Source organism: Bombina bombina, chromosome 5 (assembly GCF_027579735.1).
Source record: "Bombina bombina isolate aBomBom1 chromosome 5, aBomBom1.pri, whole genome shotgun sequence".
Taxonomy (NCBI): domain Eukaryota; kingdom Metazoa; phylum Chordata; class Amphibia; order Anura; family Bombinatoridae; genus Bombina; species Bombina bombina.
Window position 1 is genome coordinate 624,791,108 of NC_069503.1, and position 72,089 is coordinate 624,863,196.

A 72,089-nucleotide genomic window follows, 5' to 3' on the forward strand; every position below is an offset into this window, starting at 1 on the left:
GCAGATAAACAGGACACAATATTTACAGTTGCTTATAAAGTAGTTTGCTTCCTAGGCGAGGACAGACACATGAATATGTGTGTCATATAAAAAATGTGGCACCTAGTGATGTCATCTTTGCAAAGTCAATAAGCATAAAAGAATACAAATGAAATATAAGCCTAAACTTTATAAAATAAGGTCTAAAATATTGAGTCCACCATCACCAACTGATTTGATCATGTATTAAACATTAATAACATATTGTAATCTATTTATAACAATAATTAAAAAATGAGTTATTTACCAATGAGGCAAATCATTTTTTGTTATCTCTTTGTTAAATATTTTTTTGCAACATTGACATTTATATGAATATCCTCTTCATTTAAATGCCTAAAACCAAACAAAAATCATCTAAAGCAAGACCAGGCAGACCTCAAGTTATCAAACCATCAGAATGCCAGCATATAAAGCTACCATTAATATGGAATAGAACTGCATCTTTTTTCACAATTCAAGCCCAGCTGAACCTGAAATGTCCGTACTCCAGTAAGTAAAAGCAGTCAAAACACTGCCTTTGATTTCTCTCGCCAGCTGTATGCAGGTGAAGTTTGCTCGAAATGCACAATACACTTATTTTAACTAACAGAAACGTAATGTATACTAAAAGACAATAGCAAGTTAAATTGTAGTGCAAAAATTCCAGTTTAATTTGTAATTCATGCAAACCAAGTCTTTATATCAGCCCTGCAGTTACCTTCTCTCCGATGTGAAATGTTGTATTCAAGAGAGCTTCATTACATTCTATGGAAGGCATCTCTCAGACTTCCAAATTTCTCTTTTTCTTAATTCAGTAAGTTCAGCCCCTGTAAAGTTTGATCTCTCTCCAAAGTAGAGAATGTTTGATTATCTGGCACATAGAAAGTAATGAAGCTCTCTGTGAAATTGACAGTTTTTCAGTTTGAAGAAAAAAAAAAAAAAAAAAAAAAAAAGATATGCAAAGTGCAATCTAAAGTATAAAAGATACACATAAATATACAAATTATGAAACTAATTTGTTAAAGTTACACAGAAAGCATAATCAGAATTTGTAAAATCACAATCCTAAATGCACTGTTGTATACAAAATAAAAAGTGCAAAGTTCAAATGTAATAATCTGATGCGTAAAGCGAGAAAATACAAAGCACAAAATGTAAATGCAGCGCTATATTACACTGGGCTTGTCTCTCCTTCACCTACAGAAATGCAGGGAACGCCCCTTGGAAAAAGTATAGCAAAATCTGCCTTTTGAAAATTTCAATAGGGATATTGCAGTGCTGGAGGATCATTTAGTGAGAACCTCATGGGAGAGCAGTGATCTCCTCACAACAAATTTGTTGAAGAAATAAAAAATAAAAAAATAGTGTTGGACAAAAAAAAATAGACATTTCACAGTGTAAAACTGGAAACACAGTGTGTTAGTTTACAGTTAAACATGTTGCAGGAAATATTCAGGTGTGGAGATGTTTTTCTTATTCTGGAGTTGGTGACTTGAGCAAGATCAACTACCCTGTGACCAAAGATATGTACTATTCTATTCTGCATCGGCATGCTACCTTTCTGGTTTAATGTTGTGTGGTAGACAACAATCCTGAACACACAAGAAAGCTGTGCCAGATATATTTGAAGACCAAAAAAGGGCAAGAAGTTGCAAGGAGTGGAAAAGAGAAAAGTAAAACGCTATAGACACTCTCTGCTTTAAATAAGTACTGTAATAATGTGGACAGTTAAACTGTGAAGTAACTTGTTAGAAAAAGCATTAAGGCAAGTTTGAGATTTTTTTAATTTCAGTATGCACTAAACATAGGAGTCTATCACAATTGTTTAGAATAGAGTATGAAATGAAAAGTCATTAGATAAACTTCTCTAAAAGGATTGCGATCCACCACATGTTTTCTTTTATCAGTGGGATGCATTTTTTTTAAAACAACGCTGTATGTAACATGAAGGAAACAGATAAATACACATAGTGGAAGCCCCATTGAATGAATGAATGAATGCTGTTCCAATGTCCAAATGCTTGTCTGAGTGCATAAGGGTGAAGGAGAAGAAAATCAGAATCTCTAAGGGTAACACTTCTATCTTGTCCAGAGGAAGAATAAAAAAATATGGTTTGTGACAGGAAAGGGAGTAGTCATACCTATCAAAATAGCTAAGGTTTTGGGTTTCTGGCCAGCCCCCTAAAAAAGTAGTCCACCTTAAATGGTGAGTGCTCTTAGGGTGAGCCAAATTTATATTATAACCACCTGGAAGCCAAATATCTCAGCAATCACCTCTGGACACTAGAGAAGGACATTAAGTCCATGCCAAAGTTCATGACATTCTGTTCAGTCTTGTGAGCTGCAGCTGTAAATAAATGTTCACTACATGGGGTTCAATAACATTTAGCTTTTTTTTGTTCACCTTTAAAAAGGGACACTAAAGTAAAAGTTAAACTAGTATGATTCAGATAAAGCATGAAATTTAAAAAAAAAAGTTTCAATTTACTTCCATTATCCAACATTGTGATTGGCTGCTGGCTGTCATGGGGGGGGGGGGGGGGAAATCTACTGCTCATTTGAAATTCATTTTTTTATGTGAATTAATTTTGATTAATTGCATTCTCTTTATTTTTCTGTATTACATATGAAAGTTTTAAAAGGGACATTAAACCCTTTGAGATTATAATATAAAATGTTTTGTTTGTTTCCTTTTTCCAATATATTAATTAAAAAGATGATGGCTTTCCAATTCCTGTTAAATTTGAAGTGCCGACTCAATACTTATTACTGCCATATTCCTCACATCCATTAGGAGCACAGTCTAGTGAACCATTTAGAATAGTCTTCAATTGGCCTTAGTAGAGAAGGAAATCTAGGTTGCAACATGGCGACGCCCATTGTTTTATCGACACTAGAAATTTATTTAGCTTTTTTTTTTTCTAACTACTTAAAGTGAAGGTAAAGTTACCTTGATAGCAATATCTAATACTTGTTCCCCTAAATCAATAGTAGTTTCATTCATAATTTTTTAAAATTATGACTAGAAACTGAGTTTTTGCAGTTAATACTCAATTTTTTTTCCTCCGTAAATTCAACCCGTCTTTTTTTTTTTTTATGTGAGGTCACGTTTTTTTACCAGCCTATTGAAATTCTGGCCGTTAGGCGGCCGTCAATATATGTCATCCGCCTCCCAGATGACTTGCGAATGCATTCAGAATTATTTTTGGGTCTTTTAAGACAAGTGCGCTCCCGTTTCACACATGCCTATTGAAATTATTATTGAATTGGCATAATACGTAAGAGGAGAAGAATGACGCCTGCGCATTGGAAAATAAGTAGCAGATTACTGCATGCGCATTACTGATAGTAAGCGCCTCTATGTGCGTGCGCAGTTCAAGGGATCATCGTGAACGTGCTTTGTAGACACGTATAGAGCGGGTGGGACCGCTCTATACGTCACTCTAAGATAAGGAAATGGCTGTTGGGAGGAGTCAGGATAGTAATGGTAGGCAACTATAAAACCTCATTATTATATAAATTTGTAAGAAATTGTGGAAAAAATGTTAGCGATTTAGTTTGTTAGACAATGACTAATTCATTAGTGTATTCAGATAGTTAAAACTTTACCTTCACTTTAAACAACTAATATACCTTTAAAAATACATCTATATATTATTCTCAGACTAATCTCTGCGTTGAAATCATCATTCGGTCTAACATTTATTTAGTTTTTAGTGTCCCTTTAATAACATAGTTAATTAAAAAAGAATCCAAGTATTAGTGTTTTTGAAATGTTTTTAATAGGTAAAATAGTTTGGTAAAAGCACTGTTTGATGCTTTAGTCTTCTGATCTAAATATCTTGCAGATTATGAGTTGGTAGACACACGTGATGTATTGGTGAAAAACATAATTCAATAGCCTTATGTACGCACCTGCCAAAACGTTACTTCTAAAGTAAAACAGCTATAAAAAAACAGGATTGTTAAAAAACAAAAATGGAAAACAGTTTAGTATGGGTGGCTGTATTTTCTGCACTGCAGTAAACAATTCAAAGATTAATACCATCCCTTATAATAATAATTATAAAAAAAAACCTCTTCAGCATAACAGACACTATTAACAAAAATATATTTGACGCCGAGGTAGATATTTTCTTTATCCTGCTCAGTAGCACTAAACAGCTTGTGCATTATTACATTGGAGACTAGTTCGCTTTAACAGCATCTCTTCATATTCCTTCTGGGATAGAAGTCCATCCGTGATAGTTTTGCTTTCTTGAAACTTTGGTAACACAACGGCAATATAACCCTCTGTGGACGGCTAAAGAAAAAGGAATAAAAATGGAAAAAAAATATATATCAGTATATGCTGATAATGTATAAATAGTCACAATGCTGGTATTGTTAGTCATGGGTGGCTCTTTATCTTTTATCTAGAACAAATTGTATCCTTGGCAGTGGCTAGACTTTGCACATATTTTTTATAAAGACACAAATGCAGTAAACTTGCTAACATTTATTATTTATAAACCTTATTTATAAACCTGACCAAGAAGAAAATATTCTGTTTCCACATCCATTCTTCAATGTAAATATCTTATCTCAAAAATGCCACAATCTGACATCACTGATGAGAATGCAGCTTCACAATAAACTCTAAAGGTTCATTTGAACTTTGCAGTACACTGACAAGCTTCCCAAATCTTAACTGTGCTGTGGGATTTATTTAGAACAAAGTTTGAAACCTGCAATGAAATTTGAAATGTTAAAGGGACATGAAACCCAACATTTTTCTTTCGTGTTTCAGATGCAATTTTTCTTCTGTTATCTAATTTGCTTTGTTCTCTTGGTAACTCTTGTTGAAAAGCATACCTAGGTAGACTCAGAAGCAGCAATGTGCTATTGCTAGGTAGCTGATGATTGGTGGCTGCACATATATGCCTCTTGTCATTGGCTCACAAAGTGTATTCATCGAACACCCAGTAGTGCATTGCTGCTCTTTTAACAAAAGAATATTGAAACAATGAAATGGATTTGACCATAGAAGTAAATAAGAAAGTTGTTCAAAATTGTATTTTCTATCTAAATCATGATATTTGTGGTAATTAAATGTATGTATCTTTAAAATTGAAATTTATTGAAGATTGAAAAAAAATGACATGCTCTAATTTATTGGAGCATGAAATTTTGAAACTAGTGACCACAGCTCTGCCGACTGAGTGAGTGGCATTTTATGCTCAGAACCAGCAGTGCTCTGCAGCTCCAGAGCAGTGCTTTAACTATGTAATGAATGTATAGTGCAACGTTTTGGTCTTTTTTGTGGTAGATTGGTGATTTATAAATTTTATGGCAGGACAACATTGAATTCGCAATAGTAGGGTAAAATAGTAAACCTTTATCTTTTGTTTGCAGCTAGACATAATTATACAGTTGATGTTTGGATACTGTGATTTATTTTGAGAATTGAACACTCTGCACACTAAATTTCATGATGCGTGGAAACCTTTTAGTTAGGGGTACCACTTCATCCATATTGGCTGATTTTTTTTTTTTATTGAGATATTTGGTGATAACAGATATTATTAAATGTCCAAGTACAAGCAAAATAAGAGAAGGATGAAAAAAAGATTCTGCACATTGAATACCATAAACCCACGGACCTAGTAGGAGTTAGGAAGGCTACCTGAGTCAGGTTACAGTAAGATTCTCAAGTATAAGCTAAGCATGTACACATTGTCAGCTATGAACGGTCTAAACCAATCTGCAGGGATACTGTATGAGAGTATATAAACATTACAGGAAATATCCAAGTTAGGCTCACTGTTAAAACATTGAAACTTAATTGTGACTTTGAAAGGCTGCCCATAACCTGCCACTCATGTGTATCTTAATCAAGTTTGCTTCACTTGTTGCAATCTATCTACATAAGACAATAGGATTGGCATACATGAGGGTAGTATGATAGACACACAATGACACATATCCCATTTCAGCTGAGAATAGAGCACCTAACGTGCATATTGCATACATGGGACTAATATGTATAATAGGTAACAATGGGGCTGCCTAAGTGAGGCTAAATTAAAACAGCTTTCAAGCACAATTATGGCTTCATAGAGCGACCCAAAAAAGCAAACTCAGGTTGGACTCAGAGTTACCTCTCCTGTCCATGCATAATCCATATAAAGGACTAATAATAAATCATATGGACATATTATAATATCTCTTTTTTTTTTTTTTTATTATAAGTAATATAGCAATGGAGTAAGTACTTGACTGGTCACTTTTGGACCAACTGGTATACTAAAGGGACATTTACTGGTAGTTACATAGGGACCACTCTTGGGCCACATGATAAAACTGGTTTGTGAAGCAGGTGGTAAGAATAAGAAAAATAAATGCTGACATTTGAGATATGTGTATCTTAAGTAGGGACAGTAAAACAGGAGAACACCCATGGATAGAGTCAAGCTAACTTGTATGGAGCTATTAATTTGGACTATATAAAGCTGCAGGAGGAGAGAGTATACCACAAAGAAGCCAACAAAATTAGATTAAAGGGAACAGGGGACTTGTGCACATATGGTTATTGCCTTGAAGGGGGCTGTATAAAAGGGGAATCGGACACTAATTCAGGAACGAAGTTTGCAGGTACTTAAAGGACTTCTGCCCAAAAAATTATTCGGGTATTAACAAAGAGTCCTGAAACTATTTAAGAGCTGTATCAAACTAGGAATTGTACTCTGGCTAATAGGTACCCCTCTATAGAGTGCTGATGAAGGGCTTTGTTATCTAGAGGGTGGACGTAATCTGCAGGCTAGTGTGATGAAGTTAGTTTGCAATCTGCGTCTGTTGTGTCTAAGGTGTCCCATCAGGGGCCCCAACTAATCCCCAACATGAACACCCAAGAGAAAAAGAGTAATAACAGTGCATTGCCGGTACCTGCAATGATAAAAACAGCAGTGGTATAACAGTATCATCTGCATGTCACTTATCACATACGTGTGTCTCAGGCCTCTCCTCACGGACTAAATGTAAGATGGTAACAGAAATGGTGTGCTCTCTCCCTTAAAAATATGTGAGCGTGCCACCCCAGCCGCTGGAAGCATGCCACTTAGAATGGAACAAAGGTTTAAATGAGAGAGGATGATCAGAGAGACGTTCTGGAAATCTGGCCCTTTGATATTAGCTCTAGTCAGCTGTCTAGTATACCGGGTAGTGGATTGGAAGATACATTTGCACTGCCTACAGGGTAACACAACTATGTAAAGGAGGTTCAAACAACATATAATTGATAACAGTAACAGAATAAAAGTTAATCCTTAATGATATAGTCCCCAAAAAAACATGTGCTAGGAGTATCTAAGATAGTTCATCTCATAACCATAATTGAGGCTTGCTAAGTGATCATCCGGTTAAGCCCATATGCCTGTCCTTTAGCGTTGCAAACATCAACCGATGCCTTCTCTCGTATAAGGCCTTTTAGCAGCAGGGCAGTGAGACGGGTCTAAATACCTTCTTAGCTGGGAATTATGGCGCTGGGCAACAAAACCAATCAAGTCCTACCTGCGAGAGGTCAGCTTCCCTGCAGGTACGGATCTCTGTGTTTTCTTGCTTTTGGCCCCGGTATCTGCATAACGAGCCTCCCTTATGACCCTTTTCCGCTGAGGTCGCTTACGAGTAGTAATCCACCACACTGAGGCTTTTGCCATCCCACAGGGTTGATGCAGTGATAAAGAGCGAACGTGCAGGGGTCTCTTTGTGCCGCAGACTTTCTTAGTAGCCTTTGGACTCAAACATTTTTCGGCCCCCAGCGCCACGTGGGGTGAACAGCGTTATGTTCCTCCGAACTGAGTTAGCTGGATTCAGCAATTTCCTCACAGACCCAGGGCTTTGTTTTCTCTGAGGGCAATAGTCTGCAACCTGCTTAAATTCCATCTGCTCCAGCATCCGAATTAGGTTACATTGTAAAATCGCAGAAGTGCTGAGTGAGCATAGATAGGACCTTCTGCTCCCAAACTTCAACTGCCTCCATTACAGTTGAGCAATACCGTTCCATCTAGGTGATATTCGGAGGCTACTGCCACTCAATGTTAAGCCGCCATCTTTAGTATCTCTGATGCAGTGGTCACTGCGTGGATTGTCTGTGCTCTGTATCTGGTCTTATATAGAAGAAAAAAGGCTTTTGTATGCTCCCAAACTCATTCATACAGTATCACATTTGGTTGGGACTTAACTTTAATGACTTCAGGCTGTCAAATTAGGTAAATAGGTCCATTTTTGTAGGTCTTGAGTCTGGAGCTCTGTAAGAGTGCAGCCATCCACTTCGGCGGTTAGCTCCACCCCCCTCAGTTTTTAGTACACATAATTAAATATTTTATATTACAATCACTAAGTATTTAATGTCCCTTTAAATATGGTGAAAATTATCTAAAGCGAACTAGTACTCAAATATTCTTTGTTCCATCTTAAACAGAATGTTTTTAAAATGTATTAGTGTTTTGTTTTTTGAAAAATCAATGTTTTTGTGCTAAGTAATCCAACTTTTCACCAACTAAAAGTAAGAAAAAAAAACACCTTTAAAAAGGGACAGTAAACACCAAAAATGTTATTGTTTAAAAATATAGATAATCCATTTATTTACCATTCCCCAATCTTGCATAAACAACACTGTTATACATATATAATTTTTACCTCTGATTACCTTGTATCTAAGCTTATGCAGACTGCCTCCTTATCTCAGATCTTTTGACAGACTTGCATTTCACGCAATTAGTGCTGACTTAAATAACTCCACATGCAAAAGCACAATGTTGTTATCTATATGAAACACATGAACTAACACCCTCTAGCTGTGTAAAACTGTTAATTGCATTCAGATGAGAGGCGGCGTTTAAGGGCTTAGAAATTAGCATATGAGCCTAACTAGGTTTAGCTTTCAACTAAGAATACCAAGAGAACAAAGTAAATTTGATAAAAGTAAATTAGAAAGTTGTTTAAAATTACATGCCCTATCTGAATCATGAAAGTTCAATTTGGACTTTACTATAATACTAATAAAACTAATAAGAAGACACAGGTTCTTTCTCCTTTCTAATTTACATAAATATTGGACTAGTAGTTTTGGCTGTAACATTATCAAAATATCATATAGAAAAAAATGCAAGGTTTTCAAATGTTAATGTAAAAAAATCCTACTGAACATCTATATTTATTTTTAGGGTTTGTAGAGTATCAACCCGACGTAAAATGCCAACTATTTGCCAAATTACATACTAAGCAAACCCTCTAACCCATCAAAGACATGGATCTTATTATAAAGCCCGCAGGATATCGTCCAGATAAATACAAATTAAACATTTAAGGTGCCTCTAATACTGTTACTGTTCTCATAGAGGTGTGATAATTTGCTAAATTCCTGCATCCACTACATTAAGTTACCCACCCCTCCGCATTTATCTAGCGGCAAAAAGGCACCAACATATATTTAACACCATACCTATATACATGCATGATACTAACTTTACTCGGTAATGAGGTCACAACAACACATGCAAATGTTAATTTTATAAACCAGAACTCCTAATTCTATACCTCTAAACTGGTCAAGAAAACTGACCTAAAGATATGCCAAAATACATGCCACATATAATCCACAAATTTCACTGAACCATATATGTTGCCATTTGTAGCGTTGTGTTATATACACACACACACACACATATATACACACACATATATAGATATATAGAGATATATATATATAGATTAGGGTCAAGAGAGAAAAGTATATATTCTCTTAAAAGGCAGGGATTTCAGCACTCAAATTATATATAAAATTAAAAGGTATAACACCAAATAGATTCAAACAATTATCAATAGTTTATTTTGGCTCCGTCCACATTTGTGCATAAACTCTGCAGACAAGTCTATCAACAAAGATGCGTCCATTTGTATTATGTTTAACATACCATAAATACAGAAATAACACATATTATATTTAGTACAGTGAACAAATAGATTAAAAAAGCATGGCCAGCTTATAACCAATATATATGGATAAATATGCATATGACTAAACGCTAAGTGCAACACCTCTTCCAGAGGGTAGTCCTGTACTCCAACAGGAATCTGCTACCTAGAGCAAAGAGCACCACAGCAAAGCTGTTAAATATCACTCCCCTTCCCATAATCCCCAGTCATTCTCTTTGCCTCTGTCATTGGAGGAGGTGATGTTTGGTGTCTGAAGAAATGAGATCCTTTATGGGGATAGTTTTCCCTGCAAGCAAGGATTTGGGTATAGCTGTAGTCTACGTCAATCTCTGCTGCAGAGTAGTGGTGTCTTTTAAGCAGCTAGGAAGTTGTAAGGTGGTGCTTACTTTGTTTCCTAACATTTTGCTGCCCTAAGTATAGAAAGACAGAGTTGGTTACTCTGTTCTTTCTTTTTTTCCCACAGGTCTTTGTAAGGAGTTTGTATCCTTTCACGCCTTGTGAGCTGTCTTCCTGCCGGACAGCTAGACTGCAGGTAAGTGCTTTTTGTCTTCTAGGTTTAGGAGACTTTGTACTTTTAAAGATTCATTATTTATATTCTGCAGTTTTTCTTTATGTGATTTAGTAATCCTTTAAATAGGATTTGATAGGCAGTATGCAGGCACTATGATTTGACGATTGCACGTTGGGACTGTGTGTTGCTAGATTTTTATTTTTGGCAAATATTTGTTTGTTTATGTGGTAACTGTTGTTGCTATGCCTTTTTCGGATTCCGCGCCTTTTTCTTGTCTGCGCTTTTCCGGATGTGTTGGTCATGTGATCCTTGTGTTTCAGCTATATGGAACGGATCGGCGTCTGTGTTGTTGCTGCAGTCTCAGTGTATGTACAGTTGCGTGTCAGTCTCTGTGTCCTTTTCAAGTCTCCTGGAGTTTGCGGTAGGCACCTCAGTACTGCTGAGGTGTAGAGGTTGTCAAGCTTTAGTTTTTTTTTTTTTATAACGTTTTTTGTTTTTATGTTTCTCTTAAAGTGACAGTTGTCTTTTATTCAAATTTATTTTTTTATTTCTTTCCTGGGGCTGATTTTTCTTAGCTATGGACATGGATAATGATGATATTGTTTTTAATAAACATTTATTATGTTTAGAGGCGCAAATTGTTTCTCCTTTGCAAATTTTGTACTACTTGTTTAGCTAAAACGCTACAATGTAAAGAAAAATTATTGCCTTATGAGCCTAATGTCTCTCAGGATAATGCTGTTCAGGCAATGCCGCAGTCTTCTCCTCAAATGTCCCAAGCCCCTATGGCATCACATGCAGTGCCCTGTGGTTCCTCTCATCCTCCTGGTGGGGTATACTTGCCTGCAGATTTTGCCGCACAGATATCTTCTGCGGTATCTGCAGATTTATCTGCTTTTCCTGTTTTAGGAAAACACAAGAGGAAAACTAAACACTTAATGGATTGTAAAATGCCCGTTTCAGCAGCTTCTATACAAGTCGATCTTCCTCATAACTCTAGGGAGGATGTTAACTCAGTTCCTTTTGAGGGTGAAATATCTGATTCTGACAGTGTTACTCTTTTGTATGAGGTGGAAGAAGTAAGCTTTAGGTTTAAGCTTGAACACCATGTTATATTAAAAGAGATTTTGGCTACTTTGGATGATTCTGACTCTCTTGTTGTAGCTAACCCTAAGAAAGCTAGTAAGCTTAAAGGGACATTAAACACTTTGAGATGGTAAAATAAAATGATAAATTGTATATAATAATACAACTCTGCAATATACTTTAATTATTTATTTTGTCCTCTTTGCCAGTAATTCCATTCTGAAATTGTGAGCTTTTCAGTTCCTGTTAGAAATGGAAGTGCAGAACACTGTTAAATCCAGCACAACCATTGGCTGCACACTCTAGTGACCTATTTATAACTGACCCTAATTGGCCACAGCAGAGAAGGTAACACAAGTTACAACATGGCAGCTCCCGGTGTTTTATAGACACTAAAACTTTACACTTATTTTGCCACTTTTTAAACAATTAATGAAACTTTAAAAAATACATCTACATGTTACTCATGGACTAATCTTTTCTTTGAATGCATCATTCTATCTAGCATGTATTTAGTGTTTAATGTCCCTTTAATAGATTCTATGATGCCTCTTCCTCTATGGAAGTGTTTCCTGTTCCAGATCATGTGACGAAGATTATTGCGCAGGAATGGGAAAAAAAAACAGGGATTCCTTTCTCTCCGTCTTCAGTTTTTTAAGAAGAGGTTTCTTATTGCTGAATCCATTAAAGGGACAGTCAACACCAGAATTTTTGTTGTTTAAAAAAGGTAGATAATCCCTTTATTACCCATTCCCCAGTTTTGCAAAACCAACACTGTTATATTAATACACTTTTTACTTCTGTGACTAACTTGTATATAAGCATCTTCTGACCGCCCCTAATCACATGACTTTTAGTTATTATCTATTGACTTGCATTTTAGCCAATTAGTGCAGTGTCTGCCACTAGCCACGAGCGTGATCACAATGCTATCTATATGGCCTACATGAGCTTGCTCTCCCCTGCTGTGAAAAGTAAATACAATAGAGGCGGCCTTCAAGGACTTAGAAATTATCATATGTGCCTTCCTAGGTTTAGCTTTCAACTAGAATACCAAGAGAACAAAGCAAAATTGTTGATAGAAGTAAATTGGAAAGTTGTTTAAAATTACATGCCCTATTTGAAAAATGAAAGTTTTTTTTTTACTTGACTGTCCCTTTAAGGATTATTGGCGCACAGTGCCTAAAGTAGAAGGGGCTATTTCTTCTCTGGCTAAGAGAACTACGATCCCTATAGGAGGATAGTTGCACTTTTGAGGATCCAATGGATAAAAAGCTGGAGGTATATTTGAAGAAGATGTAGGTGCATCAGGGTCTTCAATGGCAACCTGCCACAGTGACAAGTGCAGCATCTTATTGGTGCAATGATTTATCTGTATCTATTTTAGAGGAAACTTTGTTGGAGGAAATTCAGGAAAGGATTAAGGCTCTTAAGCTAGCCAATTCTTTTATTTCTGATGCTAACATGAAAGTTATTAAATTGTGAGCCAAGCTGTCTGGTTTCTCCGTCTTGGCTCGCAGGGATTTGTGGCTTAAGTCTTGGTCAGCTGATGTGTCCTCCAAGTCTAAGGTTTTGGCGCTTTCCTTACAAGGGTAAGACTTTGTTCAGGCCTGGACTGGCAGAAATAATATCTGATATTACGGGTGGAAAAGGCTCTTTTCTACCGCAAGACAAGAAAATTAGATTTAAAGTGAAGGTCAATTTGCGGCTAATGAAATACTGAAATGTGTTCAATCACTTATCACCATTCTAGTCGCTAACTTTGTTTTTCACTTTACATATTAGGTTTTATAAAAAATTATTTATTTGAAAACTTGCCGTTTGCATTCCGACTCCTCCCCTCCACCACTTCCTTATTCAGTAGTAGTGACGTAGCGAGCGGCCCCACACGCTCTCTATGTCTGTTCTTAAACTCGTGCACAAGATTAACATTGAAAATGCGCATGCGTATGTCCATCCGAATCGCGCATGCGTTAAATTTTGTATGCGTTTTGCACGTCTCATGAACTAGCACGACGACATATGACGCTGCTGAGGAAGTTGCGCATGCGCATCACTTAGTAGTGACATGGCCAGAAAGGGGCTGAACGCCCCGGGGGTGGAACGGACATTGGAGAATTAGATCTTCGATTGCTGTCAATCAAGGCAACTTAGATGGTGGGCAGACGAAAATAGTGTAACGGAGGGTAAATAAATGGTAAAAAAAAGACAGTATGAGTGAAATGTATGCAAAATGATGAATGAACGTCAACATGATTTCTAATAAACAGCATGACAGTGTGAGCAAGTCACCCGGACTTGACCTTCACTTTAAGGGACGTCAAAGTAATTTTTGTTCCTTTCGTACTTTCAAAAGGTCAAAAGCCTTCCTCCTCCGCTTCCAAAAATGGAGCAATCCAAGTTCTCTTGGAGACCCAGTCAGTCCTGGAACAAGGGGAAGCAATCTAAGAAACCCTCAGCTGAGGGTCGGATCAAGTGGGGGGCAGACTTTCCCTGTTTTATCGGGAGTGGTTACGAGATGTCCCAGATCCTTGGGCTGTGGGCATTGTTTCTCAGGGTTACAAGATAGAAGAGGCATTCTTGAACTGTGTTCAGGATCTTTTCTCTCTGGGAGTGATTGTTCCAGTTCCAGTAAAGGAACAGGGTCTAGAATTCTATTCAAATCTGTTTGTGGTTCCCAAGAAAGAGGGAACTTTTCATCCCTTTTTAGACCTAAAGTGTCTCAACAAATGTCTCAGGGTGCCGTCCTATAAAATGGGGTCCATTCGTCCTTTGGTTCAGGAAGGTCAGTTCATGACGACTATAGACCTAAAGGACGCATATCTTCATGTCCCTATTCACAGGGATCATCACAAATTTCTGAGATTCGCTTTTCTAGAGAAACATTTTCAGTTTGTGGCTCTTCTGTTTGGCCTTGCTACAGCTCCCAGAATTTTTTCCAAGGATCTAGGGACTCTCTTGGCAGTGATCAGGCCACGGGGAATTGCAGTGGCACCTTAGTTTGATAACATTTTGATTCAGGCACCATCTTTTCAACAAGCAAGCTCCCATACAGAGATCTTGTTGTCTTTTCTACGTTCCCACGGACGGAAAGTGAATCTGGGAAAGAGTTCCCTTGTTCCAGCTACAAGGGTGGTGTTCTTATGGACTATAATAGATTCCCTATCTATGAAGGTTTTTCTGACGGAGGTCAGGAAATCCAAAATTCTCTCTGCTTGCCTCTCTCTTCAGTCTACAGTTCGGCCATCTGTAGCCCAATGTATGGAAGAAAACAGAATTTATGCTTACCTGATAAATTACTTTCTCCAACGGTGTGTCCGGTCCACGGCGTCATCCTTACTTGTGGGATATTCTCTTCCCCAACAGGAAATGGCAAAGAGTCCCAGCAAAGCTGGCCATATAGTCCCTCCTAGGCTCCGCCCACCCCAGTCATTCGACCGACGGACAGGAGGAAATATATATAGGAGAAACCATATGGTACCGTGGTGACTGTAGTTAGAGAAAATAATTCATCAGACCTGATTAAAAAACCAGGGCGGGCCGTGGACCGGACACACCGTTGGAGAAAGTAATTTATCAGGTAAGCATAAATTCTGTTTTCTCCAACATTGGTGTGTCCGGTCCACGGCGTCATCCTTACTTGTGGGAACCAATACCAAAGCTTTAGGACACGGATGAAGGGAGGGAGCAAATCAGGTCACCTAAACGGAAGGCACCACAGCTTGCAAAACCTTTCTCCCAAAAATAGCCTTCGAAGAAGCAAAAGTATCAAATTTGTAAAATTTGGCAAAAGTGTGCAGTGAAGACCAAGTCGCTGCCTTACATATCTGGTCAACAGAAGCCTCGTTCTTGAAGGCCCATGTGGAAGCCACAGCCCTAGTGGAGTGAGCTGTGATCCTTTCAGGAGGCTGCCGTCCGGCAGTCTCATAAGCCAATCGGATAATGCTTTTAAGCCAAAAGGAAAGAGAGGTAGAAGTCGCTTTTTGACCTCTCCTCTTACCAGAATAAACAACAAACAAGGAAGATGTTTGTCTGAAATCTTTAGTAGCCTCTAAATAGAACTTTAGAGCACGGACAACGTCCAAATTGTGTAACAAACGTTCCTTCTTTGAAACTGGATTCGGACACAAAAAACAACTTTAGGAAGAAAACCAGGCTTAGCACACAAAACCACCTTATCTGCATGGAACACCAGATAAGGAGGAGAACACTGCAGAGCAGATAACTCTGAAACTCTTCTAGCAGAAGAAATAGCAACCAAAAACAAAACTTTCCAAGATAGTAACTTAATATCTACGGAATGTAAGGGTTCAAACGGAACCCCTTGAAGAACTGAAAGAACTAGATTTAGACTCCAGGGAGGAGTCAAAGGTCTGTAAACAGGCTTGATCCTAACCAGAGCCTGAACAAATGCTTGAACATCTGGCACAGCTGCCAGTCTTTTGTGTAGTAAGACAGATAAAGCAGAGATCTGTCCCTTTAGAGAACTTGCAGATAATCCTTTCTCCAAACCTTCTTGAAGAAAGGAGAGAATCTTAGGAATTTTTATCTTATTCCATGGGAATCCTTTGGATTCACACCAACAGATATATTTTTTCCATATTTTATGGTAAATTTTTCTAGTTACAGGTTTTCTGGCCTGAACCAGAGTATCTATCACCGAATCTGAAAACCCACGCTTTGATAGAATCAAGCGTTCAATCTCCAAGCCGTCAGTTGGAGGGAGACCAGATTTGGGTGTTCGAATGGACCTTGAACAAGAAGGTCCTGTCTCAAAGGTAGCTTCCATGGTGGAGCCGATGACATATTCACCAGGTCTGCATACCAAGTCCTGCGTGGCCACGCAGGAGCTATCAAGATCACCGAGGCCCTCTCCTGATTGATCCTGGCTACCAGCCTGGGAATGAGAGGAAACGGTGGGAATACATAAGCTAGGTTGAAAGTCCAAGGTGCTACTAGTGCATCTACTAGAGTCGCCTTGGGATCCCTGGATCTGGACCCGTAGCAAGGAACCTTGAAGTTCTGACGAGACGCCATCAGATCCATGTCTGGAATGCCCCATAATTGAGTTATTTGGGCAAAGATTTCCGGATGGAGTTCCCACTCCCCCGGATGAAATGTCTGACGACTCAGAAAATCCGCTTCCCAATTTTCCACTCCTGGGATGTGGATCGCAGACAAGTGGCAGGAGTGATCCTCCGCCCATTGAATTATTTTGGTCACTTCTTTCATCGCCAGGGAACTCTTTGTTCCCCCTTGATGATTGATATAAGCAACAGTCGTCATGTTGTCTGATTGGAACCTTATGAATTTGGCCTTTGCTAGTTGAGGCCAAGCTCTGAGAGCATTGAGTATCGCTCTCAGTTCCAGAATGTTTATCGGGAGAAGAGACTCTTCCCGAGACCATAGACCCTGAGCTTTCATGGATTCCCAGACCGCACCCCAGCCCACTAGACTGGCGTTGGTCGTGACAATGACCCACTCTGGCCTGCGGAAGCTCATTCCCTGGAACAGATGGTCCAGGGTAAGCCACCAACGGAGTGAATCTCTGGTCTTTTGATCTACTTGAATCATTGGAGACAAGTCTGTATAATCCCCATTCCACTGTTTGAGCATGCACAGTTGTAATGGTCTTAGATGAATTCGTGCAAAAGGAACTATGTCCATTGTTGCAACCATCAATCCTATTACTTCCATGCACTGCGCTATGGAAGGACGAGGAACAGAATGAAGCACTTGACAAGAGCTTAGAAGTTTTGATTTTCTGACCTCTGTCAGAAAAATCCTCATTTCTAAGGAATCTATTATTGTTCCCAAGAAGGGAACTCTTGTTGACGGGGAAAGAGAACTCTTTTCTTTGTTCACCTTCCATCCGTGAGATGTGAGAAAGGCTAGAACGATGTCTGTATGAGCCTTTGCCTTTGACAGGGACGACGCTTGTATTAGAATGTCGTCCAAGTAAGGTACTACTGCAATGCCCCTTGGTCTTAGAACCGCTAGAAGGGACCCTAGCACCTTTGTGAAAATCCTTGGAGCAGTGGCTAATCCGAATGGAAGAGCCACAAACTGGTAATGTTTGTCCAGAAAAGCGAACCTTAGGAACTGATGATGTTCCTTGTGGATAGGGATATGTAGGTACGCATCCTTTAGATCCACGGTAGTCATAAATTGACTTTCCTGGATGGTGGGTAGAATTGTTCGAATAGTTTCCATTTTGAACGATGGTACCTGAGAAATTTGTTTAGGATCTTCAAATCCAAAATTGGTCTGAACGTTCCCTCTTTTTTGGGAACTACGAACAGATTGGAATAAAATCCCATTCCTTGTTCCTTTATTGGAACTGGGTGTATCACTCCCATCTTTAACAGGTCTTCTACACAATGTAAGAATGCCTGTCTCTTTATTTGGTTTGAGGATAAGTGAGACTTGTGGAACCTTCCCCTTGGGGGTAGTTCCTTGAATTCCAGGAGATAACCTTGAGAAACTATTTCTAGCGCCCAAGGATCCTGAACATCTCTTGCCCAAGCCTGAGCAAAGAGAGAGAGTCTGCCCCCCACCAGATCCGGTCCCGGATCGGGGGCTACTCCTTCATGCTGTTTTGTTAGCAGTGGCAGGCTTCTTGGCCTGCTTACCCTTGTTCCAGCCTTGCATTGGTTTCCAGGCTGGTTTGGGTTGTGAGGCATTACCCTCTTGCTTAGAGGATGCAGAATTAGAGGCTGGTCCATTTCTGCGAAAGGGACGAAAATTAGGCTTATTTTTAGCCTTAAAAGACCTATCCTGTGGAAGAGCGTGGCCCTTTCCCCAGTGATGTCTGAAATAATCTCTTTCAAATCAGGTCCAAACAAAGTTTTACCTTTGAAAGGAATGTCAAGCAATTTTGTCTTGGATGACACATCCGCTGACCAAGACTTTAGCCAAAGCGCTCTGCGCGCCACGCGCGGCATCTAAAATAAAAGAGCAAAGCGGCATCTAAAATAAAAGAGTTAGCCAATTTAAGTGCGTGAACTCTGTCCATAACCTCCTCATATGGAGTTTCTCTACTGAGCGACTTTTCTAGTTCCTCGAACCAGAACCACGCTGCTGTAGTGACAGGAACAATGCATGAAATTGGTTGTAGAAGGTAGCCTTGCTGTACAAAAATTTTTTTTAAGCAAACCCTCCAAATTTTTATCCATAGGATCTTTGAAAGCACAACTATCTTCGATAGGAATAGTAGTGCGTTTGTTTAGAGTAGAAACTGCCCCCTCGACCTTGGGGACTGTCTGCCATAAGTCCTTTCTGGGGTCGACCATAGGAAATAATTTCTTAAATATAGGGGGAGGAACAAAAAGGTATGCCGGGCTTTTCCCACTCTTTATTTACTATGTCCGCCACCTGCTTGGGTATAGGAAAAGCGTCGGGGGGCACCGGAACCTCTAGGAACCTGTCCATCTTGCATAATTTCTCTGGAATGACCAAATTGTCACAATCATCCAGAGTAGATAACACCTCCTTAAGCAGTGCGCGGAGATGTTCTAATTTAAATTTAAATGTCACAACATCAGGTTCAGCTTGATGAGTAATTTTTCCTGAATCTGAAATTTCTCCCTCAGACAAAACCTCCCTCATGGCCCCTTCAGATTGGTGTGAGGGTATGACAGAACAATTATCATCAGCGTCCTCTTGCTCTTCAGTGTTTAAAACAGAGCAATCGCGCTTTCTCTGATAAGTAGGCATTTTGGATAAAAGATTTGCTATGGAGTTATCCATTACAGCCGTTAATTGTTGCATGGTAATAAGTATTGGCGCACTAGATGTACTAGGGGCCTCCTGCATGGGCAAAACTGGTGTAGACACAGTAGGAGATGATGTAGTATCATGTTTACTCCCCTCATTTGAGGAATCATCTTGCGCAATATCATTATCTGTGGCAGTACTGTCCTTACTTTGTTTGGACGCTATGGCACAATTATCACATAAATTTAAATGGGGAGACACATTGGCTTTCATACATATAGAACATAGCTTATCTGAAGGTACAGACATGTTAAACAGGCTTAAACTTGTCAACAAAGCACAAAAAACGTTTTAAAATAAAACCGTTACTGTCACTTTAAATTTCAAACAGAAAACACCTTTTTTACTGAATATGTGAAAAAGTATGAAGGAATTGTTCAAAAATTACCAAAATTTCACCACAGTGTCTTAAAGCCTTAAAAGTATTGCACGCCAAATTTCAGAGCTTTAACCCTTAAAATAACGGAACCGGAGCCGTTTTTCAATTTAACCCCTATACAGTCCCAGATATAGTCTTTGCTAAGACCCAACCAAGCCCTGAGGGGAATACGATACCAATTGACGCCTTCTAAAAGCTTTTTCAGAGATTCTTAGATCCTCACACATGCATCTGCATGCCCTGCTCTCAAAAAACAACTGCGCATTAATGGCGCGAAAATGAGGCTCAGTCTATGACTAGAAAGGCCCCCTGACTGAAAAAGGTGTCCAATACAGTGCCTGCCGTTTTATAAACGTTCCAAGATTATAAATGCCAATTGTTAGCCTAAATCTGAATAATATGCACAAATAAAGTAATCGATTTAGCCCATAAAAATGTCTACCAGTTTTTTAGCCCATAATAAGCCCTTTATTCTGTTTGTTTTTGACTAAGAAAATGGCTTACCGGTCCCCATGAGGGGAAATGACAGCCTTCCAGCATTACACAGTCTTGTTAGAAATATGGCTAGTCATACCTTAAGCAGAAAAGTCTGCTAACTGTTTCCCCCAACTGAAGTTACTTCATCTCAACAGTCCTATGTGGAAACAGCAATCGATTTTAGTTACTGTCTGCTAAAATCATCTTCCTCTTACAAACAGAAATCTTCATCCTTTTCTGTTTCAGAGTAAATAGTACATACCAGCACTATTTTAAAATAACAAACACTTGATAGAAGAATAAAAACTACATTTAAACGCCAAAAAACTCTTAACCATCTCCGTGGAGATGTTGCCTGTGCAACGGCAAAGAGAATGACTGGGGTGGGCGGAGCCTAGGAGGGACTATATGGCCAGCTTTGCTGGGACTCTTTGCCATTTCCTGTTGGGGAAGAGAATATCCCACAAGTAAGGATGACGCCGTGGACCGGACACACCAATGTTGGAGAAATTGGGTTTATGGGCGCTTCCATGGACAACATTCCCTTTGCTCAATTGCATTTGAGAGCTCTGCAATTATGCATTCTCAAGCAATGGAACAGAAACCATTTGGATCTGTCCCAGAGGATAGATCTAGATGTGTTAACAAGAGACTCCCTTTCATGGTGGTTTTCTCAGGAACATCTGTCTCAGGGCACATGCTTCCAGAGACCTTCTTGGGTGATCGTGCACACGGATGCCCGCCTGCTAGGCTGGGGAGCAGTCTGGGACTTGTTAAAGGTGCAGGGATTATGGACTCAGGAAGAGTCTGCTCTCCTCATAAACATCTTGCAGTTGAGATCGATTTAAAATTCTCTGTTAACTTGGCCTCAGTTGGCTTTATCAAATTTCAGTCGGACAATATCACCTCAGTGGCTTACATCAACCATCAGGGAGGAATTTGGCGTTCCTTAGCCATGAGGGAAGTGTGAGAGAAGTGTCTCTGATTATTCAGTGGGCAGAAGCTCACAATTGTTGTCTGCCATCCACATTCCAGGAGTGGACAATTGGGAAGCGGATTTTCTGAGCAGACAGACTTTTCATCCCGGGGAGTGGGCTCTCCATCCGGAAGTGTTCTCCAGGTTAACCCTCAAATGGGGGGTTCCGGAGTTGGATCTGATGGCGTCTCGGCAGAACGCCAAGCTTCCAAGGTATGGTTCAAGGTCAAGAGATCCGCAGACAGCTCTGATAGATGCTCTGGCGGTGCCTTGGGGGTTCAGTCTAATTTATCTGTTTCCTCCATTTGCTCTCCTTCCACGAGTCATTGCTCGTATCAAACAGGAGAGTGTCGGTAATTCTAATAAGCTACTGCATGGCCACGCAGGATCTGGTATGTAAACCTAGTGAACAGGTCATCTCTGCCTCCTTGGAGGTTTCCTCTGAGGAAGGATCTTCTAACTCAGGGTCATTTCTTCCATCTAAATCTCGTTTCTTTGAAACTGACTGCTTGGAGATTGAACACTTAGTTTTGTCTAAGCGTGGTTTTTCTGAGTTGGTCATTGAGACCATGATTCAAGCTCGCAAGCCTGTTACTCAAAAAATGTACCATAAGGTATTGTGTAAATACCTTCATTGGTGTGAATCTAAGGGCTACTCTTGGAGTTAGACAAAATTCTAGGAATCCTTTCTCAAGGAAGGTCTGGAGAAGGTGTTGTCAGTCAGTATTCTGAAAGGTCAGATTTCTGCTTTATCTATTCTGTTGCATAAGTGTTTGGCGGTTGTGCCAGATGTTCAATCATTTTGTCAGGCCTTGATCAGAATCAGGCCTGTGTTTAAGTCAGTTACTCCTCCTTGGAGTCTTAACCTTGTTCTTAGGGTTTTGCAGCAGGCTCCGTTTGAGCCAATGCATTCCATAGATATTAAATTATCTTGGAAGGTTTTGTTTCTTGTTGCTATTTCTTCTGCGAGAGAATTTCGGAACTCTCGGCTTTGCAATATCATTCTCCTTAACTTATCTTTCATGCGGATAAGGTGGTCCTATGTACTAGATTGAGTTTTCTTGCCAAGGTGGTTTCAGTTAGGAATATTAATCAAGAAATTGTTGTTCCTTCTCTTTGTCTCAATCCTTCTCATAAGGAGCGTCTGTTGCACAACTGTGCGTGCTTTAAAATTCTATTTACAGGCGACTAATGATTTTTGCCAGTCTACTGCCCTTTTTGTTTGTTTCTCGGGAAAGCATAAGTGTCAGAAGGCTACTGCTACTTCTCTTTCCTTTTGGTTGAGAAGTATCATTCATTTTGCTTATGAGACTGCTGTACAGCAGCCTCCTGAGAGAGTTACAGCTCATTCCACTAGGGCTGTCTCGTCTTCTTGGGCTTTAAAAAATGAAGCTTCTGTGGAACAGATTTGCAAAGCTGCAAATTGGTCCTCTCTGCACACTTTTTCAACATTTTAGAAATTTGATACTTTTGCCTCAGCTGAGGCCTCTTTTGGGAGGAATGTTCTTCAAGCGGTGGTGCCTTCTGTTTAGGTCCACCTGTCTTTTTCCCTCCCTAGTCATCAGTGTCCTCTAGTTTGGGTATTGGTCCCCACTAGTAATTGATGACGTCCTGGACTCACCATATCTTAGGAAAGAAAACAAAATGTATGCTTACCTGATAAATTTATTTATTTCCGGATATAGTGAGTCCACAACCCCACCCGTATATTTAAGACAGTTATTTTTTACTAAACCTCAGGCACCTCTACACCTTTGTGTTATTCCTTTTTCCATTTCCCTTTGGTCGAATATCTGGGGATTATGGGAAGGGGAGTAATATTTAACAGCTTTGCTGTGGTGCTCTTTGCTGCCTCCTGCTGGACAGGAGAGATATTCCCACTACTAATTGATGACGTTGTGGACTCACCATATCCGGAAAGAAAGAAATGTATCAGGTAAGCATACATTTTGTTTTAATCTGAGAGTTGTGACTATCTGCTACAAAATAAATGAATTTAGACTAATTTTCCAATGGCACTACTTTAAGTGTTGGACGATTCCCTCCTTTACATTTAATATATATTCTCTTAATAAAATGTTGTGGATTAGGTGCTTGTACCTTTTATTAATATCAATACATATTCAGTGTAGAACTGAAAAAAAGAGAGTACATTTTTTAGCACTCAATCGTCTTTCTTTCTTAATTTTGCAAAATACTTATTCCATGAAAAGAATTAAAACATAACCTTTATTGGAACATGAAAATTCGAAAACCAAATTAAATATATCAGTTGGAAAATCCAATATTGATAGATATAGTGCAAGTGTCCCTATATAGTGACAAGTAGTCTAGTGTCTAGATTGGCTTACTTATAGACTAAATCTTTATAATTATAGGCAACTTGCTACAAAATAAATTCATACAATATAACAGTATTTATTTTCAGTTTTTAAACAAACATAAAAAATATATATGAAATAGCAATTACCTTTTCTTTCAAAAGTTCAGGGTTTTCAAGGATATTTTCATTCACTTCTAATAATCGACCTCTGATGCAGCTGACCAAAAACAAAACCACAAAAAATAAATCGTAGTTATATACCATCCTGATATATTTGCACCTAGCCACCCTATATAAATACAGGTATATGGGTGGAAAGTGGCAGACTGGTAAAAATGCTTTCTATGGAACATTTTATTCCACAACTATCATTTTAATATTTATGACATCAAACGGATCTCTGTGTCAAATGGATATACCTGTAGGAAAGGCTCAGCATCAATTTTCCACCTTTAATTTCTTACAGACAGGAACCTTCTCTAAGGTACTTCCTACCTGTGTAGATTTGAAAAAGTGGAAAGTCCACGCTGAGCCTTCCCTACAGGTGTATCCATTTGACACAGATCGTTCCGATGCAAGCACATTATTTAAAATGAGAAGTTGTGGTATACAGGATAGGAGATCCTGAATAAGAATGCAACACTCCTGGGGAGAGGAATATATTCATTTTCTTTTCATTAAAGTTTGTGAAACGATAGGATTTACCAGTGGAACAAATAAAGGGGACTTTTAGTCATGAAGTATAAAATACCTCATGCTTAAAGTTCATTTATTTGTCTGAAGCGTTTGGCACGCTGAGTTCCTCAGGCAGCCCACGGAAGAACGCTATTTTGCTGTGAGGTAATCTTAGCCTATAGCGGGCTAGCTATCCGGCATGGCGCCAGCTGGCCCGCACGGCCATTGGCTAAGAGGGGAAAATGTCACCTCAGCAAAATAGCGTTCTGCCGCGGGCTGCCTGAGGAGCTTAGTGCGACGAAAGCTTTAGACAAATAAGGGAACGTTCAGCATGAAGTATTTTATACTGAAAGCCCCCTTTGTTTCACTGGTAAAACATAGCATTTCACAAACGCTAGGATTTACTATCACTTTAACCATTTTTTTACCATCAGAAAGACAGAGACACAGACCGAGAGAGAGAGACAGACACAGACAGACCACAGACCGAGAGAGAGACAGAGAGAGAATATATTTTAATAGAAGAACCTCTCACCTGTATACAGTGTATTCCTCACCATCAGAGCAGGATATTCTACACAATGGCGCAAGCTCAGTCAAAAATTGTGCTCCCTGAAATAAATTAAATAAAATCAACAGAAAAAACATAAGGCAGACATGATATATTATTTTTTTGGGTATGTATTTTAGTACTTTGAAAAACAAGTAATATTTTATCTGTTGATGCACATCTTACAATTTTTTATGAACAAAATAAAAATCAAGACAGCATTATCCTATGGCTCTTTACTCAAGTGAACCATAAATTGTGTCAAGGATTGGTTTTAAAGGGACAGTGTTATGCAATAATAAAATTAGCTATTTCATTAGAACAGGGTGGCAAACCTTTTTGAGATTGTACTCCCAAAGTAGAGATAATCTTCAAATAATGTTGATGTTGTTTATTAAGTTAAATGGACATTAAAGAAACATTACAATTATTCCAGTGGTCCAATAGTCCCAGACGATATCTTTAACATTGAGTGAACTAGTAACTTTTTCCCTCTGGGCTATTAGCTTTTAGCCCCTGACTAGTAAACCACAGTGATATTTTTACATCCCAAAATATATATATATATATATATATATATATATATATATATATATCTATATATATATATATATATATATATATATATATATATATATATATATATATATATATATATATATATATATATATATATATATATATATATCTCTATATCTATATATATATATATATCTCTATATCTATATATATATATATATCTCTATATCTATATATATATATATATCTATCTATAGCCAGCAGTAAGGAACTCCGGGGAGACCACACGCAAACAGAGTTTAAAACACTCAGCAGGACTTTGTTTGCATCTCCAAAAGGACCTTACTGTTTTTCACAGAAGCGCCTCACCTAAGCAAGGTTTATTGAACTCTCACTGGCTATATGGACATAGCATTATTTAACTGTTGTAGAAACAGCAACGTTAAACACTCTCCATTGTGGGATATTTTACTCTGCGACATTCGTTTTATCTGGAACTATGCACATGTGAATGTCTGGATCTTTACACCTCAGTGCATAAATGTATTCATTAATAAATCTACTTTTACAACAGTATTGTGACTGGAGAGTCATTTATTTCCCAAAGACAAGGTATAAACCAACTGTATAACCCAGATTGGGAGCCACGATTACATTATCTCTTCTATACCATACTCCAAGAGGTGGAAGCAGAAAATAAAGACGCATCTTTAACACAGATAAGGTAACACATCCCCTCCGTGAGTATTACATACCTCATATGTTTGAGGTCTTACAAGGTGAGCAAGTTTTTTGCATTTAACAAATCCTCACCTTTGTGTGTACAAATTACACTATTGGTTGCTTTTTACTTTTCTTCTCTCCCTTTCTATGAGCGCTGTTCCTGCCTAAACTACTGCCAATGATTCCCCCCATATCCACTGGTGATAGTGAATCCATCAGTTAAAGCTGCCTTGAAAAATACATCAGGAGAGACTGTTTGCAGTTTAATTTCATGCATTGATACACACATTTGATACCCGGTTATACACACACACACACACACACACAAATGCAGAGTACGAGGAAAAGTGCTCATGATTTGCAATGTCAATCAAACAAGAAATTTCTAATAGTGTAATTGGCTCAAAATATCAATGTACAAAAACAATATTAATCAATCACAAGATGCTCACCTTGTTTTACCCCATCTTTATGAAGTATTTAAAACGTCCTAGTGTGGTTGAGTCCCATTTGGAGGTATTGTAAATACCAGCTTGATATATATGTACATAAGTGTTGGGATTCTATTCTCTTACATTAAACCACTCCGAAGTGTAATGTAAAAAATAGGGAAAAAGCCCATACAAGCACAAAAAAAAAAAATATGTTTAAAAAACGATTTTAATTAATCTAAGTCAAAAAATTAGTAAGGGCCCTTAACTCGTGGAAGGAAAAGTAGAGGGACCTCTCACTGGACTTATATTGTAATATAAGTAAAATCCTAAATGATGAGCAGAAAAATAAGATGTGCTTTAAAAAAAAAAAACCTCACTATGAAAGAAATTAATTTATCAGGCAAGTTTTCCATACATTATCTTTTCTTTCATATAGGTGGCGAGCGTCCATGAGCCATTACGTATGGGATATAATACCCAATATGTGGAAGTCCATGAGTAACAAGAAAGGGAGGGATAACAGCTTTTTTTTTGCTAATAATTAAATCCATAACTCAAATTAAATGTCGTTTGACCAAAAAACAAAACAAAACATAGGCACAATAAGCAAACAGACAACTGCCTGAAGAACATTTATACCAAAAGCTGCTTCTGAAGAGGCAAAAACATCAAAATGGTAAAATTTTGTAAAGGTATGCAGAGAAGACCAAGTGGCCGTTTTTGCAAATTTGATCAACTGAAGCCTCATTCTTGAAAGCCCAAGATGTGGCAACCAATCTAGTAGAATGAGCTGTAATTCTCTGAGGCGATGGGTGACCCGCTTCCAAATAAGTTTTGTGAATCACAAATTTCAACCAAGAGGCTAAAAAATTGCAGAGGCCTTCTGGCCTTTCTTAGACTAGAAAAACAAAATTTATGCTTACCAGATAAATTCCTTTTTTTCCTGGCAGGGAGAGTCCACGACTTTATTCATTACTGTTGGGAATATCAACACCTGGCCACCAGGAGGAGGCAAATACACCCCAGCCAAAGGTTATAAATATCCCTCCCACTTCCCCTATCCCCACAGTCATTCGGCCGAGGGAACAAGGAAAAGTAGGAGAAACATTAGGGTATAGAGGTGCCAGAAGAAAAGAAAAAGGAAGCCGGCCAAAAAAAAAGACAACGGGCGGGGTCATGGACTCTCCCTGCCAGGAAAGAAAGGAATTTATCTGGTAAGCATAGATTTTGTGAACTTTTCAAAGGCAGGGAGAATCCTCAACTTCATTCATTACTGTTGGGAACCAATACCCAAGCTCCAGAGGACACTGAATGAATAAAACGGGAGGGCAAAAAAGAAGGCGGATCCTAAACTGAGGGCACCACAGCCTGTAAAACCTTTCTCCCAAAAGCTGCTTTAGCCGAAGCAAAATCATCAAAATTTACACAATTTAGAAAAAGTTTGTAAGGAGGACCAGGTAGCCACCTTACAAATCTGTTCTATGGAAGCTTTGTTCTTAAAAGCCCAGGAAGAAGAAACTGCCCTAGTGGAATGAGCCGTTATCCTCTCAGGAGGCTGTTGTCCAGCCTTCTCATAAGCCAAACAGGTGATACTTCTCAGCCAATAAGATAATGAAGTCGCAGTGGCCTTCTGGCCCTTGCGTCTACCAGCATACAAAACAAACAAATAAGAGGATTCCTCTGAAATGCTTAGTTACCTGGAGATAAAATTTGAAGCCCGCACAAAGTCCAGATTGTCGAGCAAACGCTCCTTCGAGGAAGAAGGATTAGGACAAAAGGAAGGCACAACAATCTCTTGATTGATGTTGCGATCCAAAACCACCTTAGGTAGAAATCCTAACTTGGTACGTAAAACTGCCTTACCCGCATTGAATACCAGATAAGGGTGCTCACACTTTAAAGCAGATATCTCAGAGACTCTGCGAGCAGAGGTGATGGCCAACAAAAACAGAACTTTCCAGGAAAGAAGCTTAAGATCAACAGCATGCATAGGCTCAAACGGAGCATGCTGTAAAACACGAACAAGATTGAGGCTCCATGGTGGAGCAACAGGTTTAAATACAGGCCTGATTCTAACCAGAGCCTGAACAAAAGACTGTACATCAGGAAGGTCTGCTAATCTCTTGTGCAATAAGACAGACAGGGAAGAAATCTGATCCTTCAGGGAACTAGCCGACAGACCCTTATCCAAACCGTCCTGCAGAAAAGACGGAATTCTAGCAATTATCACTTTGTGCCAGGGAAAACTGCGTTTCTCACACCAAGGTTACGCAACACACTGTGGTAAATACGGCAAGTAACAGGCTTACGAGCCTGGATCATAGAGAAAAACCTCTCTTGGATAAGACTAAGCGTTCAATCTCCACGCAATCAGTCTCAGAGAATCTAGGTTTTGATGCAGGAATGGTCCTTGCATTAGAAGATCCGCTCCGGACAGCAATCTCCATGGAGGGGAGGAGGACATCCTCACCAGATTGGCAAACGATGTTCTTCTTGGCCAAGATGGCGCTATTAGAATTACCCAGGGCCGCCACTAGAAATTTTGAGGCCCCTGACTTAACCATTGATCAGGGCGTTCTTCATAGAGACTGAATAAATTATAGTTCCTAGAAAAACAACCCTGGTGTTAAGAACCAGGGAATACTTTTCTAGATTTATCTTCCATCCGTGCATCCAAAGAAGACACAGAAGAGACTCAGTCTGATATCTTGCTAGAGGAAAAGATGAAGCTTGAACCAAGATATTGTCCAGGTAAGGAGCCACTGCGATACCCTGGGTTCTGGTCACTGCTAGGAGGGCTCCCAGAACCTTTGTAAATATTCTGGGAGCAGTAGCTAAGCCAAATGGAAGGGCTATCAACTGGAAATGCGGGTCCAGAAATGCAAACCTCATGAACTTATGCAATCCTTTAAATCAATTGTAGTCATGAACTGTCCTTCCTGAATCAAGGAAAGGATGGACCTGACCGTTTCCATTTTGAAGGAGGGAACCCTGAGAAACATTTAAAGTCCAGGATTGGATGAAAAGTCCCCTTCCTTTTTGGGCACTAGGACGATTACTCCCAGGGAGGAAAGGTCCCAAACACAATCTAAGAAAGCCACCCTCTTCTCTGGTCTTGAAGACAGTCTTGAAAGGAGAAATCTGACCATTGGGGGACTCGATGTGAACCCTATTTTGTATCCCTGAGATACGACGTCTAACACCCAAGGATCCTGAACATCCTGAACCGAAGCATCTGAAAAAAAAGACAGTCTGCCCGATCGGGGGTCGTCCCTTCATGCAGATTTGTTGTCTGTGGGCTTCTTGGTCTGCTTGGATTTGTTTCAAGTCGTCTGGTTAGGCTTCCAAGTACCCTTGGACTGCTCCGTCTTGAAGGATGATTGAGTCCGCAGATTGTCTGAACGAAAGGAACCAAAACCAGAGGAGCGGCGTCCCTTAGGTCTAGTTTTCTTGTCCTGGGGAGAAATGAACCATTTATTCCAGTAACAGTGGAAATGATGGAGTCCAAACAACATCTTCCCCTTGAATGGTAAGGAAAGAAGTCTAGACTTGGAGACCATATCAGCGGACCAAGACTTAAACCAAAGGGCCCATCACGACAGGAAGGCAAAACCTGAGGCCTTGGCATTGAAAACGTATAATCTGCATATTAGCATCACAGATAAAAGAATTGGCTATTTTCAGAGCCTTGATCTTATCCTGAATGTCCTCCAGGAAGGATTTAATTTCAATTAACTCTGAAAAAGTCACACCAATAAGTTTCCGCACCTGGAACCGTGGCTACTGCAGCAGCCAGTTTATACAGGAGACCTATATGTTGAAACATCCTTGTTAAATAACTTTTTAATTTCTTCTCCATAGGATCCATAAAAGAGGAGCTATCCTCTAAGGGGATGGTAGTACGCTTGGCAAGAGTGAAAATAGCCCTATCCACCTTAGGAATGGAAACCAACAGCTCAAAATGAGAATCAGGGACTGGAAACAACTTCTTAAAAGTTGAAGGAGAGAAAGGAGTTCCGATCTTTTCCCATTCCTTCGTAATAATGTTCGCCGTGCAGACTGGAACCGTAAAACTTTTAGGAACCTTCCTTTCTTCGTAGACCCTATCTAATTTTGGAATCTTAGGCTCCTTAAGAAGCTTAGTTTCTGGAACCTCTAGAGTAGATAAACCTCCTTCAAAAGAAAACGGAGGTGTTCAATTTTAAACCTGAAGTTAGATGCCCCAGGAGTAGGAGATTTGATTTCTGAAACCTCTGACTCCGAAAGCTCACCTTCCGATGCCACAGAAGTTAACGCATCCTCAAAGAGTTGAGACATACTAGCCAACTCAGACTGGAGAGAAGGGTTATCCCCCAATCCAGTGGAACTATGCTTAACCTTTCTCTTACGCTTCCCAGAGATAGGCAAGGCGTTTAGCGAGGCAGAGACAGCAAATCCGCTGGTAACTAACCACCTCTAGGAGTTAAAGGTGCGCCGCTGGGAACGGCTTGTGATATGAGGTTAAAAGGGGACTGAGGTACAAGAATAGGCATTTCCTGGACAATAGAGTCCTGAGAGGTGGATGGCTCAAAGGGAATAAACCAGAAAGATTAACAGTTTAAAACCCCTTCTTAGCTTTTAAAACATCAGCTAGGCAGATACAGCAAAACTGTGCAGGGGAGCAGACCATGGTCTCCTCACAATATAAACATGTATTATATATAGAGATAGCTGAACCCTCTGAGGGATTGTCAGTGTCCTCCATAGTGGGGGAAAACGGATCTCAACACACAGACAAAAATAACTTTAAAATTACCAAGAGAGGAACCTCTACCTGCAGCCTTGGCTGAGGTACTTATCACCTCCCAGAAAACCAAACCGGACTGCAATCGATCTCTCCCCACAGCTACAAATTCTCTGCCATATACAGGAACAGGATTAGGGAGGAAACTGCGCCCGGTCACATGGCACGTAAGTCAGAGACAGCCCCCACTCTAGTCAAAAGCGTGCAAAGATAATATCAGCTGCATAACGCTGAAAAACAAAAAAAATATCCCTTCTTCCATCTGCCGTGAAAATAAAGATCCCCTCATGAGCCAGATCCCATACACAAAGTGCTCTGTTGGCAAAGGAGCTAAGCAGCAACACAAACTCTTCCACAACTGCTCTAAAATCCCCCTCAACTACGGAGGAGATGGTCCCCAGATCCTTTAGCAGATTCAAATAAAGTCACACTGTGCCTTATAGCTTCAGTCCCAGCTGAAAAATATAAAAGGACTTACCCTCCAGAATCAGCACTGTGGAGCAGACACAGCGTCTCAAGGTGTGACAGTCTCTCCTCCATGTATCTGACAGTGACCTGAGTGAGAAAAGGGGAAACAGCGTAAAACACTAACACTGGTACCCCAGGGGGTTGTTAGATTAAATAGCTAGGTGTTACAAAGAGCATAATCCCTGCCACATCCAGCTGCTAACATTCACCACTACTCTCATTGAGAGAATTACATGGCTACTTAAAAAACCCAGTCCTCTCTTGAAGGGAAAATATCCATTACAGGACTATCCATTTCTTCTAACACTTCTCTGCCACCTCAGAGTGAAAAAAGGCAAATAATGACAGAGGGGAATAGGGGAAGTGAGAAGAAAATGTATAGCCTTTGGCTGGGGTGTCTTTGCCTCCTCCTGGTGGCCAGGTGTTGATATGCCCTTTGGAAAGAAAAATAACAGACTAGAAGTCTGTCTGAAATCCTTAGTAGCATAAACATAATGTTTGGATGTTCTAACAACATCCAAAGAATGCAAGGATTTTTCAGTAGCATTTTTTGAATTAGGACAAAATGAGGAAAAAAAATATTTCCATATTAATGTTGCAAGAGTTAACAACGTTAGGTAAAAATGTAAAAAGTAATCCGCAAAGCAGCCCGATCCTGATGGAAAATCAGATAAGCAGACTCAAAAGAGACAGCAGACAATTCAGAAACTCTCCTAGAAGAGATAGCCAAAAGAAACAACACTTCCAACAAAGTAGTTTAATGTCCAATTGATGAAAAGGCTAAAAAAAATGAGCCTGTAAACATTTTAATACTAGGTTAAGACCCCAAGGAGGAGAAATAGGCCTAATAAACAGGTTTAATCCGGATTAAAGCCTGAAAAAAACTATGAACATCAGGAAGATTAGCAATTTTCCTATGAAATAAAACAGAAAGGGCAGATTTGGCCTTTCAGAGAACTGGCAGATCTAAACCATTCTGTAGAAATTGAAGAATCCTAGGAATTATAAAAGAATGCCAGGAATAATCATAGGAAGTACACCACGAAATGTAAGTGTTCCAAACTTTGTGATAGATCTTTCTAGAAAACAGTCTTGCAGGCCTGAATCAAAGTGTTAATCACAGAGTCAGAGAATCCTCTATGACTGAGAACTAAGCGTTCAATTTCCATGCCATTAAGTTTAGAGACTTTAGATCCGGATGGAAAAAGGGACCTTGAGACAGAAGGTCTGGCCTTAGAGGAAGAGGCCATGGCAGGCAACAGGGCATTCGGACCAGCTCCACAAACCAAATCCTGTGAGGCCACGCTTGGGCTATCAGGATTACAAATGACTGTTCAGTTTTGATTTTTGAAATCTGTTATGCGGAATCTGTTGGTGCTCTACAAATAACTGATAATAAGACAAAAACAGTAATGTAAACAGCAACAACAATGCAGGTTAACAGTCTTCTTGTTTCTTACCCTTTTTGATTTGCCAGAAACCTTGTTCTCGAGTCTGCTGCAATTGGCACTGATCCGATAACTGATGCTTTTAATAGATTTTCCATTTTGTAAAGCTGGGTGACATTCGGCTAGTGTGATAACACAAACTCTGCAGAGAGGAAAGAAATAAAGCATGAAACCATGGCAGGTATGTTGTGTACACTATATTATTCTGAACAGCACTGGTTCTCAACTTTTTGCTATACGATATTCCTGAGTTTTGTTTTTTATTAAACAGTTTGCACACATTAAAAATGTGAAAAAAACAAAACAAAAAACTATCTCTTATGCACAAATGAAAGCTAAAAAATATTCCCCAAAGACATGTTTGCTCAATGTTTAGATATAAATAAGAAACAAAAATTAAAACCACTATATTTTATGATTCCAGAAACCCCCCCAAAAAATAACTGAATAACTGTTGTGCTAAAAACATAAAATATTTATTTTTTAAAAGGTTGAAGTTTTTTTTATCCATTAGCACTCACAGAATGAAACACTTTGTGGTTTTCATAAAACAGTAATAGAATTTATATTTTTAATTGATCACAAATATGGTACAACTTTGTGTAGTTACAATACAGGTTATTTGACATGTCCTAAAACAGGGATGGGAAACCTTGACACTCCAGATGTTTCAGTACTAAAATTCCCATGATCCTCAACTGGGTAAGGTAGTTCTGAAACATCAGGAGTGCCAACGTTCCCCATCCCTGTCCTAAAAGAATAAGACTTTAATCATTCATAAGGAGTCCATTTTTACCATTTGATTATCTAGTGGTTATATTCATCTCAGAAATTCAAATTATGTTGATACTAACCTCTTTGGAAAACTCCTTGCTTATAATAGACATGGGTAACATGCTCTTCAGTTTAAAGCGGGGTTAAGCAATCTTGGCACTCCAGATGTTTTGGAACTACATTTCCCATGATACTCAGCCAGCCTAAAGAGTATCATGGGACATGCAGTTTTAAAACATCTGGTGCTAAGATTGCTTACCCTCACTTTAAAGGGACATGTTAGTGCAAATCTGATGTGCAGGAATTTGTTACATCATGTCATTTTTCCACTGCTGTGTCTTGTTCTACGGGAAGTAGTTGGGAGCAACAAGCACTGCAGCTTCCAAGCTGAACATAGCTGGTGAGCGGCTGTTGTGAAACTGCAGCTGACAATTGGGTCACTTGTTTCCTGCTAGAGACAAGCAATTCTCTGTGGCTCCTAAGAGGGACTTTGTGTTTAAGCTCTTTGCAGGAATTAAAAACACAAAAGGTTCCAGGGTGAATAGTGCAAAAAATACTTCCTTTAATAATTTAAAGCATATCATTTTTGTAGTATACTATCCCTTTAATAATTCTAAACAAATTAAAAAAGGTTTGCAGGGGGGAAATCTTTTTTGCAATGTGTGTGTTAGTGATTATGAAGTATCACATAAAAATAAATTCAATACATTCAAACAAAACAACATAATAAAGTTTTAACTATAAACAGCAGCAGCAATTAACAGTTCACTTTATATACAAATATGCTAGATAAAAGGGCTTTGGCAGGTACAAATAATTAATTAGGCGTAAGCTTCAAAACACGCATTGCTTAATAGCAAAGAGGATTTACCGATTTGAATGCTGCAGAACACAGTGATCTTCATGCGGCTTTCCATTGACATCTGAAAGGAAAATAACTATTAAACAAATGCACAATACATAGCACTATTACAGAAAACAAAAGACGCAGCACTAGTATTCTGCAGTTACAGCAGAACTGAAAAGTACTTTCCACATTTTTATCTATAAATCTAATAGAAATCTACCAGTCCAGTCTCTAATTTAGAAGTATCAATGAGTCAGCTATATATTTATAAAAATAAAAACAAAAAGGCAAAAAAACAATGTTTTGCGTTTTAATAACTACAAACTTAGATTGTGCACACCATGTTAGGTTATGGAAATAAACTTAATAGGCTGGTAATTGTTATGCACACAAAGGAAAGTAATAAAACACCACAGAAGATTTTGGTGATTACAGAGTCAGCTGCAAAATAGCATCCACCTTATGGGCTCGATTTATCAAGCTGTTTGCTCCCCTACGACTGCAGGTTCTCACAAGAGAACCTGCAGTCAGTATTTATCAAGCAGCGGTCATCAGACCGCTGCTTCCTATCCTCTTCCCCACCTCTTAGGTGAAGAATTTCAAATTTCCCCGGTCTCGTCGGACCAGGGAGATTGACAACTCGTGCCCGGATTGGCTGTGCCCGGGCAGGGGGCGGTGTTGCACACGAGCGCAAAATAGTGCTTGTGTGCAATGCTGTATTACGGCAGCGGATTGTTGCCCGCTACAGGCGAGCTGGGGCGGACAGGAGCGAATATGTATGCACCTGTCTGCCCTAGCTTGATAAATCGAGCCCTTACTATGCAAACTTCAGAAAAGCCATACATGTAATGTTTTTCTATCTTCAAATTAGTATGAATGTTTAAGATACAATATATTACGGGTTTTGTAGAAGGCTGTATCTTAAAAAATACTATGATACATGCTGAATTGTGTGAGTGGTCAATTATGCCCATAGTAATGTATGTGGTACAATGTTTAGTTTTAGTTCGCTTCAAAGCAGTTTAAATACAAAGCTATAAAATGGTCATCCCTATAGAAACTAACCTCACATTTAGGCTCCTATATATTCACAGGAGCATGATTTGAGTTTTAGATGTTATAAAGTATATTAATATAACAATACTGGTTGTGCAAAGCTGGGGAATGGGTAGTAATGTCGTTATCTATCTTTTTAAAGAATACAAATTTTGGAGTAGACTGCCCCTTTAAGTACCACTTGGGAGCAGTAGAGAATTGCTGGTGAATCAATCAGCAGCAGTAGTCACAAAGCTGGGTCAGCCAATTACTTCTGCTGATTGGGTCACTGGCTGATAAGATGAGGTCTGCTCTCCCTATAAGCTCAGACCATTTGATTGTGCTTTGGTTTTAAGTGGCAAAAATAGTTATTTCATATAATAAAAAAAGACAGAGGAGCAATTTACCACACATTTTAAACTCCACAGTTCGTATAACAAGTCGCTGAAAAGCATCAAAGAAGTTTTTTTACAGTAAACTGCCCTTTTAACAATGGTTAATGAAATTGGAGTCAGTATTTAAGTTTAAACCCTACAAGAAGCTGTTATTAGATCAGAAGGTCATATTAACACCAATGATATGTATTTAACAATTACAATTTGTCAAACCCCCCCCCCCCATTTGAAAGTATATGAAACCCAAAAATGAAGTTGAAGAGATACCTAGGTAGGCATCTGGAGCACTACATGGCAGGAAATAGTGCTGCTATCTAGTGCTCTTGCAAATGTATAACATTCTTGCAAAACTGCTGCCATATAGTGCTCCAGAAATGGGCCAGCTCCTAAACATAGGTTCCTACTATTCAACAAAAGATACAAAGAGAACGAATAAAAATTGATAATAGAAGAAAATTAGAATGTTGTTTTAAATTGCATGCTCTAAGAGAATTCTGGTGGGCAGGTGAAAGCAGCAGAGAGGCCGAGATCCAGCTAGGCCTTTTTCAATATTCTTGGAAAATTGCTAATAAACTTGTTGTTACAGCTCAGTCGATTGCCTTGGCAATGAAAATTGTCTGGCCCACAAGAACAGCGGATTCAGTTTGTTCTACATGCGCTGGAGACTTCAAAACTACTCTCCCCCACCAGCAGCCATATAGAATACTGCGACACACCTCCATGGATGCATATCTTCGACTAGTGGACTGCCCATTCAAAGCAGATGGTCACGTGACCTTGGACCCGACACTGTCCCTGAGCTACAGTGAAGGGGACCCTCTTTTTATTGCCCAATTCTCACAGTGGACCCTAGCATGATCCCTTAAGCGGCCTTTCCCATTGGTATGTGAATGAGTGCCATATTGGACTCAACGCATCACAATCGTATATATGGCCTGACTTATCCTTTTCTTCACCTCTGTCTTTCTTGCACCTACTTTAACATAGTGAAAGCTTGCTATCATCCTACTTCAGGGGTGACGCTACATCTACGTTACTGTGTGTCTGATTTTGGTAAGGCGCGACATTCCTTATCTTTGGCAAGCCTCATCCACAACACAGACATTCCCCTATATACTTGTTCTTATGCAAGTTGAGGTGATAGCTTACATATACTTCTTTGGAGACCAGTACCAATAATTTCAACTTTTTTAAAGATTGCTAAGCACAGGTCTCCCGAGATTTTTCTAGAAACTATTCTAATCAGTTGTTTGTGAACAGCACAGTTTCCATATTATAGTTGTTGGGAACAGATATTACAATTCTGCTTGTTACCTAATTGGAAGGGACAATCTCACTGCTCTTCATCACCGGCCCTAGTGGTATTGATGACATCCCAATACTTATAGTGGACATTTGGGATATATCTTTACATACAGTACTTATCTTGGGAACTACTGAATGACTTAACACTGACCAGCTTTTTCTAAAGTGGATATTTTGGATTTATCAAATATTTTGCTTAAATTACTGCATTAAAGGGACACTGAACCCAAATTTTTTCTTTCGTGATTCAGATAGAGCATGATATTTTAAGCAGCTTTCTAATTTACTCCTATTACATTTTCTTCATTCTCTTGGTATCTTTATTTGAAATGCAAGAATGTAAGTTTAGATGCCGGCCCATTTTTGGTGAACAACCTGGGTTGTCCTTGCTGATTGGTGGATAAATTCATCCACCAATAAAAAAATGCTGTCCAGAGTCCTGAACCTAAAAAAAGCTTAGATGCCTTATTTTTCAAATAAAGATAGCAAGAGAACAAATTGATAATAGGAGAAAATTAGAAAGTTGCTTTTTAAAATTGCATGCTCTATCTGAATCACGAAAGAAAAAAATTTGGGTTCAGTGTCCCTTAAAGGACAAAATAATAAAAAATATATAATTTGCACCTAACTGGAGTTTGGGATACTCCTTTTTGGTGTCTACGATAAACAAAGATTTTTTTTTTGTTTATCGTACTGTGTGTGTCTGTTTTTTCGTATAGCCCAATTGGTGTATAGGAGGGGAAGAGGAGGGAATAGCAAGAAGGTGTTTGTTTATTTTTTCTCAACCACATACTAACTAGATACTTTTTCTATAGGCTTCCTTTCGATGGATACATTTTTAGGGACCTTTAAAAAATGATCCCTAAATCAAAATCGAGTGATAAAAAGGCACAAGACAAGTTCAGGATCGCCTAGAGAGTCAGTTCAAGGAGTTTTAGATCTTGCTCAATTTCCCTCTGATACCAACCCTATTGTTAAATAAATTTCAGCTTTATTTCTCCCAAGAATAGAAAATTTGCAAAAAGGAATGGATTGCCTTATAAGGGAAATCAAACAATTTTCCACTAGGGTAACCGAAGTGGAAGAAAGAGTCACAGAGAATCTAGAACAGCAAAGTCTTATACTGCATCAACGTTTAGAAGACCTTGAGAATAGGTCTTGGTGGAATAGTGTCCATCTCATAGGCTTATTGGAACAAATCAAACCCCTTGACTTAATTTTGTTGAATCTACATTCTCTCAACTACTAGAGCTTCCGCAAACAAAGTTTATAGGTAGCGTAGAAAGGGAAAACCGAATAGGCCCAGAAACAACTCCAACAAAGCAATAACTAGACCTGTTATGATTAATTTTTTACACTTCCAAACTAAAATACTTTTACTACAAACATATAGAAAAATAAATACCCTTTTTCAAGATTTCTCGGCAGAGCTGGTAAAGAGACATAAGGGCTCCTCCCTGATCTGTACTGCCTTGAATAAAGCAGGTAAAAAGACATTCTTACTCTATCCTATCTATGTTCACATCCTCTAGCCCAAAATGTTTTGACTCTCCCAAGAACGCCGCCGATTTTGTCAACTCTCATTCTTCTCCTGGTGGTTTGCCTCCTCCCTCTTCTCCACAATTTACTGGGGACTAATTGAATACTTCTGCTTGTCTTTACCCACTAATTATGGCAGAGTTATTATTATGGTATATTTCAACAGGATTGGCCATTAAGACTTTATTTTGTGTGTTCTTTTTTATTACAATGGTTTTTGTATTTATTGCACTAGTGTTTACTCTCATTTTAATGAGAGATTTTGTTAATTGTGTAGTTTTTTGCATATTGCTGGTTTTGTTTATCTCTACTCTCTTTGGCACAACACATTCTATGGGTTTTTTTTCCATTGGGCCTCTTTAATGTATTATTTTGCCTACAGGTGTGTCTTGGAATGTAGGGGGAATTAATTCCCCCATAAAATACCAGGTTGAAAAAGTTGAATACGGAAAAATCTTTTCTGCAGGAGACGCATCTCACTGAGACAGAACACAAACTCAAATGAGGGTGGGCAAGGTTATAGACTCCTCTTACAATAGCTCCAACATAGGGGTAGCTATATTATTCAGCAACCATTTGTCACTTGAAATTGGTAAGATCTGTAAAGACCCTGAGGGCAGGTATTTAATTGTTGAAGTAAGACTAGAAGACAAATTACTTACATTATGTAATATTTATGCCCCAAATCAGAAAAATAACTTTTTGGAATCAACTAATTCATTCAGACGCTTTTACTTTTCAGTGATTTCCGTTTAATAGTCGGAGGAGACTTTCATATCTCCCCTAATCCTGTGTAAGACAGAGTACAGGATCCAGGACGTCTAGTGACAGTAAGACAAAGAAGGATAGAGAGCTCTTGAGAAGAAACACTTTTTATGACTTCAGAATAATTTACATCTTATTGATATCTGGAGGTTTAGACACCCTGAGGATAAGGACTTACTTGTGCTTCTAGATCCACCTCCACTATTTCCAGAATAGATTTTCTTTCTAGTCTCAGACTCCCTTATTCCTTCTGTTTAGTTTGACAAAATTCCCAATAACTTTTTTTCAGATCATGCTCCAGTGGAACTCAATATCAATAAAACCTTACATTTTGAGGCTCCCAACTTTCTTAGCAACTTCTTCTGCATTTCAGTCATATCTGAAACAATCTAGGACAGATTATTTTACAGATAATTTAGCTCATGCTGCCACTCCAAAATACTTATTGGCAAACAGCAAAGGTTGTCCTGTGATTGGACGCAGAGAAGGCCTTTGTTCGGGTCGAATGGGATTATTTATTTTCTACCCTACTGAAGTTCAATTTTGGAGGCCTTTTTTTGATATTATCAAAAATATTTATAATTCCCCTAATGCTTGCATTATAGTTAACAATTTATTTTCAAACATCTTTACCCTGGAAAGGGGAACTGGTCGGGGTCGTCTCCTTTCGTATTCAAACTTGCTCTTGAACCCTTGGCAGTAAAATTAAGACGGTCCTTTCGTGGAATAAAGATCAATGGTGTTAAACATATGTTCTTTTACGCAGACAACATGCTATTATTTGTGCAGGATCCTGCTATACATGTCCCAAAGGTTCTGGCTCTAATAAGACTTTTGGGAGTTTAGTGGGTTTTAAAATTAACACTTCTAAGTCGGAAATCTTCAGGGTTCACAAATCTGTCTCCATCACTACACAATATCCTTTCAAAAAAGTTGTGGGTAGTATGAAATACCTAGGGATTCAATTTGGCTCTAATTCCTAACTGTATGATCTGAATATTTCAAAGTTATGTGCACAACATGGGATTGCCTGCCTCTCTCATTACCAGGAAGAATCAAATTTACTTAAAATAAATATTCTTCCCCGTTTGCTTCATCCGTTGCTCATGCTTCCATTCTTACTTAGTAAATCTGACATTCACTCTTTGAATATGGCAGTTAGACCCTTTATTTGGAAAGGGGGTAAACCTTGCTTAGCGCTAAAAAAAAAATGAAGCTCTACCTGTTTAAGTGGGGGTCTGGACTTACCGGACTTTCATCTGTATAACTGGACAGCTTTGTTGCGTATAGCCACTGACTGGCTTTTAGATACATTTTTGTGATGCTGAGCTGGCAGCTGCCGGGTTAAAAATTGTTCTCTGCCTTTTCTTTCATGCACAAATTTGTCCCAAAATCAAGCAATGGGGGGGGGGGGGGTATGGGAGGGAAGGGGGAGTTTTGGGTCACTAAAATTTTTCATCTTTTTTTTTTTTTTTAATATATAAATATTTTTATTAAAACCAGCAATATACAAAATGTATGCAAATATGTAGAACAAATATCTGGTTACATTTTCATAATTTAACCATTATGTATAACTCTCCAAGTCCAAGGAGCAAGTAATCAAATAAATTCAACAACTTATGTGCCCCCTACACTATTCTGATGTCCAAAACGGAGCCTATACTATGAGAAAAACATTACCTCATTGTTTTTTCTTGCTACAGTGGTTGATCGAGGAGCTCATTATCCAGTCTCCAAATATATGTAGAAGAAAAAGCCGATGGCCAAATCGACCACACACTGCACCATGGAATGGTCTGTCTAAGTAGTCCGTAAGATTATGGCCCTACAGTTTACATCTAAAAATACATATTCAATAAGTGAGAATCTGGAGTGTGGAAATTAATAAAAAGTATATTCTCTATTCTCAGGGTACAGCACCCTCTAGACATCATGTACCTCTAGAACCCGAAGATGATATCCGATTTTAGAAATTACCCTATGAGGAGTAGAAGACGTAGATGATGAATTATCTATAATAAGGTTTATGGTAAAGTTAAAATCTCCCCCCATAATTAGGAGACCCTTAGATGTTTCAAGTATCTTATCAGCCAATTGTTTGCAAAGGTTTTTGGTTCTCTGCCTAACTTAAAGTGTGTTTCCTGGAGGAATACTAAATCTCCTCGTCTATCGCTAATATAATTACAGTAGAATATGGAACATATAAGTATTATGAGCCCTGAGGAATTCCCTGACAAGGAAAGGGATAAACCGCGATTAGGCAGTTCCGTGATACACGGCGGAGACCCTGAAGCTGAGGTGGTTCTGTGACACTTGGTTAAGTCACTGGAGCTGTATCAATTCTCTTTACCTGAGGCAATAACTTTTGGGTCACTAATGCCATTTGACTCAAAGATACCGTGAGTCAATCTTTTTAACATTTAAAGCCTGCATTACTGATGTGCGGATGGTATGTATACTCCTAACACCCTACACTGGACTCTAAGTTCCATACACATATGATACAGGATTTACAATTCTATGGGTGGATTGTTGTAAGGTCTGCAAAATTCACTGATACATGAAAGTGACGGATATAATTTATTTGAAGGACTTTGGAAGAGACTTTGATATCCTAAGTTAATGTTCCGCTTTCATGTCTGGATAGTACAGCTGAAGCTAACCCTTGTTATCACATTATTGTGTGTTATTTTGAGTATATACACAGTTAAAGTATCACAAAGCACCTTATATATGTGTCTTGACAACAGTTCCCTTATCTGATAATTTTGGTGTTGTAGAATTCTTTAAGGATACTCTGTTTCTTGTGACCCACTATGTATGTATGTATGTATGTATGTATGTATTTGTGTGTCTCTCTGCATTTGATGCATGCTATTTTATGGATAATTTCAAAGGTTACTACATAGATCCTCGAATGTTATCAAGGCAACAGATCCCTAAGACAATGCTGTGGGGTTGCCCTCTGATGGAGGTGTTGCAAGTTTACTTACTTTTTGAAACTGCCATATTCATGTGTGTCAATAACTATGTGTGCCTCTAAAGAGATGTCTCTAACTGTGTATTACGACTAAATAGATATTTTTTGTTTTGGTATTCTGAAAATATTGGATTGTATGTTCTTCATTATTTTTTGTAAATAGATTTCCTGAGATTTACACGTGTGATGAAAACTAAAAAAAATGTTTAATAAACACTTATGAATTGTGGACAACTCTGAAGTATTTGTGCTGAATTTCCTGTCTTTTGGATAAGGACTACTGATCCTTATTGGTTCTATGTTTACTATATTTATATAAGTATTACTAGATAGTGTATGAAACAGAATCTACTATATGAAGTCAGATCATGGGGATTATAACCCCCAAGAAGTAAAAGACTCCATTGCGCACAGTTATTCATGTGTAGAGTCAAAACCATAATTCTTAAGTATAAATTTACAATCAATTACAAAAACAGTTAACAAGTATAGTGAAAACAGGTATACTGAGAACAAACATGTAAAACCTTTTCATTCACTGAGTTGCGGAGAACTACCAACTAGGGAGATCCCAGCATTTAAATACAATATTAGACTAAATTAAACCGGATTGGATAAAGTTTGCTACATATAAAAAAAATTTTTTGAATCAAAGTTTTTTATTGAGGCTTTTATACATCACTATAAAACAGAATATGTGTTGACACATAATCAACTATTACGGAAATACAAACCATAATATAACAAACATAGGTATAGTCAACCCAATTTCCAAATCAACATATAACATTGAGACCTCATTTTCTATATTTTAACAAAATTATCATGGTACCTCTTTAGTTAGATATACTGTCTTCTAGAAAGATACTAGCAGTTACACATTTAGTATAATAATACACTTTTAATAATGAGAGATACAGTTACTAGCGGGTGAATATCGCTATGGGAGGCAGGTTAATACCGCCAAGGAATTCACCAGATAGGGTGAATATTAAACTAAATTAAATTACTGGGCCTAACAAATCAAGCCGGTTATATTATATTGGTTTGCGTAGGAGTTTGGCATATGTTGATAGAGGGGTAGCCATAGAAATTAACTCTGGGTAATCGCATGATTTAACACATGAACTATAAGTCAATGTAAACCGACAGTGTATTGGCACCCGCTGAATAGGGGGGTTCCATAGGGGCATAGCAATTTATAGATTAACTTGGTTCAAACATCTTATATTCACTCCAGCATTGAAGCATTTGGCGGAGTCTAAGGTCCATTATCTTGAGGGTATGGGGTGAACTGCAGCCACCCTAGTGTATGGGGTCTAAAGTGACAGGCAACTAATACTCTACTGTAAAAAACAAAAAAAAAAAAACAAAAAAAAAAAAACTATTCACAAGCCCCTTATTAGTGTCTCGAGTTGCTGGGCTACCGTAGTCAGGTTCAATATATACAGTTAGCAACTTGTTGAAAAGTAATGTTATAGAGGCAAAACAAAACTAAATAGTAGTTTGAACAATAGTCAGAGCAGAAGAGGTAGGACAAACAACATACCAATATATGCATTTTAGGCTTCAAGAATATAATTATTTTTAGATAAAAACCTGCCATTTTGATGTAATAATAACATGGGAGCTAGATATCTAGTATGGTTAGCTTTTTGGATATAATGAAAAAACCTACCTATAAGTTCTGCACACTATAGACTATTCTGCAACATAAAAATCTGTATTTTGTTGTATAGAATAAGAAACAACAGTCTCCTGTAAATGCTAAAGAAATACCCAGCCCTGCACTGACATATATGTAATAGTATGGTAGGGGGTCCGTACATAACTGGTCCTGACTTCACAATATATATGACTAAGTAATCAAACCTTCCAAGATATGGCTATTTATAGGAGAGAGCTAGTCTCAGGCACACTTCAATAAAGTAAAAAATCTAGGCATCCAGCGTAATAAGACCTTTATACTGTGTGCAATATAAGTTCTGAAGTTAGTCCCTCCGTTTCAGTTTCTGCAAGAACCCTATACACTGCAGACCATACTGTATCATATCAATCTATAATAAAATTAGACATAACCTAACAGCTAACAAGAACAAACAAAGAAAAGTCCTCACACATGCATAACAGATCTATCCTGGTAGTATATAATGGAGTCCACCCAAATTAGCAAAAAGTTTCTCTAGCCTATACCCCTCACATAGTCTGTCTGACTATACCGGTGGGTAACTGTTCTTTTGAATAGGATGCTCCAGCGGGAGTCGGCCACATCTCCCCGGAGCCGGTCCTCATGTAAGTGATCCGGCCTCTGATCATCACGGGTATACTGGCAAGGTAGGAGCGTACATCGGCAATTCAATAGTAGCTTCTTATCATAGGTGGTGTTCACCCGCCTTGAGCTCGGCGTATGTTCAGCGCAGAGTGTGAGTCCGTCAACTAGAAGATGATCAAGACCCCTATCTTCAACAATCTCTGTGCGATAGTCGAAAGCCATGCCCGGACTCTCCTCCTCTGTTGTCAAGAGCTGCTTTGGGGAGTGTAACCTCTCGGTCTGCTCCGTGTTGTGAGATCTGCAACTCGCCATGTGTCGAGAGCCATCTTGTATACATGTGTTTCTGTACGTTGCCAGGAGATCATTGAATCTCTCGTCTTTGTCCTCAAGCTCCTTCAAAAGTATAAGTATACTTATAGGGGACTCCTCCATTATGAGACAATAAGAAAAAGACTTTACCCGGCTGAATGTAGACCGGGGGGGGGGGGGGAGATGTTAGTACAGTGTCTCAGATCCACAAACACAATCTCGGTCGGATAAGTTCTTCTATTAAATTAATTTCAGAGATATTGGTATCATCCAACTCCTGACCTTCACCTTTATTAGAGGTTCATATTATTATTAGTAGATGGCATATTAGTCGAATGATAACTCATATTATGTAGCATGCCATCGGAGCTGTTGATTTTAGCCTCTGGACTCGGCTGCGGCTTGGGCACGCCCCCTACATATAAATTTTAACCATTTAAGGTGTCCTCTATGATTATTGAACTACAGTCCAATAATAGAGGGATATGGAGAGTACCCTTTTGTGGATAAGGTATGACATTTTAACAAGAAATTTCTTAACAAATAATATAATAATAACTTTGTCATTAAATCTCAATGACCAAACCTGTCTCCTGAGAATGGCTCTTCAGTAGAAGCCGTAGAAGCGCATCAACTCTGCATTTCTTATAATGTCCTCTATCGGTATATTGACAATGTGTTTCCTCAGCTGGACTTTTTGCCAATGTGGGTGTTGATTTTGTGGTTATTAAAGGTTGACAGGGGAGACCTGTGATGACACAGACATCTGAAATACTCGGGGCCTTCACTGCTATTCCCAAGCCATTTGCTAATGTTTCCAGATCCTGTAGGACTTTGTTGACATATGTTTTACCTTTGTGAGTTTTAAGACTGAAGGGAAATCCCCATCTGTATTTAATCTTCTGTTCTTGCAACACTGTGGTTATAAATTTTGCCACTTCTTTTTTTGATGGTTCTAGGGCAAAGATCTGGAAAAATTTGTATTGTGTCATCAAAAGTAAATTATCTGCTTGGTCTGTCTAGCTTTACGCCAGATGTCTTCCCTGTCAGGGAATTTAAGAAATTTTATGACGACGTCTCTGGGCGGTGCATTCGGTGATGGAAGAGAGCATAAAGCTCTATGAGCCCTTTCCAGCTCAATCGGTGGGGCTTGTGGGTCATTTTTTTTTATGTTGGATCAAACCCTTGAAGGAAATCAGGGAGAGGAGATGCCAGTATGGTCTCTGATATGCCACGTAGGTGTAGGCTGTTTCTTTTTCTGCAATTCTCTAAATCTTCTATTTTCTCCTGCAATGCTTCTATTTTTTATTCTTGTACATTCGCTTAAGTATTATGTGCTCCCAGCATTTTGTTAACCGTATCTTGTACTTCTACCACCCTATGTCCTAAATCAATGACATATTTGCAAATATTTGACAGTTCAGTAGTTATTATAGATTTAAGAGATGCAAAGTCCTCTTTAGTGGGTAATTTTGCTATGTCATTTTTAAGTTGTCAAATGTATTCCACAGGGAGACATATATTAGAAACTGCAGGAGTTAGAATAGGGGCACCTGTTTGTTTTTGCGAGCCCTCAGATGCAGGAGGTGAATTCTCTGAATTTTGAGAAAAAAAAAGCAGATGTTTGTTTTGAATTGGAAGCTTTAGTTAGCTTATATGTTTTAGAATTCTTTTTTGAAGTAATCTTTAGGAGTTTGAACTATTATTATATAAAAAGAAACATTAACAGTCTTTTCAAGTCAGCCATGCAGCTTTAATCACTCTGCTTTATGTGCCCTAGGAGACCGATCAACTCCTGTATGCTATTGAGCAAGTGAGCTTAGTTGTAATAAGGATCCCAAAACGTAGTATAATGAAAACAGCAGTATGGCAACTATGAGGCAGAAAACATTAACTCTACGTTAAGTCCCAGCAGTGAGGAGTATTAGCAAAAGCAAGATATAGTTATATACATTTCCTCTTCAGACAACATGTCACATTATGCAGTGTTTGGTTTGTGATGTTATAATAAAGACAGGACAGCATTATACACACTGAATTCTCTGTCTTACTCACTGTGTGATCGATACCAGGACCCTTCTAATTCACAGAAGCAGGTTCAGTGGTCTGGTTTTGCAGCGGACTGGGGAGGCTGGTATATAGCTGGGGTTTCTGATGTGCCCGCTCATTCCCAAGTAGATCCAGAGGAGGCATAGACCTAATAGATAGCTGGTGTAGACTCTGCTGTGGAGTGAGCCCTAAACCGAGTATGCTGCAATATGGCAGCGGTCCATCTAAAGCTTTCTCCTAGGGGCCCTCTGTGGACTTGTTAAGGCGTATAGCTGATTCTATTCACCTCAGATGAGTTCATATTGGCTTCTGGAAGCGGTTAGTCAATTTGAAGCTTTAGATCAGTTGGGATTCCGACTCTGGCACAGAGCTTTTCTATTCTGCGGCCATTTGCCTGCACGGCCAAACTCTGCCTCCTAAACGTTTTCATCTTAATATACAGTTTGATGTTTCTGGTGTTCTGTTTCTTTACTGGGACAAGTCAATCGTTAAATATCATGCTATTCTCACCTTATGTACATTACTTGCCCACAATTGAATTTTGGAAAAATGGGTGAGACCCAAAGCCCCCACACTATCTAAACTTAAATAAAAAATATTCAAACAACTAACAATTGAACAAATTGATGTGAGGATGGATACAAATAAAAGATTATCCTATTTCTTGAGAAAATGGAAGTGGTACATAAAAACATTAGATACAGATACTCAGAAAACTCTGCTTACACCTCTTTTGCAGTTCGAAATTATGCTGACCGCCTCTGAGAGGTGAATGGTCTTCTTTAAATAAAATGTGTTGAGAGGCATGGGAGTGTGGTGTGTGGGAGAGAAGAAGCTATTTTTTTTTGCTTTCTAGAATACTCTAAGGCTCTAGAGTGAATTAGTAAAATGAGTCTTAATTAAAAGATAAAGCAATATTTGAAAAGATTTTTTTGTTGAACACAGTTTTAGTTAAATGTGTGTGTTGCTGCACTTATATTAGTAGAATAAAATTTAAAAAAAAAAAAAAAGGATTTAAAATTTGAAGTGAGATAAATGAGTAACAGAATTCTTAGGCAGGTCTTTTCTCGTACAATAACACGATGATATGTAAAATATCCTTTGTTTTTTTAAAAACATGTACCATGTTATTGTCTGATGTTCTATATGTAACTATGGTATTTCATTTCTTGCTAATAAAAAAAAATTGCATGCTCTATCTGAATCATGAAAGAAAAAGCTTGAGTTTCATATCCCTTTAATATTCACCGGTGTAAAATAACCCCCTACTTTTTACCATATTGGATTACAGAAAAGCTGATAAACAGATCTAAAATCATCCTTGAAGTAGAAAGCAGCATAATGTAATAAATAACCACCTGATATCTTTACCTGCCTTGTACCATCGTGTAAAATAACGATCTATAACAGAAGGGAATTTCTGAGGCTGCTGACACTCTTCTGCCATCTATAGAGAGCTCGGCAATACTGCATCCACTTAGCTGAGCCTAAAACAAAAAATAATTTGCTTGGCATGGTGATAACAAATGGAACACTGATTATCAAACAGTAGAGGGGTTGACATATAACGATAATGTATATAGCTGTATAACCCTTAGTGAATAATCTTTGGCTATAAATAGTAGATCAGCATTATAAAAAATTAGAGATATTACAGCCAAAACTGTAATGCATTAAAAGGGTAATTATTATTATAGTCAAAAAACGACAGCTAATTTGCAATGCAATTTTCAACTGGAGCAATATATTATAAAATGTTAAACATTGCTTTATTCTCCAGTTAATTAACACATTGCAATATTGAACTGGTGCTTTAGTGCAACTGTCTAATTGAAAATGTTATTTTAAAATGATCTGCAGAACATTTTTCACTAAAAAAAAAAAAAAAAATCTCATAGCAGAAAGTGGAGAAAAGTTCTACCTCTGGGTAAAGCCAACTGTGCACATGCATGTGGAAGCATTTCATACAATTTGTCTGCTTGGATAGCTGATGCTGTATATATATTGGTGGTAATGTGTGTTTAATGAGAAAACAGATAACATTTATATAAGCTTTTAAAAAGGACCGTCATAGTGATAAAATGACACGCTCTAGCGAGGGCTAAATTCCTAATACATGCGGGCCACAAATCAATATTTTAGAAGCTTATGGGCGGCATGTTAATTTATGAATATTAAACACACAAATAATATATTTCCTAAAAAATGTCTAACGGCAAAGGGCAATATTTAAGTTAAGTTGCAGAGTAACCTCTTTCTGCTGTTCTCCCCTTCAGAGGGCACATTTGAGTTTTCCTACCAACCTGACATCCCAAAAGCACATTTATTTAGTTCTGCTTTTTCCAGGGACCACAAAAACTATGAGACAGATTAAAAGACCGACTTTATCCCTGTGGCTGCAAAAAGTAATGCAGAGGGCAGCATGTGGTCCAGGTGCCACCAGTTGGCCATCCCTGCTTTAGAGCAGTGTTTTTCAACCAGTGTGCCGTGGCACACTAGTGTGCCGTGGGAGATCCTCAGGTGTGCCGCGGCAGACTGACAACAGTGGGACATTTTTTAAATTTTGCTTGTTTTTTATTCTGTAACGTTTTTTTTTATTTTAAGTGAGATGATGACTGAGGATAACAGAGCAGCGGCAGCTCGTTTCCCCGACCCATGTTCACACTTAGAAGGAACCCCCACCCACCACAACACGTGTCTAGTGCCGGCTCTACACGCAGCAACACTTCAATCCCCCATGCATGCTGGCGCAGCTTTGCTCCTCCTCCAGAACAGTTCCATATACATATACATACACACTGTGTTTGGCTACAATGTGTGCTTTAGTAAAATTTTGGGATGGTGGTGTGCCGCAGGATTTTTTAATGTAAAAAAGTGTGCCACGGCAAAAAAAAGGTTGAAAATCACTGCTTTAGAGCATGCAATTTTATAACTACTGACGCAGCAAAGCTACATGTTTAGTTTTTAACCCCCACAAAGGGGTTAAACAGCTAAAGTATCGCTCAGGACCCACAGAGCATTGCAGGTCCTGAGAAAAAACTAAATACACACAGAGAGAAGCGCACTCACAGGAACGAACAACCATCTCAATACCATTGTTAGCCTGTTCTATGCGATTTACCACCTGGGTGCAGCTTCTTTTTAGCCCAGTAATGCTTTTCACAGAGTAGAATTTCCCTTTAGTATATCAGTCTGATCCTGCCTATTACAGTCAGTCCAGCGCTGAAATACCAGGCAATTCCTCTTTGAACAAGGAACACTGCAACCCCAGACAATCGTTTCGGCCTTCATTGGGCCTTGTCAGTAAGGTGTAGCCATATTCCTCTAAGCACACTGAGCAAAGAGTCCACATCTTGATTCCCCCTTTTCCCATAGGGAGACTAAATACATACAGAGAGAAGCACACTCACAAGAACGAACAACCGGCTCAATACCATTGTTAGCCTGTTCTATGGCGATTTACCACCTAGGTGCAGCTTCTTTTTAGCCCAGTAATGCTTTTCACAGAGTAGAACTTTCCTGTAGCATATCAGTGTGATCCCGCCTATTACGGTCCGTCCAGCGCTGAAATACCAGGCAATTCCTCTCTGAACAAGGGATACAGAACTTCAGACGATCGTTTCGGCCTTCATTGGGCCTCGTCAGCAAGGTGTAGTCATATTCCTCTAAGCACACTGAGCAAGGAGTCCACAACTGGAACGAACAACCAGCTCAATAACATTGTTAGCCTGTTCTATGGCGATTTACTGCCTCTGATCCAGTCAGCAGCGCTAGTTTACATTGCTAAGTTGTGCAACTAGCCCTGCTGATTGGAACAGTTGCAGTTTTTACTCGCCCAGCAGTGCTCTGTGGGTCCACATGAAACCCAGATTTTTTATTTCATGATTTTGATAGATCATGCCATTTTAAACATATTTCAATTGTATTTTTATTTTTAAATTTGCTTCATTCTCTTGGTATGCTTTCGTGAAAGAACAGTTGTGCACTCCCGGGAGCTAGCTGAACACATTTCGTGAGTCAATGAAAAGAGGCGTATATGTGCAGCCACCATTGTTAGGTATTACAGGAGGTCATTGTAATGCACTGCTAGCTCCTAGCAGTGCATTAAATTGTAAGTCATTTGTAAAATGATAGGATTTACAATTGAAACAAATAAAGGGGACTTTCATTCATACTTCATGCAGAAAGCTCCTTTAATTGCTTCAAGCGTTGCCGCACTAAGCTGCTAAGGCAGCCCACGACAGAAGGTCGTTTTGCTTGAGAGGCGACATTTTCACCTCTTAGCCAATAGCCGTGCTGGAAAACCGGCTTGTCTCCCTATGGCGCCGGGTTTCCTGCACGGCTATTTGCTAAGAGGTGAAAACATGGCCTCTCAAGCAAAACAGTGTTCTGCCAGGCCCATGGGCTGCCTTAGCATCTCAGTACGGCGAATGATTGAAACAAATAAAGGAGCTTTCTGCATGAAGTATGCTATACCTCATGACTGAAAGTCCCCTTTATTTGTTTCAATGGTCAATCCTTGCGTTTATTGACTTTCCCTTTACTATCCAAAACCTAACTTAGTATGCTCTTCAACAAAGTATACCAAGAGAAGAAAGCAAATTAGATAATAGGAGTAAATAAGAAAGTTGTTTAAAGGTGTATGTTGTAACTGAATCATTACAGAAATGGGTTTCAGGTTACCCAAGCTTTTTCAACTTCTCTAGGTATGAAATTACACAATAATGGCCTTTAAATTATTCTTTATTGTGATTAATTACAGCTCTCTCTAATTTGTAAACCATACTTTAAAATCTCTATTCAGTCAGTAGTTGTGCCAACCATGTAACCCATACACCCATTATACTCGCAGACCCCGTTTCACTACAGATAACGAGCTCTGGAGCATGCTATTTCTTCTATGTAGCTTAAAACGAAGAAAAGGCTATATACTAGCTGCCCAGTAGTGACACTGACACATACCTTATACCGCAGACAAACAAGCTGCCATGCGTTCGTACACTGCCAGTGTAACCGGAAACTGCCCACACTGAAAATGTTTGTGCTGGAGTTACGCTGTTCTGCTGTAGCAGCTAGTTCCCATCCGGGTAAAGAGATCACAGCACTCACGTGACTAAGATACCGAGAACTGGAAGAAGAGTCACTCTCAAATATACAGAAAAGTGTTGCTTCCTCTCTCGTGTTGTCGGTCTGTTGCATAAAGCAGCAGCAATCTACTTATTTTATACGGAGATCTGGCTGTAGAAAGGGCTGCTGAGGAATCTTCGCGAAAAGTTTTGTTTTTAATTCAAGGCATGCAGGTGTAAAATTCTTCTAGAATAGGAAAACTACAAACTATACCCCTGCTGATTCTCTTGCCCAGACTGCAAGACATATTTTACATTAGAAAAATAAAGTATTTGTTGTGTTTTGTATTTTTTGGTACAGTTTTAACGTACTCACAAAGAAACCCTATATAGGAAATAGGGAAAGCAAAAGGAATGCTCTTTTAGCACTATGATTAATTAACACAGGTTAGAATGTAACTTTTACTAGAAATTCAATAAAAATGACGGCTTCAATAATAATGTGTGAATGAATTATTTTAGCGTGCCAGAAAGAAAGTTGGAACTCCGATGGAAGAGACTTGATACAGTGAATGTAATCTGAAATTGCAATGTTGCTAAACCCTGAGTGGATACAAAGGGATAATGCAGTAGGTATGGGGAGATACGATTTAATATTATGTTTAAAGGGACATTCAACACTGCCCACAACATTAATCTATGTTGAAAAACTATAAATAAAGATCAAGCTGCAACGTGCCCCCTTTCTCTTACTTCCTGCCTTCACTGTTGAATCCTCTACGATCACTTCCAAATTGGTGTCCTAACATGGCTTCCTAACTCCCCCCACCGTGACGTATTCACCTTCTTTTTCAAACCAGCAGCCAATGATAGCCCATTCCTCGGACTGCAATCCAAGCGCGCTCACGGCCGTTAGCGCATGCGCGATACACTAGGAACACTAAAAGCTGAACCATAATAAGCCAATTTGTTTCTGTTCCGCTTATATTATGCATAGTACTCTGAAACAAATTGGCTTATTATGGTTCCGCTTTTAGTGTTCCTAGTGTATCGCGCATGCGCTAACGGCCGTGAATGCGCTTTGCATTGAAGTAGGAGAGATGGGATATCACTGGCAGCAAGTTTGAAGAAGAAGCTCTATACGTCACGGTGGGGGGAGTTAAGCAGCCATATTAGGACAACAATTTGGAAGTGATCGTAGAGGATTCAACAGTGAAGGCAGGAAGTAAGAGAAAGGGGGCACGGTGCAGCTTGATCTTTATTTTTAGTTTTTCAACATAGATTAATGTTGTGGGCAGTGTTGAATGTCCCTTTAAGGAAAGCCTTTATTCGGGATCAATGCCCTGTGTCCCCTATATTGGGGTAGAGTAATGCAGTGTTTTTCAACCAGTGTGCCGTGAGAGATCCTCAGGTGTGCCGTGGCAGACTGACAACAGTGGGACATATTTTTTAAATTTTGCTTGTTTTTTATTCTGAGCCGTTTTTTTTTATTTTAAGTGAGATGATGACTGAGGATAACAGAGCAGCGGCAGCTCGCTTCCCTGACCCATGTTCACACTTAGAAGGAACCCCCACCCACCACAACACGTGTCTAGTGCCGGCTCTACACGCAGCAACACTTCAATCCCCATGCATGCTGGCGCAGCTTTGCTCCTCCTCCAGAACTGTTCCAGCCAGCAGGGGTGTCCCTCTTTCAAATTTTGAAATAATGGGAGGTATGTGACAGGCTCATCAGGCATCATTTACAACCATGACATATTGACATTCATTCACAGACAATCATTATGTTTGTGAATGAATGTCAATATGTCATGTATAGTTTGTAGGAGGCATGGCATGACATGACAACACAGTACAGTGTGTATATATATATATATATATATGATGTGACAAGTAGAATGTAAATGCAACTAGTACAAGTACAAGCTCTCTGGGCGTGAGTGCCCAAAAAAACTCAGTTGTTATTGGATGAAGTGTATAAGTATACTCACTAAAGAGTTGAATATAAATAAAAGAAGTAAGAATACACTCTTACTCGTATAATTGTTTGTTGAACAGCTATAGTTTTAAATATATCTGAGACGATTAATCAGAACGTATAAGATTAAATTCCTAATATTTCTGATATATTCATACACAATAGTGTTCTTATTATATGATACACTTGTGAAGTCTCAATAAAAGAGTGGAATAGATTGCTGTTCTTTGGTGAAGGAAGAAACCAACCTTATATTTATATATATGTATAAATAAAAGGATTAGTGCAAATAAGTATTGATGAGAAAACACTTACAAACTGGCTGCTGTAAAAGACCTACTAGTGGACGGAAAAACCCTTTCTAGGAAATCCCTTAGGGAAAAAAATGTTGTAAAAAGAGATACTAGGAGGATTACTGCGCCTGTTAGTGTGCCCGCTCAAAAACAATTTTTTCTTATATTGCAAATAAATGTCATAAAAGTAAATGATTTGAAAGGTGAATAAATGCTCTTAATGTATTAAATACCACAAATATGCAGAAGGTATTCACCAAATGAATTAGGAGTAGGATTTTGAGAAGAACACACACAAAGCAATTGCAATGATACAGATTAATTCTATGATATAAAAGTCCTGACAAACAAATGTATAATCCTTAAATATATTGTAGCAAGTCTGTATATTGTTCAGTGGTAATCACAGAGGTATGTATCCAAAAGGGAAAGTGTGTATTGGCTACTTATTGGACACACCCTCAATCCTATGAGGTAAGTGTAGGGCACAAGAGGGAGATCACACTGAATCTTGGACAGCTGCTGGATATAATGAATTCTTCCTCTATGTCATCTGTTTGTAGTGCACCCAACTTGATGGAGGAGAAGAATTCCCAAATGAAGGATGCGGTCCCCAAAAGAAGGCAAAGGTTCTTTCTTGCAGGACCTTTTAGGCGGATGATTACCCCAAAGTTTTGCTCGGTATCATATAAGGAAGAGAGAAATGCAAAACATAGTGTAATACTGCTTATTAGGAAGTGCAAGTAAAATGTGTTAGACAAATGAACACTTAGAATAAATAACCTCAATGAAAATGAAGTAACAATAAGACGTACAAAAAGTACTATCCCCAGAACGATAGGTGTTTCTGCTTCTCCTGACTGAGGACAGACAAGTGATAAACCTGAGTGGCCCAAAAGTTTGGCTGTACCGGCCGGTTACAGATCCAAATTCCGTTTTGGGAGGTGGTTAGTAAAGTTAATCAGAAAGGGGGTTTCTAATGTGACCCCAAAAATAGCCTTACGCGTTTCGAAGGTGGTCGCTAAGTATAGCTCCTTCATCAGAGTAAGCCTCTGATGAAGAAGGAGCTATACTTAGCGACCACGTTCGAAACGCGTAAGGCTATTTTTGGGGTCACATTAGAAACCCCCTTTCTACTGTCGGACTTTACACTCTCTGATTAACTTTACTAACCACCTCCCAAAACTGAATTTGGATCTGTAACCGGCCGGTACAGCCAAACTTTTGGGCCACTCAGGTTTATCACTTGTCTGTCCTCAGTCAGGAGAAGCAGAAACACCTATCGTTCTGGGGATAGTACTTTTTGTACATGTCTTATTGTTACCTCATTTTCATTGAGGTTATTTATTGTAAGTGTTCATTTGTCTAACACATTTTACTTGCACTTCCTAATAAACAGTATTACACTATGTTTTGCATTTCTCTCTTCCTTATATGATACCGAGCAAAACTTTGGGGTAATCATCCGCCTAAAAGGTCCTGCAAGAAAGAGTCTTTGCCTTCTTTTGGGGACCGCATCCTTCATTCTGGAATTCTTCTCCTCCATCAAGTTGGATGCACTACAAACAGATGACATAGAGGAAGAATTCATTATATCCAGCAGCTGTCCAAGATTCAGTGTGATCTCCCTCTTGTGCCCTACACTTACCTCATAGGATTGAGGGTGTGTCCTATAAGTAGCCAATACACACTTTCCCTTTTGGATACATACCTCTGTGATTACCACTGAACAATATACAGACTTGCTACAATATATTTAAGGATTATACATTTGTTTGTCAGGACTTTTATATCATAGAATTCATCTGTATCATTGCAATTGCTTTGTGTGTGTTCTTCTCAAAATCCTACTCCTAATTCATTTGGTGAATACCTTCTGCATATTTGTGGTATTTAATACATTAAGAGCATTTATTCACCTTTCAAATCATTTACTTTTATGACATTTATTTGCAATATAAGAAAAAAATGTTTTTGAGTGGGCACACTAACAGGCGCAGTAATCCTCCTAGTACCTCTGTTTACAACACATATATATATATATATATATACACACACTGTGTTCGGCTACAATGTGTTCTTTTGCAAAATTTTGGGATGGTGGACGTGCCGCAGGATTTTTTAATGTAAAAAAGTGTGCCACTGCAAAAAAAGGTTGAAAATCACTGGAGTAATGGTTCCATTAAAATTATTGTCCCATTCCCATCCTTCCCCCCATTCTTAAGCAACAATATATTTAAGGCTAAATTTGTTATATGATTGTGGTCTTAAACAACAGAGTGCAGTTAAAAATTAAGCAGATGCCCCTGACGCTGTCGCGTTTCACTTTATACGCTTCCTCAGAGGGGTCTGGCGCGCCTTTTGACAGCGGTAGTTATCGGGTTAGAGAGCCCACCTACTGAGCTAGGATTGGTATTTTATCTATATCTGCATTTTATTATTGTTGTAGATTAACCCCTTCAGTACCAGGAATTTCAGAGGAAAAACTTGCCCAAAGTACTAGAGAATATTTAGTATTTTTGCTACCACTCAATTTAAACAGAAATAGAACCTTGTTTTTTTTTATTTACCTGTCAAATATATATATATTTTTGTAGTAGACAACCTAATATATTGATCTAAGCAAGTGATGGCTAACCTTGGCACCCCTGATGTTTCAGAACTACATTTACCATAATGTTCAACTAGATTGCAGAGTGCCTAAGGATCATGGGAAATTAGTTCCAAAACATCTTGGGTGTCAAGCAGTGGCGTATTTAGGTTTTGTGCTGCCCCCCCCCCCCAGTGTTGGAGGTTGGCCAAGGTGTAGGAGGGCTTGACAAATTAGTTCAAAATCTAGGAGCCAACCAAAACATTTTGGAGGCAGGTTATTCCTTTCTTTTTTAGAGCACACATGGGTAATAAAGGGTTAAAGGGATAGTCACATACACAAATAATACATTTAATTAGTTTATGAGATAGAAGACAAAATTAAACTTTTATATTTCAGATAGAGCATGCAATTTATAACAACTATCCAATTTACTGTTATTATTAAATAATTCTGCTCTTGAGCCAGGATACAAAGAGAAGGAAGCACATTTGATAACAGAAGTAAACCGGAAAGTTATTTAAAACTGCATTCATTAAAGTTTAATTTTGACTTTATTGTCCTTTTAAATCATGTCTCTTGCTTACAATAGATTCAAATGAAAACATTTGTTATGGGACCCTGTAACCATGTTAGAAAGATTAGGGCAAGATACAAGTGTACTGATATTACAAGTGAGGTGCAATAATTGCACGGAAGCAGTGCGCTCACGAGTGCGCGCTTCCATAGGCTCCAATGGGAGCCTCGTTCTCATGCCGTGAGAGACACCACATGAGAATTAGTGCAGCCAAAGGGGTAAGTCGCACAGTGATGGGCAGCAAATATATATATACTGTAATCATATAGATATATTTACCGAAAACATACCGTCCCCATAGACTGCATTGTAAAGGCATTTTTCAGTGCCTTTTTTTTCTAACACCCCACACCTGCCACTTTTAACCCCTTATAACTGCTTTTAGCAGTTATATTTTTAAAAAATAAAGATTTTTTTTCTTTTAAAAACCAAAACACACCAGTTTATTTTGGGGACATTTGGGGGACATTTAGAAAATGAACCAGAGATCTGATCTCTGGTTAATTTTCTCAGCGCTAATTGCTACTGCAAGCTTGCGGTAGCAATAACCAGTCACTTGTAATGGCTGGTTATTTATTGTGCACCCATAAAAGGGAGAATCTGCCCATTTGCGGGCGGGCGGGCAACAAATTAGTGCTTCACTTGTAAACTAGCCCATAATGTTTAAATATTAAACCCACATTTTTTCTTTTATGATTCATGCATAGTATATAATTTTAAAACAGCTTCCAATTTACTTCTATTATCAATTTTTCTTCATTCCTATGATATTATTTGTTTAAGAGATACCTAGTTTGGTGCTTGTCAGGTACCTGACCATGCTCCAGTACCTTCTGGGTTTCCTGTGCCTGCTGAGTCTCCTGTACTTGCTATGCCAGTGGCAGCTTACCTGAATCCTGCTGTACCAGCTGCACTTACCTGGTATCCCGTACCAGCCTTACCACCTGTATCTGCTGGGATTCCTGTTCCTGCTGAATCTCCTGTACCTTGTTGTTGGACTGATCTCTTGGGTACCCGACCTTTGGCCTGTCCTTGGAGACTGTTCTTGTTTTATTCCTCGGTACCTTGTTGCTGAACTGAGGTCCTGGTACCTGACATTTGGCCAATTCACAGTTCCAGTTTTTCTTGTCTAATTAAAGCCCTTTAATTGAGTTTTTGTTTCCTTAGTATCTATTCCTGCACTTAAGCTCCACTCACCTAAACATTCACAGTGCCTGGAGCACTATATGAGGCCTACTTATCAAGCCGTCAACTGTGCTGCATTCGACGGCACCAATACGCTCGCCTGACATCACCTAACATCGCTGCCTCGGACCTGAATACGTTCTCCAAATTTAACAAAAAAGCTGTCAAAAAGCCACGCACCAAGTACGGGGTGATGAGCAGCGGACTGTTGTTAACTAAACAGTCATCGATCTCGCTGCCCTTCGGCTTTTTCCCAGCTTTATTTGTATACTGTCACTAAGCACCATCACTATACTAAACTGTTTAAACCCTTTCCCGCCGCTCCTGTACCCCGCCGCAACTAAATAAAGTTATTAACCCCTAAACCGCCACTCCCGGAGCCCACCGCAACTCTAATAAACTTATTAACCCCTATCCCATCGCTCCCAGACCTAGCCACCACCTACATTATGTTATTAAACCCTATCCCGCTGCTCACGGAGCCCACCGCAACTAAATAAAGTTATTAACCCTTAAACCGCCAGCCCCCCACATAAACTAAATTAACCTATTAACCCCTAAACCTAACAACCCGCTAACTGTACATTAAATATTAACTCATCCCTATCTTATAATTAATTTAAACTTACCTTTAGAATTAAAATAAACTATATTCAACTAATAATTAATCTACCCTAACTGTTATACTAAATTACATTAAACTATATTAAACTAATAATTAATCTACACTAACTGTTATACTAAATTTACATTAAACTAAAAATTAATCTACCCTAACTGTTATACTAAAACTACATTAAACTACAAATTAAATTAACTATATTAGATATTTAAACACCTAACCCTACTCAAAACATTTAAATCTACACTAAAAAATTACAAAGTTACAAAAAACTAACAACTAAGTTACAAAAAATAACAAACACTAAGTTACAAAAAAAATAAACACTAAGTTACATAAAATAAAAAATAAATGATCAAAGATTTAAACTAATTACACCTAATCTAAGGGCCCTATGAAAATAAAAAAGCCCCCCAAAATAAAAAAAACCCTAGCCTACAATAAACTACCAATGGCCCTTAAAAGAGCCTTTTGTGGGGCATTGCCCCAAAGAAATCAGCTCTTTTACCTGTAAATAAAAATACAAATACCCTCCCAACAGTAAAACCCACCACCAACACAACCCCCCCCCCCAAATAAAAACCTAACTAAAAAAACCTAAGCTCCCCATTGCCCTGAAAAGGGCATTTGGATGGGCATTGCCCTTAAAAGGGCATTTAGCTCTATTGCAGCCCAAACTCTAATCTAAAAATAAAACCCACTCAATAAACCCTTAAAAAATCCTAACACTAACCCCTGAAGATTCACTTACAGTTTTGAAGATCCAACATCCATCCTCCAAGAAGCCGGCAGAAGTCCTCAACGAAGCGGCAGAAGTGGTCCTCCAGACGGGCAGAAGTCTTAACCCAGACAGCATCTTCTATCTTCATCCATCCGGAGCGGAGCAGCTCCATCTTCAAGACATCTGACGTGGAGCATCCTCTTCTTCCGACGTCTTCTTGCTGAATGAAGGTTCCTTTAAATGACGTCATCCAAGATGACGTCCCTTAGATTCTGATTGACTTATAGAATTCTATCAGCCAATCAGAATTAAGGTTGAAAAAATCCTATTGGCTGTTGCAATCAGCCAATAGGATTGAGCTTTCATCCTATTGGCTGATTGCACCAGCCAAAAGGATTTTTTCAACCTTAATTCTGATTGGCTTTTTTGTGGGGCTTTTTTATTTTTATAGGGCCCTTAGATTAGGTGTAATTAGTTTAAATCTTTGATAATTTATTTTTTATTTTGTATAACTTAGTGTTTATTTATTTTTTGTAACTATCGGCTAGATTTAGAGTTTTGTCTGTAAAGACCCGCGTAGCTAACGCTGCTTTTTTCCCAACGCACCCTTCCAACAACGCTGGTATTTAGAGTTGTCTGAGGGGCTGCGTTAGGCTCAAAAAAGGGAGCGTTGAGCCTAACTTAGCTCCACTTCAACCCTCAATACCAGCGTTGCTTACAGTAGTGGTAAGCTGGCAAAACGTGCTCATGCATGATATTCCCATAGGAAACAATGGGGCATTTTGGGCTGAAAAAAAACCTAACACCTGCAAAAAAGCAGCGTTCAGCTCCTAACGCAGCCCCATTGTTTCCTATGGGGAAACACTTTCTAAGTCTGCACCTAACACTCTAATATTAACCCCGAGTCTAAACACCCCTAATCTTACACTTATTAACCCCTAATCTGCCGCCACCGCTATCGCTGACACCTGAATTATACTATTAACCCCTAATATGCTGCTCTGTACACCGCTGCAACCTACATTATACTTATGAACCCCTAATCTGCTGACCCTAACACCACCGACCCCTATATTATATTTATTAACCCCTAATCTGCCCCCCCCAACGTCGCCGCTACCTAACTACACTTATTAACCCCTAATCTGCCGACCGGACCTCGCCGCCACTATAATAAATGTATTAACCCCTAAACCGCCGCACTCCCGCCTTTCAAACACTAGAATAAATAGTATTAACCCTTAATCTGCCCTCCCTAACATCGCCGCCACCTACCTACAATTATTAACCCCTAATCTCCCGCCCACACCGTCGCCGCTACTATAATAAAGTTATTAACCCCTACAACCTAACTCTAACCATTAACCCTAACATAAATATAATTTATATTAAACAAAATAATATTCCTAAAATTAACTAAATACTTACCTATAAAATAAACCCTAATATAGCTACAATGTAATTAATAATTACACTGCAGCTATTTTAGGATTTATATTTATTTTACAGGCAACTTTGTATTTATTTTAACTAGGTACAATAGCTATTAAATAGTTAATAACTATTTAATAGCTACCTAGTTAAAATAAATACAAAATTACCTGTAAAATAAATCCTAACCTAAGTTACAATTAAACCTAACACTACACTATCATTAAATTAATTAAATAAATTACCTACAATTACCTAAAATAAAATACAATAAAATAAACTATTCTATAATACAAAAAAACAAACACTAAATTACAAAAAATAAAAAAGAATTACAAGCAGTTTAAACTAATTACACCTAATCTAAACCCCCTAATAAAATAAAAAAGCCCCCCAAAATAAAAAAACTCTATTCTAAAATACAAATGTAAATCAGCTCTTTTACCAGCCCTTAAAAGGGCTTTTTGCGGGGCCTTGCCCCAAAGTAATCAGCTCTTTTGCATGAAAATAAAAATACAATGCCCCACCCCCAACATTACAACCCACCACCCACTTACCCCTACTCTAAACCACCCAAACCCCCCTTAAAAAAACCTATCACTAACCCCCTGAAGATCTCCATACCTTGAGTCGTCTTCACCTAGCCGAGCCGAATTCTTCATCCAAGAGGAGCAAGAAGATGTCCTCCATCCGGTAGAAGTCTTGATCCAAGCGGCAAATAAGAGGTCCTCTATCCGGGCGAAGTCTTGATCCAAACGGCAAAGAAGAGATCTTCCATCCGGGCGATGTCTTCTTCCAAGCGGCATCTTCTATCTTCTTTCTTCCAGATCCATCTTCATCCCGCCGACGTGGAACATCCTCCTTCCCCGACGGATTAACACTGAATGAAGGTTCCTTTAAGGGATGTCATCCAAGATGGCGTCCCTTCAATTCCGATTGGCTGATAGAATTCTATCAGCCAATCTGAATTAAGGTAGAAAAAATCTGATTGGCTGATGTTCCTTGTCGGCGGGATGAAGATGGATCCGGAAGAAAGAAGATAGAAGAATAGAAGATGCCGCTTGGAAGAAGACATCGCCCGGATGGAAGACCTCTTCTTTGCTACTTGGATCGAGACTTCACCCGGATGGAGGACCTCTTATTTGCCGCTTGGATCAAGACTTCTACCGGATGGAGGACATCTTCTTGCTCCGCTTGGATGAAGAATTCGGCTCGGCTGGGTGAAGACGACTCAAGGTAGGGAGATCTTCAGGGGGTTAGTGTTAGGTTTTTTAAGGGGGGTTTGGGTGGGTTAGAGTAGGGGTATGTTGGTGGTGGGTTGTAATGTTGGGGTGGGGGTATTGTATTTTTATTTTCATGCAAAAGAGCTGATTACTTTGGGGCAAGGCCCCGCAAAAAGCCCCTTTAAAGGCTGGTAAAAGAGCTGATTACTTTTGTATTTTAGAATAGGGTAGGGAATTTTTTATTTTGGGGGGCTTTTTTATTTTATTAGGGGGTTTAGATTAGGTGTAATTAGTTTAAACTGCTTGTAATTCTTTTTTATTTTTTGTAATTTAGTGTTTGTTTTTTTTTGTATTATAGAATAGTTTATTTTATTGTATTTTATTTTAGGTAATTGTAGGTAATTTATTTAATTAATTTAATGATAGTGTAGTGTTAGGTTTAATTGTAACTTAGGTTAGGATTTATTTTACAGGTAATTTTGTATTTATTTTAACTAGGAAGCTATTAGTTATTAACTATTTAATAGCTATTGTACCTAGTTAAAATAAATACAAAGTTGCCTGTAAAATAAATATAAATCCTAAAATAGCTACAATGTAATAATTAATTACATTGTAGCTATATTAGGGTTTATTTTATAGGTAAGTATTTAGTTTTAAATAGGAATAATTTAGTTAATTTTAGGAATATTATTTCGTTTAATATAAATTATATTTATGTTAGGGGGTGTTAGGGTTAGGGTTAGAGTTAGGTTTAGGGGTTAATAACTTTATTATAGTAGCGGCGACGGTGCGGGCGGGAGGTTAGGGGTTAATAATTGTAGGTAGGTGGCGGCGATGTTAGGGAGGGCAGATTAGGGGTTAATACTATTTATTCTAGTGTTTGCGAGGCGGGAGTGCGGCGGTTTAGCGGCGGTGAGGTCTGGTCGGCAGATTAGGGGTTAATAAGTGTAGTTAGGTAGCGGCGACGTTAGGGGGGGCAGATTAGGGGTTAATAAATATAATATGGGGGTCGGCGGTGTTAGGGGCAGCAAATTAGGGGTTCATAGGGATAATGTAGGTGGCGGCGGTGTCCAGTCGGCAGATTAGGGGTTAAAAAAAATTATTAGAGTGGCGGCTATGTGGGGGGCCTCAGTTTAGGGGTACATAGGTAGTTTATGGGTGTTAGTGTACTTTAGAGCACAGTAGTTAAGAGCTTTATATTCCGGCGTTAGCCCATAAAGCTCTTAAGTACTGACTTTTTTTGGGGTTAGGAGTCTTGTCAGTAGAGGGTCTACCGCTCTCTTCTCCCAAGACTCCAAATACCAGCGTTAGGCAGATCCCATTGAAAAGATAGGATACTCAATTGGCGTAAGGGGATCTGCGGTAGCCTGGAATCGCGGTAGGGAAGTGAGCGGTAGACCCTTTCCTGCCTGACTCTAAATACCAGCGGGCGGCCAAAAGCAGCGTTAGGACCCCTTAACGCTGCTTTTGACGGCTAACGCAGAACTCTAAATCTAGGCGTTAGTGTTTGTTTGTTTTTGTAACTTAGTTGTTAGTTTTTTGTAACTTTGTAATTTTTTAGTGTAGATTTTAATTATTTGAGTAGTGTTAGGTGTTTAAATATCTAATATAGTTAATTTAATTTGTAGTTTAATGTAGTTTTAGTATAACAGTTAGTGTAGATTAATTATTAGTTTAATATAGATTAATGTAATTTAGTATAATAGGGTAGATTAATTAATAATTTAATATGGTTTAATTTAAATCTAAAAGTAAGTTTAAATTAATTATAAGATAGGGATGAGTTAATCTTTAATGTACAGTTAGCGGGTTGTTAGAGTTAGGGGTTAATAGGTTAATTTAGTTTATGGCGATGTGGGGGGCTGGTGGTTTAGGGGTTAATAACTTTATTTAGTTGCGGTGGGCTCTGGGAGCGGCGGGATAGGGGTTAATAACATAATGTAGGTGGCGGCGGTGTCATGCGTTAGATTATGAGTTAATAAGTGTAATGTCGGTGGCGGCGGTGTAGGGGGCAGCATATTAGGGGTGTTTAGACTCGGGGTACATGTTAGGGTGTTAGGTGTAAACGTAACTTTTATTCTTCCTTAGGAATCAATGGGATATCGGGCAGCAGCGAACATGAGCTTTCGCTGCTTTCAGACTCCCATTGATTCCTATGGCATCCGTCACCACCAGGGCGGCGGATTGAAAACCAGGTACTCTGGGCCGGAATAGTGGCGAGCGTACCTAGTAGGTATTTGTTAACTAGCAAAAGTAGTCAGATAGTGCCGAATTTGCATTCTGAACATCTGTAGTAACGTAATGTCATGGTTCCCACTGTGCCATGCAGACGGCCAGGCGTGGTCGCCCCTTTGGGGGCAGGCGATGGACTTGAGCCTGGGACCTCTTGTGTCCTAGGCTTGTTCTCTTGCCTCTAGGCCATGGCTGTTTCTCTTTATTTGTGTGTATGTAAGCTTTCCTTATCCTGCCTGCAGCACTGGTGTGGCCTCTGGATATTGCTTTTCCTGTATCTCCTGTGTTCATTTACAACCTGTCAGTCAGGCTTACCTGGGACTTCCTACCAATTAGCAGCTCATTAGCTGGCTATATAACCCTGCCTTTTCCTGTGCTCAGTGTCAGTTCTTTGTTTCATGTTTCCTGTTTAGGTGTCTTTGTTCCTGAATCCCTAAGACTGACCCTGGCTTGTGACCCCGGCTCTGTTCATCGTTTACCTGCACCCCTGGCTTCCTTTGATCTCTGCAATACCTTGACTACTCTCTTGGATTTACCTTTGTTTGTACAGCATACTCGGATCCTTGTTTGTTGCACAAAGCCCCCGTGCATTTATTCACAGCCCAGGTGGTTTTCTTACCTGATCACTTTGGGCTGTGATACCTGTAAGGGTGAGCATATATCTCTGCTACAGACTCCATTCCAGGTAAGACCGTTACATAAGAACTGACCATTATGGAGCCTGCAGAGATGAACAGGATGCTCACTGCCCTGACCCAGCAAGTATCCAACTTGTCTCAGACTGTTCTGGATTTGCAGCAGGACTTTTGTGCTCTTAAAGGTACGGTACACCCAGAACCAGCGTATCATGAACCTTTTGTACTATTACCTGCGAGATTTGATGGTAGCCGTTCCTCCTTTTTGTCCTTTAAAGTGGATTGTGAGCTCTTGTTTGCCTTAAAGCCTCTTACGTATGCCACTGACTTCATCATGGTCTGCTCAGCCATCAACCTGCTTTCTGGGCAGATAAAAAAATGGGCACACCAGATGCTCCTGGCTAAGAGTCCTGTCCTAGACAACTGGGGAACTTTCATAGCAGCCATGGCCACTCAGTGTACTACCACAAGGCAAACTAAGGTTCCTAGGACTGTTCCACGTTCCCACAGATCACGGCTTCCTCGTGACTGGGATGCTTTTTACCAGTACTCACCCGCAAACCATGTTGCTCCTGACGAATCATATACTCCTTCTCAGGACATTGAGGAGCCCATGGAGAGAGGGGTAATCCGGAATAGGCTGGCTCCCCAAGAAAGAGCCAGAAGGAGGAGTCATTGCCTTTGCTTTTACTGTGGGGAAAGAGGGCACTTTATCTCTAATTGCCCTATTCGCCCACCTCGGTCTCCAGCTCTCCAAACAGGCACTGTTTTTGTTAAACCTCTTTGTTCTACATGCAATTCTGTGAGCTGCCAAGGTTGCTGTTACTGCTGTCCAGGTTCTGCTGTTCAGAGGAGTCTACTAACCTCTGAGACTGTTATTTCCTGTAAACCTACGGAACCTGCTCTTGTTAGTCCTGAAATCCCTGAGACCCAGATTATGCCTCCACCTCTTGCTCCTGAAGCGTCTTCTCAACTTTCAGATGATATGCCTAATCCGGAAACCATCATCACCTCTGCACAGGCAAGCACCAGCATTAATTTCTGCCCTGCCAAAGTACTGCCACCTGACTGCACTTATGCTTTGAATGGTACCCTTGTCTGCAAGGAGGATCTTGTGATGTTCGAGAAAGCATTGCAAGCTGTGACTGCCTCACCTGCGAGTACTTTGACAGCAGCTAAAATGAAAAAGAATAGGAAGAAGGCTGCTAAGGCCACTATTGGCACAGTGTTTTCCAGTAATGTAGAGGACGACCGAATTGTAGGTCTGGATGCCCACGGGAGAGTCGCCATCCTGCCAGATGGCATCTTTGATGTGTCCAAAGATGAGGCTGACTTTACCCCCAAACTCAAAGTGGTCTCAACCCAGCCTGTTTGTGCCTGGGGGACGATTTTAAGGGGAGGGAACTGTCATGGTTCCCACAGTTCCATGCAGACAGCCAGGCATGGTCGCCCCTTTGGGGTCAGGTGAGGCACTTGAGCCTGGGACCTCTTGTGTCCTGGGCTTGTTCTCTTGCCTCTAGGCCATGTCTGCTTCTCTTTATTTGTGTGTATGTAAGCTTTCCTTATCCTGCCTGCAGCACTGGGGTGGACTCTGGATATTGCTTTGCCTGGATCTCCTGTGTTCATTTACAACCTGTCAGTCAGGCTTACCTGGGACTTCCTACCAATTAGCTGCTCATTAGCTGGCTATATAACCCTGTCTTTTCCTGTGCTCAGTGTCAGTTCTTTGTTTCATGTTTCCTGTTTAGGTGTCTTTGCTCCTGAATCCCTAAGACTGACCCTGGCTTGTGACCCCGGCTCTGTTCATCGTTTACCTGCACCTCTGGCTTCCTTTGATCTCTGCAATACCTTGACTACTCTCTTGGATTTACCTTTGTTTGTACAGCATACTCGGATCCTTGTTTTTTGCACACAGCCCCCGTGCTATTATTCACAGCCCAGGTGGTTTTCTTACCTGATCACTTTGGGCTGTGATACCTGTAAGGGTGAGCATATATCTCTGCTCCAGACTCCATTCCAGGTAAGACTGTTACACATAAGCATCGATCTGTGTTGGACTGAGACTGGCGGATCGTATGTTACGTCCCAGATTTCTACTTTTGCCGGTCTGTAGGGTTTGATAACTAAGGGGAATCAAGCTTGCCACAATTACGCTGCGGAATTCCAGCGTATTTGCGGTTGACGGCTTGATAAGTAGGCCTCTATGGCAGTAAATAGTGCTGCCGTATAGCAAATGGATAACATTCTTGTAAAACTGCTTCCATATAGTGCTCCAGACACATGCGCGATCTTGAGCTCATTCCCCTGCTTTTCAACATACCAAGAGCACAATACAATTTGCTAATGGAAGTAAATCAAAATATATGCTCTATCTAAATCATGAAAACACATATATATATATTTGTATGCAAAAGTTTAGGCACCCCTGACAATTTCCATAATTTTTATTTATAAATAATTGGGTGTTTGAATCAGCAATTTCTTTTTGATCTATCAAATAACTGAAGGACACAGTAATATTTCAGTAGTGAAATGAGGTTTATTGGATTAACAGAAAATGTGCAATATGCATCAAAACAAAATTAGACAGGTGCATAAATTTGGGCACCCTTGTCATTTTGTTGATTTGAATACCTGTAACTACCTAGCACTGATTAATTGGAACACACAATTGGTTTGGTGAGCTCATTAAGCCTTGAACTTCATAGACAGGTGCATCCAATCATGAGAAAATGTATTTAAGGTGGGCAATTGCAAGTTGTTGTTCTCTGTGACCCTCCTCTGAAGAGTGGCAACATTGGGGCCTCAAAACAACTCTCAAATGACCTGAAAACAAAGATTGGTCAACATTATGGTTTAGGGGAAGCTATCGCAGAGATTTAAGCTGTCAGTGTCCACTGTGAGGAACATAGTGAGGAAATGAAAAGGCCAGAAGTGGCAGGCTAAGTAAAATATTGGAGAGACAAAGGCAAAGGATGGTGAGAACGGTCATAAACAGCCCACAGACCACCTCCAAAGACCTACAACATCATCTTGCTACAGATGGTGTCACTGTGCATCGTTCGACAATTCAGCGCACTTTGCAAAAGGAGAAGCTGTATGGGAGAGTGATGCGGAAGAAGCCTTTTCTGCACACACACCACACATGCACATTTGGACAAGACAGCTTCATTTTGGAAGAAGGTGCTGTGGACTGATGAAACAAAGATTGAGTTATTTGGTCATAACAAGTGGCGTTATGCACAGCGGCAAAAGAACATAGAGTTCCAAGACAAACACTTGCTACCCACAGTAAAATTTTGTGTATGTTCCATCATGCTGTGGGGCTGTGTGGCCAGTGCCGGTACTGGGAATCTTGTTAAAGCTGAAGGTCGCATGAGGAATCAGTAACAAAGTTGAAGTTACGCCGGGGCTGGATATTTCAACAAGACAAGGGCCCAAGACACTGCTCAAAATCTACTCTGATATTTATACAGAGGAACAAGTACAATGTTCTGAAATGGCCATCCCAGTCCCAGACCTGAATATCATTGAAAATCTGTGGGGTGTTTTTAAGCGGGCTGTCCATGCCCTGCAACCATCAAACCTAACTGAACTGGAGACGTTTTGCAAGGAGGAATGGTCCAAAATACCATCATCCAGAATCCAGACACTCATTACAGGCTATAGGAAGCATCTAGAGGCTGTTATTTCTGCTAAAGGATGCTCTACTAAATATTGATGGGATATTTCTGTTGGGGTGCCCACATTTATACACCTGTCTAATTTGTTTTGATGCATATTGCAAATATTTCTGTGTCCTTCAGTTATTTGATAGATCAAAATGAAATTTATGATTCAAACACCCAATTATTTATAAATGAAAAACATGGAAATTGTCAGGGGTGCCTATACTTTTGCATACAATTGTATATATATATATATATATATATATATATATATATATATATATATATATATATATATATATATATATATATATATATATATATATATATATATAAAACATAATAGAGAGACATAAATTAGAAAGATGTTTAAAATTACACTATCTGAATCATTCAAGTTTATCTCTGACTTTACTGTTGCAGCATCATATCGTCTAATTGTTGATATAGATACATCAGACCACAAATATATGACTTTTGTTCTTCTATGTGGTATGGTTTAATAATTGATTTGGACCAAGTTTTGGGTCAAAACGAGTACTGTGATTACATATTATACTAGTGTCATTTTTGTAATATCCTAAAAGCATTTCAGAAGACTTTTTAGTTTAACTTCAAGATGCCTGTATTTGTACCTCCACTGTGTACAAGGACATGAGATCATTGATCACATCTTTATACACAAGATTTCCAGTATCTACAACTATATCTAATTTTTTGTCCACAAAAATGTGATTGTTTTATTTATCAATTTGATTCAATATTCCAAAAAACAATTTGAATGCATGAACTGTAACATACCTACAACCATACCAAGGAGAGGAAGGTTAACTTTATTTTGTAGAACTTTTGAATTTACAAACTTCAAGACGTTGATCACAATATTTTTGAAAATCTATGAAAATCCCAATAGACTGTTGTAGATAATAATTTGATACTTTTTTCTAAAGGGTTGTAATCAACCCCTAAGTGCTTTTAATGGGAAATGTCAGAAACCATTAACATTAGCCAGGGATTTTATCATTTTTAATGTGTATCTGTAAAAGCACCATGTATTTTCTGTTAACCCTGTATAGTAATAAAACATGACTGTGGCTTCAAAACACAATCAACTAATTCATATACACAAATAAGCCTTAACAAGCAAATCTCATACATGTTATATTCTGCAGCTGGTAAAAAAAAGTAATTGGAAACACATTAAGGGAAAAACTATTTTATAGTATACTGTCCCTTCAAAGAACCTTGCAACTATTTCACATAAAAGTGCTAAATGTGTTGAACTGCTGTTTGCATATACCTATGTGTTTAACCCTTGCAAAGAGATTAAACTCATAGCAAAGTCAGCTCAGTAGAAGCAATAATGCATTACAGGGACCTTGCTGAACACAACTGGTAAGCCAATGACAAAATGCGTACGTGTGTAGCTACCAATCAGCAGCTAGTTCAAAGTAGGGCATTGCTGCCCCTGAGCCTATATAAGTGAATTTTTCTTCACACAAAGTAAAAAACCCTAATCTTACCCTAACCCTAGACTTTAGTAATATTGTACCTGAAAAATTCATACAAATGTGTTGACTGTACATTTTTAATAAATATATAATTTTAACATAATAATTATAGAATATTATTGTATTATTACGCTATACAATTTTAAATGTTTCTGTAGACAGATATTTGCTTATTTCTTTATCTATGCATACAGTCTAGCTGCATAATCTTAATAGTTTCCGAATTTACGGAATACTTTATAAACCAGATGCCTCAGGTGATGCTGTGCAAGATATTTAACTGTCTTTCTAATTACCCACTTGGTTGACCACGTTAATTTCCTTCCTACTTATAGGCCCATGTGTCAAAATAATGTAACAGGCTATGTCCTTAAGCTCTGTGTAAAGTTCAGCTCTGTAATCACTAACATCCATTATGACAATGCATTCTTTTTATTCTCCTCTTCTAAAAAGTGTCATTATTTCATAAAATTCTAAGTGATGTTCTTTTAATGAAAGACCGGTATTAGAAAACTTTAAAAAAGTAGACAGTTATAAATGATACTCGCAGAATCGTATGTAACTTTGCAGAGTTAAAGGGATATTAAACACTAAATAAATGCTAAATAGAATGATGCAGTCAAAGAAAATATTGGTCTCAGAATAACAAGTAGATTTTTTTTTTTTTTAAGTTTTATTAGGTGTTTAGATATTGAATAAATAAGTGTAAAGTTTAAGTGTCTCTTAAACAATGGGAGCTGCCATTTTGTAACGTAGGTTACCTTCTTTGCTCTGGCCAATTAGGGACAGTTATAAATGTCACTAGAGTTTGCAACCATTGGCTGTGTGGATTTTAACTGTGTTTAATCTGCACTTCCACAATTTCAGAATGGAATTACAGGAAAAGGGGACAAAATAAATAATGTAAGTATATTGCAAATTTTTTTTTATATATCTGATTTATCATTTCGTATTACT

At 38.9% G+C, this 72,089-nt stretch overlaps 1 protein-coding gene across 1 annotated transcript; it reads right to left on the reverse strand.

Annotated features, from left to right (window-relative positions):
- Positions 1 to 3,780: 3,780 nt before the first annotated feature.
- On the reverse strand, positions 3,781 to 52,485 carry ABITRAM (actin binding transcription modulator). Its single transcript, XM_053714584.1, has 7 exons — positions 52,360 to 52,485; positions 48,769 to 48,884; positions 34,770 to 34,821; positions 33,137 to 33,266; positions 24,735 to 24,811; positions 23,672 to 23,741; positions 3,781 to 4,324 (listed from the first exon to the last, which is right to left on the reverse strand). The coding sequence occupies exons 2-7, from the start codon at positions 48,842 to 48,844 to the stop codon at positions 4,178 to 4,180; spliced, it is 552 nt and encodes a 183-aa protein (XP_053570559.1). The 5' UTR covers positions 48,845 to 48,884; positions 52,360 to 52,485; the 3' UTR covers positions 3,781 to 4,177.
- Between the last annotated feature and the right edge of the window lie 19,604 nt (positions 52,486 to 72,089).

Bases quoted from the DNA above. Each gene is read 5' to 3' on its own strand.
- ABITRAM (XM_053714584.1), bottom strand. From the start codon at position 48,844: ATGGCAGAAGAGTGTCAGCAGCCTCAGAAATTCCCTTCTGTTATAGAT. The intron at 34,822-48,768 runs GTAAAGATATCA...TTTTCCTTTCAG, and splicing joins TACACGATGGTACAAGGCAG to ATGTCAATGGAAAGCCGCAT. The intron at 23,742-24,734 runs GTGAGAGGTTCT...GTTTTTGGTCAG, and splicing joins GAGGAATACACTGTATACAG to CTGCATCAGAGGTCGATTAT.